General features: G+C 42.2%; 2 long non-coding RNA genes across 2 annotated transcripts; both read right to left on the bottom strand.

The window, feature by feature from the left end:
- Nucleotides 1-27,727: 27,727 nt before the first annotated feature.
- LOC121078626 lies at nucleotides 27,728-33,356 on the bottom strand. Its single transcript, XR_005824673.1, has 4 exons — nucleotides 32,591-33,356; nucleotides 32,140-32,293; nucleotides 30,278-30,546; nucleotides 27,728-29,609 (listed from the first exon to the last, which is right to left on the bottom strand). It is a non-coding gene; the product is annotated as an uncharacterized LOC121078626 (long non-coding RNA).
- Nucleotides 33,357-38,988: 5,632 nt separating this feature from the next.
- LOC121078683 lies at nucleotides 38,989-65,040 on the bottom strand. Its single transcript, XR_005824692.1, has 3 exons — nucleotides 64,929-65,040; nucleotides 57,312-57,419; nucleotides 38,989-39,585 (listed from the first exon to the last, which is right to left on the bottom strand). It is a non-coding gene; the product is annotated as an uncharacterized LOC121078683 (long non-coding RNA).
- Nucleotides 65,041-72,089: the final 7,049 nt, after the last annotated feature.

Here is a 72,089-nt window from a genome sequence, read left to right as displayed (position 1 = left end):
ACCTTCAGGGATGGTGGCTCAACCACTTCCTTGGGCAGCCTTTTCCAATGCCTCACAACCCTTTCAGTGAAAAAATATTACTTAATAACCAACCTAAACCTCCCCTGGCCCAAATAGAGGCCATTTCTTCCTGTCCTACTTCTTGTTGCTTGGGAGAGGAGACCGATCCTCACCCTGCTACAACCTCTTTTGAGGTGGCTTTAGCAAGTGATAAGGTCTCCCTTTGAGCCAGGTTTTCTCTAGGCTAAATAGCCCCAGCTCCCTCAGGCACTCCGCATAAAAGTTGTTCTCTATAAACACCTCCCCTCAGGGGAAGAAGAAAAAGTAAAACAGGAAAAGGAGAAGAAAAGGAAAAAAGGGGAAAAGGAAAAGATAAAGAAGAAAGATTATTCTAACTTTTGAGAGGTCACTCTAACTTCTTTTTCTAAATATTTTTCACCAAAAAAAAAAAAATTACATATAAAAAATGAACACGTCAGAACTTGTACATAAACCACATGGAGAGGTCATTCTTTCCTTCCTTGTCCCCTTCCTTTCCTCCAGCCCTTTCATACCCAGGCTCATTTTAAATCGTTGGCTGCCTTGACCAGACCCAGGATATTTTGGTTTTGTCTTTTCTTTAAGAGCAATGCTATTGTGAAATTATTTGTCAGACTGTCTTTTCTTCAGTTACATTCTTCATCATATTGTTATGCAGACAAATAGCCAGTCCATTGGGTTTTGAAGAAGTGCTCAGAATTGGCTTCACTTTATTAACTTTGGTACGATTAGAGATGCTTTAAAGCACGCAGCTTCTGAAAAATCTCATTCTGCTTTATATAAGGTACAAGTGACACAAGCCTTACTCTCCTCTCTAGCAAAGCAATCCCTGAGAAGAGTCAAGCAGCTTAAATTTGGCAAAGAAGGAATTTTCTTATTGTTTTTCTTACAACAATGAGACAGGATACAGGCAAATAAATATATATATATATTTATTTGCAACTAGGGACCAAAGCACAAATAGTCATTTCCCATCATACTGACTTTTCTTTGCTGCAAATACTGTCTAAAATCTCCTAGTGATGAAAAGACTATGAATGCATGGTCTTAACCTGATAATTACATGTTATTTGAATATCACACTTCAGCCCATATTTATCTTCCTTGCTTTTAATATTTACTTCAAGTAGAGACGGTGGGTAATTTGTCTCATGTAACTTCTCTGTCTGAGCAGACTCAATTATAATTGTCCTAAAATACTGACTTCAGCTTTGACTTAAAGTATTTTTAAAGCAAAATTGCTACGTATTTTTTAAGAACCAGTTAATCTTCATTATGGACAAACGTGTATCTCTGAGCTCTGCCTTCTCAGAGTTTCAGCTCTGATTTTTTTGCCCATTGCAAATGATGCATTTCCAGCAATGTGAAGCTTGGAGAGCCTTGCATAGAAAGCAAGGTCAAAGCATCAAGCATTGTATCATTTCTGTCATTAGCCTGTGTCCTGCTCTATGTATTATGGAGAGGATTTGTTTCCTGAGTCCTGATCCAGACTAGAATATGATTTTTCTAAAATGCCAACAGTGTTAGGTTAGTCCCATCTCTGAACTAGAGAGCACAGACACTTGTGAAACAGAAAAAGCTTTCTGAGTTTTGTTTAGGCTTGCTGGTAGTGATGCACTGATAGACTTAATAAATTCCTTTGCTGCAGCACCAATGATTTAATTGTGTCAAGGCAACAAGATTTGAACAGTTACAAGGAAGCAGGGGTCTGAAGACTTCAGCACGCTTTGCAGTGGGGCAGTACAGAGCCACCAGACTCTTGCAGCCAGCCCAGCTCCAGCTCTCTTCTAGCAGATGGCAGATTTGCACGGTTATCTTACCACTGCCCATAAGTGTTGCTGTACTTCACTTATGGTCTTGTTCCATGCTGGATCTCTCAGTTTAGTACTATTTTTCTTTTTGATTAGCTGAGACTTGTGCTGGATGACAGCATGCTCTCTGCACAGTCACAAAACAGAAATCAAATCTAGTTAGTCTTCATTTTAGTCTTTTAAAAAAAGACTAAAATGAAACAAAGAAGACCCCGTTCTACTGGAGACAGTATATGATGTTTTTCTATCTGAAAGAATTCAGATGTATAAATTCTGTTATGGGGATCATGCTGTTTGTTTTAGCTCCCTGGAATTGGAGTAAGTAACCAGTGAGGTGGCGTCTTAACCTGCAAGTGGGTGTAGCTGCTTGCCATTCCCAAGGGGAAGGTGTGCTACGCATCTGATTGCAGTTACCTTAGAAAATGGGACATTGAATCTTTCAGGAGGAAAGAAAGAAAAAATGAAGAAATGGACCCCTATCCTGGGGAACAGGATGGCTGGTATTTACCTGAGCTCTTTGTTCATAACCAAGTTCCTAGTTTGTGCATATTACTCTGTTTGTAATGGATAGACTTGTTAGAAAAATAAAACACTCCAGTTATCATAATCAAAATAAAGTCCAGGTAGATTTCCTTTCTGCTTTGAATGAATTTTTTTTCTTTTTTGCAATGAAGGAAATTGAATTCTAGTGCTTTCATAAGCAATGGATATGCCTACTCCCTTTCCTGGATGAGTAGATAAATAGACAGATATTTATCAACACTTCTTTGCCACATGGGACCATAAATACTAACCTCTGAGAAAAAAATGAAGGTATTTTGGCTGCAGTGAAGACTGATAGCAGTTCTCTGGGGGAGGACAACTCTCAGGCATACGCTGACTTTTACTAAATGCCTGTTCCCTAATCTCTCCCCTAGCAGCTGCTGATGTCCAACCAGCTCTTGCTGATGGTTTGAGTTAGACAGTCTTTGAGGTGCTATGTTCTTGTGGATGGAAATCCACGGGTACATGGAAATGCTGTGCTAGCTCAAAGCCACTGAGACTCGTGTCATGCACTGCACATCAGTTATGTCCATTTTGTGGGACCTCCAAACATTTTTATGAAAAGTTGTTTTCATCACACAAGTATGACTTCTTCCACTTACGTATGTTCTTTGGAAACTTCTTTTATTACTCACCTTGGGGGGGGGGGGGGGGACACGGACGGACAGATGACAAAAAAGACTGATTTTCCACTGCCCGTACAAGATTATTCCGTCTCCCTGCTTGATTTGGTTTGGTTTTGTTTCATCTTGTAAGGCTGGAATTTTGTTTTGTTCAGAAGCAGGTTGTTCAGGGGAGGGTAGATGTGGATGCACTAATGCATCTGTGTTTCTCTAGCAGAAACTAGCAGATGTTTTGGAATCCCCCAGGAAGGGACTGTGACAAATTCAAACTGGAAAACATCTTTATTGAACGAAAATGTAAGTGGTATAAAGTTAAAGAGAGTTTTTGTAGCCAATTGTCCATGTAGGCAAGTCTTCATAATGTTTGTCTGGACTACAGAAAAGTCATAATGGGGGGGATTAAATGTATTTTCAGAGATGTCACAACTGAGCGGGTTATAAACTTTCAGAAGTTGAGTTTCTCTGTTAACACCAATGGAAAGATATCATCAAAAGCAAAGGGACTGTATTCCTATAACTAGCCAGCTTGTTCCAGAAGATAAGGATAAGCTTATTTCATATACATTTGCCCTAGAAAGAAAGTGCAGTCGAGTAATGTCCTGGGATGATAAGGGACCGCTGATTTTATGCATGCCTGTCATCAAAATTGAAAATAGTTTTTGGGTCTTGTTGTTCAAAAGAGAATTTGATGCTCTTGATATGAGCATGAAATTTGATGAGGGTTATCAGGCCTTTTTGAAAAATCTTTCTGAAGCCAAGAGGGGATTTATTTTCCTACTCATCATAACACAGACACAAAAGATATCACAAGAGTAAAAGCCTTGAGAAGTTACTCTTAGGGGCAAGTAAATAAGAAGGGCATTTCTAGACTTAGCTATAAGCAGGACAAAGGTGTTGTTTGGAGGAGGCATACAGAGGTGAACCTCTGCAGCGGGGTAAGAGTTTTCTTTCACAGGGAGGAGAAGACAAACTAGACAAAGACAAAAATCTAGTTTGGGCTAGATTTTTCCTCCTAGCACCTGGTGTGGTGCTGTGTTTTGGATTTAGGATGAGAATAATGCTGATAGCACGCTGAAGTTTTAGGTGTTGCAGGGCAGTACTTAGACTAAGTCAAGGCCTTTACAGCTTTTCATACTGCCCTGCCAGTGAGGAGGCTGGGGGTGCACACACAGCTGGCAGGGAAAACACTCCAACCCCTGTGAAGGGGTCTGTGGCCACTCCAACCCCTGTGCTGGGCCCTAAGGCCACTCCAGCCCCTGTGACAGGCACCGCGGCCACTCCAGCCTCTGTGCTGGGCCCTGTGGACACTGCAACTACCGTGACAGACCCCATGGCTGGGCTAGAGAACCAACCTGTGCCAGTATCAGTTGCCCCTATATGCAAAATGAAACAATGGATGTGGAAGTCAGATTGTTTAGTAAGGAAAGGAGCTCCTACTCAGACAAGGAGGGATGAAGAAGATGAAAAGGCAGGCTACTCCAAAGTAGGGCCTTCATGGGAACAGGAGGACAAAGAGGAAGATATCATGAAAGCTGCAGTAACCACTTGATCCCCATCCCAGAGTGAGCTATGAGATATGCAAAAATATTTCAGCTGTTGCCCAGGTGAGCACATTGTCACCTGGCTGCTGATATTGGAATAATGGGGCCAATAGATTGGAATTAAAGGGCAGGGAAGCCAAGCAGCTGGGATCCCTTGCTAGGGAAGGGGGCACTGACAAAGCAATTGTAAAAGGGGCACAAGCCTTCACCATCTGACAGGTGACTCCTGTCAGGTGTGAAGGAAAGTCATCCCTTTAAGGAAGATGTTGTATGTCACCCAAGCAAGTGGTCCACCAAGGAGAGGGACATCCAGTACCCGAGCGAATTAGCCATGCTGGAGGTGATTTATGATGATCTAGACAACAAACAGATATCCCAAGATCCAGATGAAGTCAAATGCACATACCCATATGGCGGAAGTTTGTATGGAGTGCACCATCACCATATACCAACTCATTGGCTGTAATGACTTGGAAGGACTGAGAGGAATCCACAGTGGATGAATTGCCTAATCAACTCCAGCAGTATGAGGAAAGTCTCTCTTCTTACACACAGACCTGTGTCTCAGCTCTGGAGAAACTTTTCCAAGAGGTCCAACAACTCAAAGAGAATGCTTTGGAGAAACTTTCCGGAGAGGCTAAAGAGCATATATCTTCCTCTCCTACCTGTACAAATCAGTGTCTCCATTATTAAGAGAAAGCATCCCTCTGCTCATGGAAGGGGATAGAGAAGGTACACACCACATGCCACCCTGATTTTACCTGCATGACTATGGAGGGGACAAGAGGAGATTGGATGAGAAATGTACCTTGACCCTAGAGGCATGGGTACATGAGTTGCAAGGAAAAATAATTGCAGAAGGGGGTTCTTCCAGGAAAACTGCTGCTCCAGCTTCCAGCGGGCAGTCCCCAGACAGAGTAATGAGAACTATGACTAGGACTAGAGGGGCCCTGCCTCCAGCCAGGTGGAGGAAAAGGGACAGTCACGTTTTTTGGACTATGCTGATTTGATGGCCTGGCACATGAGACCCACAGAAATATAAGGCTCTGGTGGACAGTGGTGCACAGTGTACCCTAATGCCATCAAGCTATAAAGGGGCAAAACCCATCTGTATTTCTGGAGTGACAGATGCTCTGTGCATCCTTGGCATAGACTACCTCAGGAGAGGGTATTTCAAGGATCCAAAAGGGTACCAGTGGGCTTTTGGCATAGCTGCCTAGGAGACAGAGGACATTAAAGAGGTGTCTACCTTGCCCGGTCTCTTGAAGGACCCTTCTGTTGTGGGGTTGCTGAGGGTTGAAGAACAGCAGGTGCCAATCAATACCATGATGGTGCACTGGAGGCAATATCGCACCAACCAAGACACCCTGATTCCTAGAGAAAGGCTGTGTGGTGCTTAGCTGCCTGCCAGGTTAAACCACAACAGCATGTGATGTCCCCCACAGTGTCACAAACAGCAATTTTGCCCTGAGAGAAACACTGGGAAAATCTGTATGCCAATTGCAATTGAAAACAATAGCTCTGATCCAAAACTATGAATTGGCAATCCCAAATCACCCTTATCTGTTGTTTTGATGGCAGTACCTTAGTCCCCATTTTAGGTTATTATTCTGCAACTCTAGCAGTGCTGTTCTCACATTGGTATTTGGCAAGGTCTAAATCAAATGAGTCTGTCTAAGCAAAGAGGAATTTTGTTTCATCCATTGCATTACTAACATTTTAACAGGCTGGCATGGCCTGCCAATAATATCACTAATCAGAAAAAGCCCTGTAACAGCACTATGCTTCAGCGCCCTGTCAGTGCCCTGCTGCTGAGCTGTTTTTGGAAGAAGCACACATGCATTTACAGAATGCTTTATGTGCAGCCCAGTGAGGAGCATAGATTAATCTTTAAAAATTTAAAACCTTAGATAAATTCAGATGTTTGTACTTACTATCCAACACAGTGAAGTGAGGGACTGGCATCTTTCTTTTTGTTTAAACTTTTTCAGAAAAGTCCAAGACTACTTCGTTTTCTCTCCAGGGTCTTTGAATTTTTTTGAGCCTTTTAAAAAATATGATTAAGGCTTGAGACAAGAGCACGTGAAGTGATTTCATCTGAATTTTGTATTTGGCAGTTTTGTTTATGTAATAGCAATAAGAACACATTTTCTTGAAAATTGTTCAATTTCCTTCTCCAGAACTGATCCAAAGCTCATTGAATTAAAATGAAATAATCTCATTCATGTCAGCAGAGTTTGCATCAAACCTGAAATGTCAGCGGATTACTACCAAGCTACAGATACATCAGTAATGCTGTATTCACTTTTCTACTAAAATACCTCTGAGGTTTTCCTGTATACTGTGTGTGGCTGAGCTTGAGCACTTGTCAGGGACATGAGTAATGGGGAAAGGTTCAAGGTTTTATTCCTCCACAAAAGCCTGTGACAAGAGTGGGGTTCCCAGAGCAGCTTGTGTCTGGTACCAAGCTCTGGTGGAAGTGGTGGCCTCACTCTTGGCTGGAGAGAATAGGCCAACCCAGCAAGATCATTGCAAAATAACTGGGGTGGGATGGGTTGGCCCATGTTTGGGAGCAGGGTGACTCTTCTCTTTTTCAGTTTCTTTTATTTATAAAAAATAATTTCCCTGGTAAACTGTAGATATTAAGAGTTTTTTCATTGCTCTACCATTTCTAGTGCTCCTTGCACTCTGCTGGCATCTTGAATTCACTGTTACTCCATCACAGGCAGTATCAGAGCTGAGGGTTACAGAGAAAAAAGTATTTCTGAATATCTGGTTTTAATATGGGGTTTCTTTGGATTCTTTACTACACATACATACTAAAAAAGTAGAAGCTTTCTGTCTATCTTTTCTACAATACTCACTTCTGTTGTTCCCCATGTGTCTCCAATAAGCATTGTATTTGGAAATATTCCCTCTGAAGCTCAGATTTCTGCTGTGCCTCTTGGATGGAGGAAGATAGAAAGGTTTGCTGCGTTTTATAGGGTCACTGCCCTACATTTATTTTATCTACTTACCATTTTTCTATGTGACCTTTTCGGCCACAGCAAAACTTTTCAATGGTCCAGAAAACCATGTTGGGAAGAATGCTAATACTATGCTGCCCTTGATAGGATGGTGACTGGCAGTATATAAATACTCTCAACAGAATGACAGAAAACACTCTTCTATATTTACCAGGAGCCCTGGGCCAACACACACAGTGGTAGGAGCCCATCTGCTCTGTTGCAATCATTTTATCGACACACTACTATTTAACAGCTGAGGCTTTTGTAAAATTTTTTAAGCTTGGTGCATGCAGTGAGCAGGAGTTCCTTTAATAGCAATATGGCAAAATCTAAATAAATCTGAAAGGTGAATTGTATGTTAGAAGGTCTAGGGATTCATATGAAGATCCATATAACAGAAGGAAGAAATTTAGGTAAATTTGTGATTTGAGGGACACATGGGTCTTGCTAAGGTATGGGGAAGGTTTCGGTCCTAACCCTGAGTGGCTCCAGAAGTCACTGTGCAGATCCAGCTCCCACTGCTGGATGACCTGGTGCAAAGATGGGCACAGTTGCTGCATTTCAGATTCTTTCTTACAATTTTACTTTACACTTACCAGAATAAAGTCATTATACACTGTACTGCTGAGCTGCTACATTTTCCAGCCATTTGCCTTTGTTTCCCACTACACTGTTTCATTTTTCTTTTGGATATTTGCTCACATAAACATTTCTCTCCATTTCTAGAAGTGCAACTTTTAAAGCCAATGTTCAAAATTGGTCACCAGAGTACCGGAGCCAATGATCCCATTTCCCCCTGAAATGTCAAAGCCTGTATTTGTATAAACCTACATTGAAACTATGTTTCAAATACAGGTCAAGCATCAGAGCTTGTTTCTGGCTAAATCTTCATCTAGTGTATGTGGTTATGGGTGTATGGAGGTTGATAAGAAAATGCAAACTTGCCTTTCATTTTCAAACCCAACTTTTCATATTTCCCATTGCTCCAGGCACTTTTGCCTATCAGTACCTCCATGCAGAAGCACCTTAAATACTTAATTTTAAGCATATGTCTATATCCACTGCTATCTACTAAACAATTTTAAGTTTAGTCCAGTTAACAGATCATGGCATTAATCTCCATTATTAAAAAAAACAAACAAACAAACAGCAACAACAACAAAAAACAAACAAACAAACATGTTAATTGTACTCCAAGCACCAGAGTTTCAGACTCGGTATAACTGTGTAAGAGTCTGGAAGTGCATTTCCTGCAGGCAGAGAATCAGGATGGACCAATAGCAGAAATGAAAGCTCTTTCATCCTTTCCATAAAGGGAGCAGTATCTCACCCCTCCAAATTTTATGCATTAGATCTGAAAAAAAGGAGTCGTAAACATGCTGTAAAAAGACAGCTGCTTTAAAAGCCCACTCCCCAGAGATAGTCTGTGAAATATCTTGGTGTGAATTCATAACATCTGAGCAGTCTTAGCTGAATTAAAGACTGAAAAGATGACTATAGCAGCAAAATATGATTTCAGAATTCAAGTTAGCCAAATGAAGAAATTCATGGTTTAAGTGGTACTTCATGTTCTTAACGTTTTTCATAGAAACTTTCAAAAACACCAGGTTAACATAATCACTGTTGAAGAACAACAGATTTCTCTTAGGGAAACTGTTTCCTTCAGTGCAAACTGCAAGTCTATCTGTGTGGCTATTTATTTATTTATTTTTTCTGATGCACAGATGTGCCTTTTTCTCCCTGTTTGGGAAGACTTCTGTGTGATTCTGTAAGCACAGCCATTTTACAATTTTATATTCCCAATTTTAAAAATAAAAAAAGGAAACGAGCATATAATGACCATAAATTGAAGTTCAGTTTAAAACTCAAATAAAATACAACTTCAGTCAATGAAGTGTTATCACTATTCCAAATTCGTATGGAATCAGCTTGGTTTGAAACACAAACCTAGAGTACAAGGGCATTACTGAAGTCTAGTTAAGGGCAAAACTTGGTAATTTTTTCCTTGATAAAACATGCGCCTTGAAATAAAAAATATCACCATGGAGGTAATTTTCTTTGTGTTACATGAGAACCCAGGGAAAGGAGCAGGAAGGAAACAGGGCCATGGAGATGGGAGTGGAGTTGCAAATGTGGTGCTCCGTGTGGCTGGGCTGCTGAGCTGGGGTTGCTGAACCTCAGCTCATCTGCTCTCCCATGCAAAGCAGCAGTGATGGATGTAGCAATATGCAGGGCAGCAGCTCTCCTTTGCAATGAGTGATGGGACCAGTGAGCCACAAGTCTTCTGATCCCTTCTGAGAAGATCCTTAGCCGCGTGCATTTTTCTGTTTCTTTTCAAGAAAGCATTGTTTCCTTCATGGTCACTGCTGAGCCCTACATAAATCCATATCCACAGTGTGATTAATGGCTCTTTAGTACCAAAGGAAGTGGTTAGATAATGCTTTTAATCACTGTCAAACTTCATAATTTTCCCACTTAATTTTCCTGTCTCCTATGAAGCTTCTTCATGGCAAAACCTAATGAAAGCTGCTACGTCATGTTGGATGGACTTGCAGTGCACTTCAGGTGATATTTATACCTTTAGCCTGCTTTTCCCAATGCAGCTGCTGAAAATTGAGCACTTTTGTGATTCTTTGTGAAGGAAGAGCCAGGATCTGCCTATTTCTGTTGCTTGACTGGGGGAAAAAACGTAATGCAGAAGTAGAAAGTTGATAGTGTCCTGATGACATAGAAAATGAAGGTTTTCTTCTTCCATGGCTGACTGTAGTAAAATGGTTCCCAGATCCTGTCTTCTTTGGCTTCAGTCTTCACTCACTCATATGTGGGAATTACCTCAAGATGGAGTTTAGGTTTTGTAAAGTATAAAAATGCAAGAAAATGTGAAGAGTTACAGTGCTGAGTTTTCACAGATGTCCACAGCCTAGCTGAACCTCTCATTTCTGGCGATCAGTGAGAAGCAGCCTCAGACATGCCGTGGGCATGGTGTAGCTGTGTCTGAGCATTTAGGTGACCATGTACCCTAGAATCTGGAGTGTCACACTTTCAACCCTCACCCTCCATTTGGCTCTGTAGAGGTATTGGATAGAGGGCCTTTATTCCCTTAACCTTTCACTCAGCATCAAACGCTGTGCCTACGGAAGCCAAGGATGTTTTAGCCTGATTATTTAATTTGGAGCTTTGCCTGACCATCTGCCTAGCCAGGCAGTGGGAAGACAACTCTTGCTCTCACTGTGCCACTAACAAATAAGCTCCACTGGCAAACAGTATTTAGTTTTTTCAAGGGAAGGCAGTGTAGAAAGGTTCCCACAGTTTAGCAGTTTTGTTGTAAAATTACTGGTTCCAGTTTTAATTTTTGCATTTGTCATTGGCAGGGAGTGAACCAGAAACCCTGTTATATGCCATACATAGAATTTATTCCATTCTATGTAAAGCCAATATTTTCCTTTTTGATTAAATGGCAATAGCAGAATGTTTGCAGTCTTTTGAAACCTCTAGGTTTTTCTTCTTTAGATATAGACAAAGAGATGATTTCTGTTGCTGAGAAAATATTTGCTAAAACCCAAATTTGTGACTAGTTTACCTTTCTCATGCAGTTGTTTTCACAAGCATGTCTAACCAACTAAAAGTGGAAAGCCGTTCTTAAACTTCCAAACATTTGTAATAACTCTAATTGCATTTTAATATTTGGCGGGCTTTATAATTGCCAAGAAAGTATAGACATCAATGCTAAACCTCATATAACTCTACCATCCTTTACCATATGTGAACTGCTGTCCTAGAGCATTTGCGTGATGACAATGGGAGTTGTAATTACCCATGATCTGAGATGGACAGTAGCAATGTGTTTTATTCAAAAGACATGAATCATTAGTGCCTTCAGGACAGCCTGTAGAGAATGAGAATATTTATTAACCATCAAGGACTATTGTCTGCTCTCACAGACTTTCATCGATGCCAACTCAGGTCAAATCTGTGTATGGACAGTGAGGAGATGCAGCCAGTCAGGGAAGAACATAGAGAAGGCTGCAACAGGGCCTCAAATAGCATAGCAATAAACCATGCACACTTTAGATTTAGCCTCGTTGTCTTGGAGCTCCTTAACAACGTTCACTGAGTACCCTATACATGTGTATGTGCATATATATTCTGAATACAAACATACTTTCCATGGTCAGTTTTCAACCTTCACGCATCCCAAAGTAGTTAATGAAGATATTTGATATTACAGCTTTAAAGAGCACTGAAGGTTGATGGTTTCTGGCTGGACGTGTAGAGTAGGGAGAATTATTTCTGTTCCTCCCCAATGGACACAATGATTGGTGTCCAGGTTAGGACTAGGGTAAATGTTTCCAGTAAAAGGGCTACAGGTGAGTTTCTAAATACAGTTCTGCTCTGAAAACCCACCAGGTAAAATTAATACCTTCTCAGTCAGAGATGAAGGGCTCCCTGCTACACAAATCTATCTCCACTGACTCTGTCCTGTACCAAGGGACGCTGCACCATGGGACCGTCATGCAGTGCAAGTCCTGCCACCCCCAGGCACATGTGTGACGGATATGAGCTTTCTGTCAGCTGACTTATTTTCTGACCAGACACAAGTAAAACAGATATGAATGATCTTAATAATTCTCCTATGACACTTTTTTGCATTTATATTTGTATTAAAAAACTGCCAGTGGTGAGGAACTGCACATTATACTTATGTGCCTCCATCTTGTGCTGCAGCACAGCTGTGTGACGAACGATCCTTGGAGAAAACAAAAATGTTATCCTTAATACCCTAAGATCTTTTATCTTATAAAGACTATTTTGTAGGATTGAAAGACAGCATTTTTCCTGTATGAGTGGGGTGGATGAAGTGCACTTGCATCCGCAAGCCTATTAGCATGATATTGGAGAGTTCCTGTAAATGTGTGGCCAGTGACAGAAATGCTGTGAAAATACCTTACGGTGTTAAAAAAATAGAGCTATTTAAGAACTGTGACTTTTTTTTTCCCCCCTGAAAGTGTCAATCCATTAAGGTGGTACCAGTAAAGCTGCAATATTTCAAAGACCCTGCAAATGGTTTGAAAGAAAGTTAAGGGAATATATTTACAATGCGCTTTGTCATTTTTCAGGGAGATCTGAGAACAAGCCAGTGCTGAAATATGTGATGCCAGACTGCTTCAGGAAAGAGTCCACCACAAAATGGCCATCAAGGCAGTCTGGTTAAATATTTCTTAGAAAAAGTTGTGTTTGTGCATCTCGGAACAGTGTGTACCCAGGCAGCCTCATGGGGAAGGTCCACAGCAGTCACAGGGTGTCCTGATGCCACCAGTGTGAGACTGGTAGAGGGACAGCACAGAGGAGCTGTCCCCAAAGGCCTGTTCATCCCAGCTCTCGGAGGTCAGGTCAGCTCCTCCCTTTCAAACTGACCAGCTGACAAGCTTTTGCCCAAGGAGTAGGACGTGGAAATCTTTGCTCTCAGTTCGATATGGTTCAGGTTGGAAGTAAGAAAAGTGGGCACCCTCTAAGTTTCACTGGTGGCTGGTTGTCAGCCAATCTGTCCTGCTGCCAAAGACGCCCATAGTGTCCAAAAGGCTGAGACAGATTGGTTGACATTAGCCTGGAAGGCAACTCTCTGTTCACCTGTAGAGGAGGTTTCTCCCCTAAAAAGCAAAGGGCAAAGCCAGTGCCTTTTCTTAAGGACTGAAGCAATCACTTTGTCCTGACAGCCATGGGAACCTGGGGTGGTGGGCTCCAGGGCTGTCACCCAAAGCTCTTTCTTTGGCTGTTGTATTGGCAATCACTTCAAACCACCCCAAAATATATATTTTAATAAGCTAAGTTCCTAGGAAACAGACAAACAAACTGAGGGATTTGCAAATCCACTCCACATTGGTTAGTGGTCACCAGCCAATTTCAGAAGGCACACCAGCTAGGGCAGGGCCACACACTGCCAGCAACAGGCTCCTGTGTAAAATATATGTGAAAAAAAAATTGTTAAAAGGTAAAAAGAGCTCATGGAATACCGATGTACCTCTGCATGTGGAGGTGTACTTATTAACCGGTCAGGCTGTGCTGGACATCTACAGAGGGTTTATGTGACAAGTTTTTGGTAGCAAGGAGACTGCAGGGGTGGCATATATGAGAAGAGACCTGGTAGGGAAAAGCTGAGTGTCCAGCAGAGCTGCAGAGGGAGAGAAATAAAGGGGGTGGGGAGCAGCAGTGGTGGGCACAGTGTGTCTCATAACTACTGTGGCACAGAGTAAGGGTGGCAATCAGCAGCCAGGCAATTCCACATGATTTACATTAAGAAAAAAGAGGGAAGAACAGAGAGTGTTTCAGTAAATTAGATGGTCCTGACAAGAACTTTTGAGAGAAGACTGAGGAGGGACCTGCCCAAAGTGTTCTCTCTTCAGCTTAACCGATGAAAAAGCAGCATAGGGCAGTGGAGTGACTTGACATAAAACTTCACGCATGCTTTAGATAGCTGAAGAAAGGCACTTTATACACAAACTCATCCTTCAGGCTTAGCAGGGCAGCATCCAAAGGCTGGCAATCCCTGCCTGAAGTTTTCCAGAACCTGCGCTGCTCCAAGTCTCCTTGGCGTTCCAGGAGCAAGTGGTGGCCAGCCGCAGGGCTGCCCTTTTTGGCTGCCTGTGGGAAGCCCACTGATCCTGCTTGGGCTTCCCACAGGCAGCACCTCTTCAAGAACTGCTCCAGATATGGGTCCGTACCATGGGGTCCATCCATCACAAGCAAACTGCTCCAACATGGGTCCCCCACGGGCAGCAGCTCCTGCCAGGTCACCTGCTCCTGCGTGGGCTCCTCTCCACGGCCTACAGATCCAGCACAAAATCTTCTCTTTCAGGAGTCCTCCACAGGCCGCAGCCTCCGTCAGTGCAGGTCCACCTGCTCCACCGTGGTCTCCTCCACGGGCTGCAGCATGGAACCCTGCTCCACCATGGTCCTCACCACAGGCCGCAGGCGACTTTTGCTCCAGTGCCTGGAGCACCTCTCTCCCTCCTTCTTCACTGACCTTGGCGCCTGCAAGGCTGTTTCTCACTCCTCTTTCTCTCCCAGCTGCTGTATAGCAGAGTTATTTTTTTTTTTTTTTTTTTCTTAAATATGCTCTCACAGAGGCACAAACAACATTGCTTAATGGCTCAGCTCTGGTCAGCAGCGGGGCCCTTATCTAGCATGGGGCAGCTTCTAGATTCTTCTGACAGAAGCCACCCCTATGGCTCCCTGCTACCAAAACCTTGCCACGTAAACCCACTACACTTGGGGAATCCATGCTGTCTACTCCCAGTGATTTCCTTGTCCTTCCTACACCTGGAAATGGTTTCCAGGATGAGCGCTTCCAGCACCTTCCCAGGGAAGGAGGTGAGTGTGACCAGCCTGGGGTTCCCCGGGTCCTCCTCCTTGCCTGGCTTGTGGATGGCAGTGAAGTTTGCTTCCCTGCACTCTTGGGGCACTTCTCGCAGTTGCCAGGAACAAGCAATGATTCCCAAGAGTGGCCTTGCAATGGCATCAGCCAGCTCCCTCCGCGCTCATGGGGGAATCCCATCAGGGTTCCTGGACTTCTCTCTCTCGGTTTTCTGAAGGGTTGCCCGACCCCAAGGATTGGGTTTCCATGGCAAGGTTGAGGTAGCGGGCTGGGGGGATGCAGTGGGCCCTGTGAGAAGAGACCGGGGGCTGCTTCTTCTCACGGCAAGCCCCCATCAGCTGCCTGGGCCTCCTACTGCAGAGCCCTGAGCCCGAGGCCTGAGCTGTCGTGTGATGGGCTGGTGCAACAGCCCCGAGGCAGCCGGGCTCTCTCCGCTCCTCTCCCTGAGGGCGGTGTGCAGCAGAGATGCCCCCTGCGCAGTCTCCAGGACTGCATGGGGGTGCAGTGAGGGACGGGGAAGGAGGACTCGAACACCACTTCAAAGTTCACTGTTCTTTATTGGCGGCCGGGAGACGAACGCAGGCCGGCTGTGCTACGCCGTCTCCACTTCCTCCACCTGCGGGACACCCATCTTGGCGGCTCCGGCGTCTGCCTGCTGTCGGGGTGCTGAGCCATGGGCAAGGAGCTGGGCCCAGCCTGAGGCTCCGTGTCATGCCAGGGCCTCCAGGAACGGCATGAGTGGTGATTCCTCGCGCGTCTCCCAGGCCTGGCTTCGTAGTGAGGCCTTGCCAGCCTTTCTGGAGGTGGCCCCACCTGCCTTGGCTGGATCTCACCTTCTGGATTGTCCACATCCATGGGCAGGACATCGTCCTCTGCAGGTGGGACCTGCGCAGGCTGCACCTGCTGTTTCAGCCAGTCCCTGTTCAAGGCCTGGCTGTTGTTCTTTGAGGGTGGCACATTACCTGTCCTCCCCCTTTTTTTCTCAGGGTCCCTGTGTGTGGTTTGGACGTGGTCTTGCCTGTCAGGTACCACTGTGATGGTCCTCACCCATTTTTTGTTGTGGTTCCTGTTCACAAGATGGATGTTTTGCTCTGAGGGTGGCACCTTGCTGGTGTGCACCCATTTTTGTGGTTGGCCGCTGTACCTGGGCTGGCTGTGTTCTCCCGCAAGTGGCACCACTGTGGTCTGCAGCCTTTCATTTGGCCGGCTGCCATGCCTTGGCTGTCTCAGGGACTGGGGGTTGTCTTCCGCAGGCATCCCCTTCACAGTTTGCACCCATTTAGTTGGTGGGCCCCCGTGCCTTGTGTGGAAGTTGTCTTCCAGAGCCGGTACCTTGTTGGTCTGCCCCCATTCTTTGGGTGGGCACCTTGGGCACCTTGATGTTCCGCACCCACTTGTTGGGTCGGCCTCCATGCCTTGGCTGGAAGTTGTTCCTCTTGGGGCGCACATGATGGTTTCGCGCCCATTTATTCAGTGTGCTCCCCTCCACTGCTGGGTGTTCATCCATCCTTGGACGTTTAGCGGGGGGTTGCCACTGGAGGTCCCTCCTGTCTTGGCTGTGCTTCCTCTTCCTCCCCAGCTGCACGTGTTCCTCCATTCTGGGATGTTTAGCAGGGGGTTGCCATCGGAGGTCCTTCCTTTCTACACTGTGTTTTCTCTTTGCACAACACACCACTCCTCTCATCCTTCAGGCTTAGCAGGACAGCACCCAAAGGCTGGTGATCCCTGCCTGAAGATTCCCGGCACCTGGGCTGCTCCAAGTCTCCTCGGTGCTCCAGGAGCGAGTGGTGGCCAGCCGCAGGGCTGCCCTTTTTATAGGGCCAGGGACGATGGGCACAAAGGGCAACGGTGACATCAGGAGGCCGCTGTGGTGGCAGCCCAGGCACCATCACAGTGGCCTTCTGTGCTGGCTCTGGCTGCGATGGAGTTAACTTTCCCTGCAGCAGCCCATACAGTGCTGTGCTCTGCAATTGTAGCTAGAGCAGCACTGGTATCACACATCTTGGCGGCGCTGTCGTCTGCCTCCTGTCGGGACGCTGAGCCATTGGCAGGGAGCTGGGCCCAGCTTGAGGCTCCGTGTCATGCCAGGGCCTCCAGGAATTGCGTGAGCGGTGATTCCTTGCACGCCTCCCAGGCCTGGCATTGTAGTGAGGCCTTGCCAGCCTTTCTGCAGGTGGCCCCAGATATCGCTCGCAGTCCCTGATGGCCCTCAGTCTCTCAACCTCCTCTTTGAGCTCTGCTACCATACTTAGCAGATCTTCCAGCTGCTCGCACCTCACACAGGTGGAATACCTGCCTCCCTCCCCTGGCAGCAGCAGGCTCTGGCACTCCCTGCAGGCAGAGACCTGTATAGCCACGGTTCTGTACAGGCCTGCCGTTTGGGTTGCCACAGTGTTTTTGGGGCAAGTTCTCTGCCTGGTGGAGACCATGGCAAAAACTGTGCTCACAGAGCATGCCAGTAGGTAGGATGGACTTGAAAGAGAAAAGGAGGCTCAGGGGTGACCTTATTGCACTCTACAGCTACCTTAAAGAAGGCTGTAGCGAGGTGGGGGTTGGTCTGTTCTCCCACGTGCCTGGTGACAGGACGAGGGGGAATGGGCTAAAGTTGCGCCAGGGGTGGTTTAGGTTGGATATTAGGAAGAACTTCTTTACTGAAAGGCAGTTAGGCATTGGAATAGGCTGCCCAGGGAAGTGGTTGAGTCACCATCCCTGAAGGTCTTTAAGAGACGTTTAGATGTAGAGCTTAGTGATACGGTTTAGTGTTAGGTCAGAGGTCGGACTAGATGATCTTGGAGGTCTCTTCCAACCTAGATGATTCTGTAATTCTGTGAAAGGGAGTGTGGGAATAGAAATGTTGTTTTTGCAGTGTTACATTGTTTAGAAGGAAGGAATGTTGTGGTATTGAGATATGCTTACAGTGATAAGAAAGCTCAGCAGGTGACCTCGTAAATGCAGACAACCAGACTCCTTAGAGCAACCAGGTAAAAATCACTATGTTAAGTCAAGCCAGATAAGGGGAGAAAACATTACCACCTCAAAAACAGGCCGGCAACTGAAGGCCAGGCATTGTCTGTGAAGCATCAGATAGATTGTGAACCTGGATTACCCACTCCAGTGGGGAAACAGGGGAGGGTCCTGTCATCAAAAAGTATATAAACTGTGTTTTGGAACCAGTAGGTGCGCTCTCCTGCTTGTGGGGCGCCCGCCATTGCAATCGCGAATAAATTACTACTTCACTGAGATCCTCGCCTGAGCCTAAGTTATTGGCTACGGAGTGTTTCTCACAGGAGCAGGGGCAGAACTCTGTGCCCTACCACACGAGCTCCCACACCCAGCACCGCAGCACTGCGGGCGATTCCCAGACGCTGGGCACCCCGTCCCCGTGCCCGGTGCGCACCACACGCGGCCGCCCTCCCGGGTCCTGTTTCTAGGGCGAGGGCCTGGCCGGAGCCGCCATTGCCAGGGCACCGCCCGCTCCCCGTCCGGCGCTCTCGCGAGAGTTGGGGGCTGCGGGCTGGCTGCGCCGCTGGCCGGGGCCGCCCCTGGCGAGGCCGAGGGCCGCGGTCCCCCTGTGGCTGAGGGGTGGGCGCGGCGGCTGCGGCTGGGCCGGCTCCGAGACGGCCGGCCCCGGCTGTACATCTGCACATGCAAAACGAAACAGTGCCTTATAAGCAGTCCCTGACAACCCTATTTTCTCTTAAGGAAGTCTGCTGCTTACCTGGGGCTGGTATCAGGGATGTCACTAGAGACTGCCGAGCCTCATACGGCCGAAGGACTGTTACCCACTGCTCGTGTTTGATGTGAGTCCCAGAGATGGAGCCAGGAGCAGCCTGAGGAGTATCAGGAGGGATTACCGAGCCCTGGGAGCAGTAAGGGACTCAGGAGCGCAGGTTGTTTTCTCATCAGTCCTCCTGGTTGAAGGGAAAGGGATTGAAAGGGCCAGTCATATCTGGCAAATCAACAGCTAGTTAGTTGCCCATGGGTCAAATAACCTTTTCAGAGTTGCTTTCCAGTGGCATTTGGCTTTGTGTGGAGATGGAGGATAGCAACAATGCAGTATTATAAACAACTTTGTAAGAATGGAAGATGACATACTAGGGACACGCACTCATAAAAAAAATTTAACAATTTCTAACTCATGAGAGAGAGGTTTTTAGGATTAAATTCATTGCTGAGTTTACATTTAGCCGCATGCTTATGATCAGTGCCTGTCCTTTTTCAGGAGATAGATAAGTGTGCCCTCAAAACCGATACGTTACAAACCCCATTCACAGCTGCACTGTGCTTCAGTTTGCTGAAACTGTTCTTCTAGAAGAAGTGTTTTTGGAGTTGCACAGCAACCACCTTTCTCAAAATTAATGACAGAGAATCTTAAATTGTTCTTTAAGCAATGCAACTCTCCAGATCCCGTGGTTTATGTCGAAACCTTATTGCAGATGCAGGGACAAAGATGACATGAAAAAGGGATCAACTTCTGCTTCAGCCTCTGTCATTGGCTTTACTGCTGTTCTCCTTGCCTGCTGGTGGAAGTACCCCTCAACCCAGACATGGTCTCATTACAGGGAAATATTTCCCAAAAAAACTTTTTCAGCATTCCTCAGCTACCAAAGAAGCACCATCTCTATGTTCCTCACAAATAAAATGGATTGGGATGGAGAGATGGATGGGGACATGGGCTCCATCCTGCAGTCTCTTCCCTGTGCCACTGGAAAGGAGAGATAAGAGTAGTGCAGAGGAGAGGCAAGGAGTGGAAAAAGTGGAAATAAGGACTAGAAATCATAATTTTGATGCAGTTTTGGGGCCCCTGTCAGACATAGTAAGTGTTACAGCCTAAATGAGGACAACAAACAGGGGCAGATGGAGTGTCCACACCTTCAACCTGCTTCTGTGGTCACAAAATAGGGAAGTAGGCGTGCTGCCTGGCAAAGGAGAGCACCTGGCCAGGTGCCTCGAGCATCCTGGTATCCCCATGCCAGTACCTGCTCCAGGCCTGATGGCATCAACATACCCACGACTTCGTTCTGGCAGGTTATTTACTGTATTATCATCTACTTCCTGAAAAAATCTTTAACTTCTGACTTGTGTTTTAAGCTTGCTTGACAAAAAATAGAAAATAAAAAAGGAAAATGTAGGATCTGTCTCATTCATATTTGCTCGCAAATAAAATAACACCGTGGAAACACTACCCAAGCAGAACAGGAATTCATTTTCAAGTGTATGAGCAGTTTAAGGTCATTTACTTAATATTAAATTCAAGAAACAATGGTGATGCTTCTGCATTACTCTCCCTGTCTCCCTTTAATGCCACTCTGTGTTTAATCTGTCTTTCTGCTCAATAGAAATAGCTTACTCCTACGTTTGAGTAACTGATTGGGTTAGAGCCTGCATCTCAAACACCATCCTGTCACTAGCAATGAATGCTATTTTTAGGTCTTTCATTCCAAAGAAAGGTCAGTCATTATTAAAAAAAAAAAAAAGGAGAAAATAGACAGTCCAATGTTCACTTTCTTCTTTCTCCAGTTTTTAAAGAAATAAAAAATAATAATAATTAAAAAATCATCATCACTGTGCTAAGGTAATTTCTAACATTTTAATATACTTACATAGAATCAACAGAATCAGGAAATAAGATTTTATTCTTGAGGTGTTACACATTTCTGACAATGACAAGGTTGTGCTGTGAAAGGACATCAGATAAGAAATACAGTTGGTTGAAATCTTCCGAATTTCAAGTTCCTTATGACATTTTTTCAGAAGGAAAAAAAAATCTTTCTTCAGAAAATAAGAATAAAAAAAGAACACCTGAGTATTAAGTCAAGGCTACCAAATATACTCATTTTTGACTTTACAGGGTTTCATCTAGTTTATGGGGAAATGTCTGTTAGGGTTCTGTTATATTTAATTAGAAAGACAAGCCCCTTCTGAAGGTGCTTCCAGAAAATTCAGAGTCTCCTCAGTGACCCTTAAAGAAGCCTATGGAGACTAATTTTTTAACCCAGCCAACTAAAGCATGCCAACTGAAGTTGGGCCACATGAATACCACCAGTGTGTATTGGTGGAAATTCACTGTGGAAATTCGCTGGCAGACATACTTCAGGATGTCCAAGTCTTTCAGGCAGCTGCAGCTGAGTTTCCTTTTGCTCATGACTTGCCCAGTGGAAGATCTCCAGTACCGCCACAACCAACTTCTGACCTGCTGTCCACCTTTATTGAAACCTTCTTAGTCAGGCATAAAAACTAATGTGCTGGCTTTTCACGTGAGGTTTCAGCTTTTACTTTCTTTTTTTCTTTTGTGTCAGCATGCCCTAAAGTTTGGGAGATGATGACCACAAAATACCCAGCACTTGCCTCTACTGAGTAGAGACAATCTGTCTTTGCATGGCCACTGGTAATGAAATGTAAGTATGAATTAGCATCAGCTGCTTTGTAGAGATTTTTGAGGGAAAGGGTGAGGGGAGGATTCAGAAAAGAGGCTCTGTCGTTATGGTTTGGGCTGAGACCATACAGACATAAGTCATGTGAGCCACAGAATAGAGCTTATCATTTGTCAAATAAACTATTCTGATGAGTAATAATAGTACAAGAAATAAAACTATCACAGCTGTATTTGTGGTGGAAGCATATGCTTTTTTGTTACCTAATGCCCATAAAAAAAATCATAAACCTGAAGATAGAAGAAGAAAAGTTCGATTTTGGTAGCATAGAAATCATATGTTAGGCATAGGTCCAAAAAAGGGAAAAATAAGAGGAACAGACCGATCTGCCTGAGGATCTGTACAAGCTGATTTTGGTTTTGCAGGATGAAATCAAATAAACACATCTGGTTGTTATCACATGGTACTTGAAACACTAGCGAATGAATGGCCCTAGAACTCCTTTAATGCCACCCACCATGAAGAAACATCTCTACCATGTCTTTAGCTCAGGTATTTTCAGATATTTTAGCATGCATTGAGATGTGATTCTTGCTTTATTTGAAATACTGGTATATTCAGCTATCATTCTTACAGCAATTTAGCAAATAAAGAGTGCTAAACAGGAAAGAAATAGAACTGAAGATCAATTTCTGCTTAAAATTGCCTTTTGTCTGGAGCTCAGGTCAGCAGAACACACACAGGCGTAGTGTGTAAGGGTCACGCTACCCCCTCCATCCCAGAAAAGCTATGTCTGCTAATGCTGACCAATTTGGGCAGTGACTCTGTTATAAATTATAGCAGAATTTAGCTCTGGATAGACTCTACAAAGCAAATTTATGCAAACCATTTCATATTGAAAAGCCTGATTACCATTTACGATATGATGCCTTTCTATCACTTTAGCAGTATCAAAAGACTTTATTGTAAATGAGATTAAAAAAAAAAAGCAAAAACATGAAAAAGAGCACAGTCATATCCTGACGGATAGCATGTTCCTACAGACTGTTACCACCAGTTGAGAGTATGTGCCAATATTTTTATGAACTATCATTACAAAACATAACTTAAGCAGTCTGGAAGAAAACAGCAACCTAGAAGTGGTGTTTAAGAAAGCCGTGGGAAAGGAAGAGAACAGAAAGGAGAGCTGCTGAGCTGAGTCAGCATGTGGGCTGTAGCTGGAACAAAAGGACTCTTCAGTTCATGCCAAAAATACTCATCAGTGCTGCTGCTTTTTTAAGCTTAACATTCATAGGTGACTTTTCTTGTCTCTAAACTATCTTGTGGGAATCCACATGGGTTCAGATATGGGTGGCTATCAGCCTGGGAGAGGAGTTTGTTCCTCAGTTAGCAGGGCAAGTTGGTGCTCTTTGAGGCTCTGTCCTGCCCCAGGACTACCCTGGAGCTCTTCACAAAGGGCCTCTGCAATTTAACATGTATGGGTCAGCCTTTTTTTTTTTTTTTTTTTTTTTTTCCTTTCTCCTGTCCCTTCTCAGTCAGAATGTCCAGGCATGCCTCAAAGACAGCTTGGCAGGCTAGGCACCTACTGAAGATCCCAGCTGTAGAGGTAGCTTGTACCCAGGTGGGCTATGACCGCAGCCTTGCTGTGTTTTAGATGACTTACCAAACAATATCAAATATCATTAAAATGTCTGGGAAAAAAATCACAGTTGAACAGAGGAATGTTTTTCTTATAAAGTAATTAGGTTGTAGGACTCATTATCACAGGAAGCCACTGAGTCCAGAAATTTAACAGGCTTCGGAAAGATTCAGGTTCTAGAGAGGGAAAAAATGTCTCTAGAAAGAGGGAAAAAAATGAAGTTATCACATTGAAGAAATGCAGAGAATCTTTTTTTGTTTCAATGTTAAAGGAACATTTAAGAATTAGAGCCTAGGAAGAAATTTGTTATGGAGGCAAACATGAAACCTACCAACCCCAGTAACCTCAGAAAGATCAAACAGAGCTGAAGAAACGTGGCTCTTATTCAATCCATGCTATTCCCTGTGCAAACTTTATGGTTCATCCACTTCCTGGTATCAGCTAACGAAGGCAAATATGGACAAAATGCAGGAATTCTACATACAAGTCTAATTATTCTTATGGTATAGCTAGGAAAATGGGCAAGTCTAAATTCTGACAGCATGGGATTATGCCCATACTCCCTATGGCTTTGGCTAGTCCTTTAACAGAAGCAGCAGCATCTGGTAATCCTTTTCTCTTACTGCTTTATCGTAATGACCTGAGCAATATTTTTGTGGTTGTCGATGTAATGCACAAACAAATCCCTTTGTGCTTTCCATAGGCATCAAGTCATTGGTGTAAATCAAACTCCTGTGCAGAACTAACTGCTGCCCATCGATACTGCTCACTGATTGTAGACCATGGTAGGTTTCCTGAAGAAACTCACTCTGTAGAAATGATTATGCTCTTAGATAATGTATAGGTGACTCCATGACAAATTTTTTTGTGTTTTTCTTAGCAGAGATAAGGAGACCTTATTTATAAAACTCAAGCTAAGTTCACTTTTTTCAGCACTTCAAAGATCACCAATAATAATCTTTTAGAACCTGAATGAATGTTTGATATTTTGCTAATCCTAAAGCAAATAGATCTAAAGAACCAACAAGCTTAACCATGGAAAAAAATACAGTATATACACTTGCAAAAATCAGGGTGACCTTTTATTCTTCATCTAGAAAATTGTTTTCTGCATCTGAGGAAAGTAATACTAATAAATCAACAATTTTGACCTCAAAATCTATTCACTTAAAAAAGGAAACCAGATTTTTAGTTAAGTAGCACTATTCTCTGGGAACAGAAGCAGTCTTTGTTATTAAAAAGGCATTTACATAAAAACTTTCCACATTTAGGGACATTTAACTAACTCAGGAGTAGAAAACATAAAAAATAATATATGCCGTACAGAAAAGATGGTAGAAAAATGCATGTATTACTCCATGGCTTGGCTGATTATTGGCTGTCAGCAAATTGGATTTGAATTAGAACAGTTCAGTTGGAAGGGACCTACAAAGATCATCAAGTCCAACTGCCTGACCTCTTCAGGACTAACCAAAATTTAAAGCATGATATTGAAGGCATTATCCAAATGCCTGGCCCGGTGTCTGACCACCTTCCAGGGAAAGAAATATTTCCCAGTGCCCAGTCTGACCCTCCTCAGGCATAGCTCTGAGCCGTGCCCTGCGTTCCATCTGTGCTTCTGCGCCTAAGGGAGCTGTGAGCCATGAGGCTGCCTCTCAGCCTGATCTCCTCCTCACTATAAAAAACAAACGTTGGGCTTTAATTCTTTCCCAATGTGAAATGGATTCAATCAGTTACTTCAGGAGATATTATTAATGCAATCACGGTTTAAGAAACCGGCCTTAAAGGGAGATGCCAAAATGAATTCTTCATGTAGTAACAAAGGAAGCCAGAAAACTCCTTCACAATGAGTCAAGTCTGCAATAAAGACAAGCCTGACATTTCATAAGCTTCTAAATAAGTATGCTGTAAATATTAGTTTCTGTTTGTATTTCTAACACTTGTAAAGGCTCCAAAGCCAGTTAGAGCATCACTAAAGTATTAAATTTGATATGACACAAAGTTGCAAGTATAAGCTTGGAAACCATCAACCTGCAAATTATTTCATAATCCAGCCACTGCTCAGGCAGTTATGTGCTTTTCCATCTTAATTAATTTGCAACAAATTGTGAAAGGCTTAAAGGAAATATTTACTTTTTCTTAATCAAAGAATAAAATTAATCCATGGGACACATTACTGCATAGTAAACTAGTAGTCTTTTCAGAAGAAAACACTGAAAGAGTTTGAAAAACATCAATTTAGGTTTTCTATCCCTCTCCCAATTATTTTTTTTTAAAACTCAGTCCCACTTCTGAAGTCACAAGAAAGTAGCATGTCCCCGGGCAGTAACAGCCTTCAGATTTGTACAAATGCTGCCAGACACTCCCTTTTTTCACTGCAGCACTTTCCAAACCTCATCAATTCACAAAGGCTGTAATGAAGTGATTACAGAAACAATAGACAATGGTGGAAAAAAGGCCTATGAGGGTCACAGAGAGAACAGCTCTTCATCCTCTACACCACAGGAAAGCCTAGACTTTGTTCGGCCTGGGCACCCTGGGGTTCAGGAACCTGTCTGCAAAATGATGGGGACAGGTGCTTACATTAGTCTGTGTATATCATATTTTATCAGGTTTTGAAACCGCAACGTCATGATTTATAGATAAGGTGGTTTAGGTCATCACAGAGATTTTTAAAGTGTATTTGTAGTCATTTATTTTCCTGCTGCTCTTTTCTGTTGAGCTGGACTCAAAGCGTTAATAGAGCATTATTTTTATCATCAAATGATAGGAAAAATCATATCAACAGAATTGTCTGTTCCTCATTTGTTCCTTAAAAATATGAGGAATAATGCATTATTGCGTAATAATAAAGCAATAATGACTGTGATGCTGTCTAAACATTTTCCAGGCATTCATTTAGGTTGCCTGGCACAAATTGGCAGCAGCTACCTGGTATTGCCTTATTAACATGATCTCAGCAGTTGAAGAGTTTGGGGCCACCCACTCTGAGTAGGCATTTCAGAACAAATAAGGTCTTTGATGATTATCCTTGTTTTCATCATTAAATTGTACATGACTATATTACAAAAATAATTAATTGGTTATAAACCTAATCATGGATCCTTTGAAATCAATGATAAGGCTTCTGCTGACTTTAACTGAAAAAAACCTCCAGGTTTTGACACACCTTTATGTGATCTGCATAGCATAAGCTAAAAATATATGTGAAAGGATTACAAAGCATTTGTGCCTAGTTCTAAAACGGATGGAAATTCACCTTAACGCAAAGAGTCATCAAAATCTATATGTACCATTTAACTCTTCAGAAATCAAGGTTAACTTACATTTAGGAGATTTGTATAAGCTAAGACTCCATGCAGACATGAATTTCCCCACTGTGCAAAGATTGTGGCTTTGTTGGTTCCTTTTCTTGATTATTTAGGATTTGAAGCAGGTATCCGAGAGCTTTTTTTTAATTCCTGACCAAGTCTTATACATACACAATATACAAATACGTGGCTTTTTTTTATTATTATTATTTTTTTTTTTTAGTTACATTGTTAGCTATATTTAACAAACACAAGCTGATCCACATGTTCTGAATAGAATTTAACCTGTTGTCTCTGGAAGACATGGGAAGTTTCCCCTTGCCTTCAGTCAATTCTGAACACTATCATTTTGTGTTCAGTCGTAATTCTACAGTGATAGGGCAGGTCCCCACTGTGAGAAGTTAAATATGATATATATTTGTTAAGTACTTCTTTGAAATAAAATGTTATTTCTTTTCCCTCTTAATTTATAAAAATTTAAAATGGATGAGCTGCTAACTTGCTTTGCCTGCTGAACCATTGAAAGAGATTAGAAAATAAATATATATGACATCCACATTATTACCAAATACATTCATTAGCAGCAATGCTATCACAGTGAATATGAAATGGAATTAACAGTGACAGGGCAAAATTAAAGTGTTTATACATTTCTTTCTCACAGCTTACAAACTCAGGATTTATTCCTGAACTTTGGTGTAAAACTTGATGATTGATGGTAAATCAAACATACTGCTGTTAGTATTCAGTGCCACAACTCAGACCTTTTCACCCTGGAGATGTAACAGATATTTTTCTAAGAATTTCTTTGTAGATTAACATTAATTATCATGCATACTTCATGAAGAACTAATATCAGTACAAAATAAGCTTACTGCCATTCACAACACTTCCCAGTTTATTCTTGCCATATTGGCATTATGTGTTTACATAATACAGCATCACAGCGTGGCTGAGGCCAGAGCCCCCCCAGGGCCCATCTGCTCCCCCCTGCCCCAGCAGGGCCACCCCGAGCAGGGATCCCAGGCCCGTGTCCAGGCGGCTTTGAGAGATCTCCAAGGAGGAGACTCCACAGCCTCTGTGGGCAACCTGGGCCAGGGCTCCGGCACCCGCACAGCACAGAAATGCCTCCTGGTGCTCAGAGGGAGCCTCCTGTGCTCCGGTTTGTGCCCACTGCCTCTGGGCCTGGCCCTGGGCACCGCTGAGCAGAGCCTGGCTCCGTCCTCCGTGCACCCTGCCTTCAGGGGTTTGTAGGCATTGGTGAGATTCCCCTGAGCCTCCTCTTCTCCAGGCCAAGCAGACCCAGCTTGCTCAGCCTCTCCTCACAGGAGAGATGCTCTGGTCCCTCCATCATCATTGTGGCCTTACATTGGACTCTGTCCAGGTCTCTCTCATACTGGGGGGCCCAGGACACAGGACGGCAGGTCTGGCCTCGCCAATGCTGAGCAGAGAGGAAGGATCACCTCCCTCCACCTGCAGACAACACTTTGCCTAATGCAGCCCAGATTACCATTAGCCTTCTTTGCAGCAACTTGGTGTCCACCAAGATACGTCCCCAGGTACTTTCCTGACAAGCTGTTTTCCATCTGAGTAGCTCCCAGCTGGTGCCTGAGGCCGTTCATTCCCCAGTGCAGGCCTTCACTCTTGTCCTTGTTGTACTTCCTGAGGTTCCTGCTGGCCCATTTCTCTAGCCTGTTTATATCCCTCTGGATAGCAGCAGAACCCTTGGGTGTACCAGACACTCCTCCTGGCTTTGTGTCACCTCATATGAGCCATCTGTTCAGAAACTCACCACTTTCTCCTTTTTCGTGGACAGTTGTAGCAAGGGCCTAGCACCAAACATCTTAGGGCTCTGGGTGCACAGGTGGGTTCTGCTATGTTGAAAACACCAGGAGAAGGGATTTAGAGGTTAGGTAGAGAGCAGTTTCCAGCCTTTACACATTTTGTGCACTTTATCTGGTAGAGGTAAAGAAATTGTGCATACCAGTCAGGTGCAGGCTTGGTCCTTTTCATTTTGTTAGCTGAACTTACTGTCTCACTGTGCGTCAGTAAGGAATTATTTTTCTGAAACGGCAGCAGTTCTCAGCCTTTTTCTGACAGAAAATCCTGAAGTGGAGGTGTTAACCCCTATTTAACAGCTTTGATACTCTGAAAATAGGCTTGCTTCACTTCATTAGCTGTCACATACCTTAAAAGAAGTCCATATAGACCCTCTGGGTAAAAAGCAGAGCTTGGGCAGGTTTCCAATTTTTGGACACAAAAAAAAAACCAAATGTTGGCTAATGATAACCATGAAATCATCAGTGAAATATGTAGATGAGGGAGTCATTTCAGGTCAGATGTACACTAATGAGAAGGGAGAGTTTGATCCATTTTTTGCCATGTGTGGCCATTTTAACAGAGCCATAAGAAAACCAAGGATGCAAAACCATAATAATGCAGTGGCATTTAGTCCTGTATAAGAATCAGAACTGTCTGCAGAATAATATCCAGCTGCCTAACTAGGAATAAAATACTGACTCTGAATTACATTCACATGCCTTGCACTCTTGCATATAAACCTACCACTGCAACCATCAAAGTGCAAAGTACTGCACATAAAAGCATCCACAACACCTTCAGCAGCAGCAGCAGCTGTAGTCTGCTTGCACGCAGATACACTATGGGAGAGTGAGGATCCAGCTCTCCCATCTCAGTCACAAAGCAGATAGGTCTCTGGTAAAGGGTCTGTTTAGGGATTTTTTTTTTTCGCCCACATTCTTGTCTTTGAGCTTATTATAATCAGACTAATCATAAACCCTTCTCTTTGATTCCAAATAGCCTGCAAAAACTCCAGCTTCTGTCCAACCTGGTCATGGAATGAAAAAGCTCATGGTGGTCGAGGATGTGTGAGCTTTATTCTTTTACCTTATATATGTATTCTAGCATTATTAAAGAGTCACGCCTCAAGTGAGGTATTTCCAGGAAGGGGGACACAGGTGGTGGGAGGGAGAGGGAAAGGAAATGCTCAGCAAAACTCAGGAGCTTAAACATAACACACTGCAGAGGTGGACTCTTCTTGGCAAGTGATGAGCCCAGTGATGGGGGCTTTCAGTGTTGCCCTTGAGGCTCAAGCTGAGCAGCAAAACAAGGTCACTCCAAAGCTCATCTCATGCACAGAGCTCTGCTTCAAGCAGCAGCAGGCAGAAGGCCAGGGATGTGAGGCTGCAGGAGACATTTCTCTTCCTCTTTTCTCTTGCATGGTTTTGTTCTTGCGCTTTCCCACAATGCTGAATGGAAATCAGAACTCAACCATGTCCAGGTAACTCATTCAAGTGGTAAAATCCCAGCAGCAGTGTGTTTTGCATCCTGGTGACAAAAGGAAATATGCTATGCAGTCATCAGCCATGTATAAAAAAGGGGAAAGCAGGCAGAGCCATTCACTACTCTGATTTTAAATACCTGACCAGGTTGCAAGTACTACTGGCTACTGAGGATTATTTCCATTCAGAATATCACTTCCACCTATTCTTTGCCTCTTCATTACATTTTCTGGGGGGATGACAGGACTTTTGAAGTGAGGACCCCTCAGAAGAGAGTTTTTTTCAAGCTCTAAAGGATCACACTGGGTTCAGTACAAGTTTTAAGTATTGTTTTCATCCAGGTTTTGCTTTTTTCCTAGCTAGCTGGCTTAGCCCTAGGAATACAATATATGTTCAGTGATCCTGATCATCCAACCTGTATTTTAATTCCTGCTTTATCAGGACTGTAGATATTGCTGGAAGGTGATCTGCAGAAGTCTCCTGGAAATATTTAAAAATATTTGCCAGGGCCATCCCAAACTTCCTAAGGTGGTTTTGCTCTAATGCTTTTCTTTCTCTCTCTTGGCTTCAGATGAAATGTCAGCTCATGAACTATAATAATAGCCTTTCCCTTCAGATTTATTTTTTTCCTTCCAGTTTTGATCTAAACCAATTCTAGTACTCAATAGGAAATTTCTCACAGGAAAACTTTCTTTGAGAGCTACAAATACTTACAATGTCTCTCTGGCACAATGCCTGTAGCAGGGAACTGCTGCAGTCTTTCAGCAGAATTTCCAGGGCTCGTAGAGCAGCTGCAATGGTCCCTCTTGTCTTTTGCATTGCTGAATTGAGCCTGATGATGGCAGAGTCGCTTAGCTCCAGGCTGGCTTACTGTAAGGCATCACTTCAGGAACTGGTTACAGATGAATTGATAACACTGATGCCATTTGAGCCCCCTCTCCTTTATATCAGAGGCTCTCTAATCCACATCGGTATTAAACAGGCTGAAAAAGGGAGGAAAAAAAGAAAGAAAGAAAAAAAAAAAAAAAAGGAAAGAAAATTAAAAAGTCCTTCACTTCAATGTCATTTCAGTCAACCAAGGTCACGGCAGGGCCAGATGCTGGTTACAGCTCAGCTCAAGGGAGCAAAGGTCTCTGGAGGGCTGATTGCAAACAGTGCAAACAGTTCAGGCTGCTCTAATCTCCCTGGGCTACTAATAAAAAGCAAAACCACTTCTGGGGGCACCTCCAGCACTGGGGTGGCCAAACTCTGTTTCTTCCTCTATAGCCTTTACATTCTCAGCATGGGGAGCTTGCTCCTGCACTGGGTCTCTCCCAGGGTGAAGGTTTTTATTAATTTATTTTTTTTTAATGAAAGGATTGAAATAACATAAAATCTAACTAGTAAACAGAAATGTGTGTAGAAAAAGATGCCGTATTTTTAAAAGGGATATGTAAGTATGGATATGGGATATGAAAGTAAGGAACAGCTGGGGGTCTTCCTGCTGATTGTATGGGCCTTGAGAGATGGGTTTTAAAGCAGGGACATAATAAGCACCAGTCATTTATGGACATCCTTCTCACCAGTACTATATATTTCTCTTGCTAGACCTCACTGCAATTTTGCCATTTTCTCCAATGGCTGATTTTTTTTGCATTGTTTTCAGTTTCATTTAATTTCCCTGTTCAATGACAGTCTTCTGTAGAGTCTAGATGAAGAGGGAGACAGCATTTCAAGTAATTATTTTACAGATTTGCAATCACTTGAACAGAAGAGGCAGGTGTAGCCACTGAAATAAATTTCACTGAATTACCATTGCAGTCCTCAGTCTGCACTGGAACCTGTTTAGCACTGTATGGGGAGTTTGTGCAAAGCTGTGTGTGGGAATCTCTCAGGTGTTTTTTTTTTTTTTTTTTTTTTTTTTTTTTTTACAGCTAACAGTGTTGCTTGGTGCTACAGAGAAAGCATGAGATTTATCGCTAACAGTTTTTCCTTACCATGTCCATTTTCAAAATACAAGTAAATTACTTCGCAGAAAAAAATCCTGTAATAATAGGTGATAACCAGAAATCATACAAGGATAAGGAAGGTCTTACAGAGCTCCTGTTACAAATGCAGACCCAAACTGTGATACACAGTTCAGGGAAATATAAAAATGAGGAGAAGGAGGAAAAGAAAGTTATACATGAAAAGAGAATTGAATTAAATGAACATAAACTAGCCACAATGCATGACCACTGAGGGATCCAAGTTTCACAAACCTTTTCTCCTGACCCCCAGGGGAGCTGATACATTGGTGGTTATGTCACTGTGTCAGTGAGAAAGCTCCTGCACGTTTTTAGGGTCTCCCCTCTCCAGAGGGGGGAAAGGGGCTGTAAGACAAGCTGGAAATACCCTTGCAAGTGTCTGGTTCTGCTGTGAAAGACTTGCAGAAGCCAGTGTTGGTTGGTTTCAGGTGCCTCCAGGCTTTGTCCTGATGTGTAAAAAGAATGAGGAAAGCAGAACGACACAACTCTAAGACCGACGCTTGAGCTGCAGCGTGATGCCTTTGCTGGCCAAGGAGCTCACTGCTCGCCAAGGTCCATGGTATCACTTACCTGTGTGTGTGACACACCTTGCAGTTTGTTCCCTCCCAAGAGATAAGCTAACGTGTCTCGGGCCAGAGGCATCTTCTGCAGCGTTTCAATGGTCTTGATCAGGAGCTCAATGCCAAAAGCCAGAATTGGCTAGAGAAAACCATGGTTTCTTTGGCTAGAATTAGATAGGATTTGAGCCAGTTAGCATTTCTGGGTTTGGTTAAGCATCACTGGATCTCTCTCCAGTGAAAATAAAATAGAGAGATCTGTGATCCCAGCATCACTTCTGAGAGAAGCTACTACCATAGCAATACATTGCCAGCTTGGATGCAGCTGAACCTGCACCCATGCTCCCTTTGCTAGGTTGTGTACTGGGCTTTCCAGCCTTCACGGGTGCTGAAGCGAGTAAATGGGCAGATTTTAAATCCCCCTCTAAACTGAATCCCCCCACACTTGACTTCAGATTGTGCACCTGATCACTTATGTTTGGCTTCCAGGTTGGGCACTCTCCCAAGTATTCCTGACACTGGGTCACAACGCAAACACTGTAAATTAAATAAAATAAACTAAGTCACTCTTTCCTGTTCTTCCCTGTTTAAAAGGAATTTAATTCAAACAATATACAGTTACAGCCATGAATGACTGGAACTTATTTTAGAGCATATGTTTCCTAGTTAGAAATGAAATTGGCAGTGCAGCTCCCCCCACCCCCCCAAAATTACTTGGCTAAGTAGTAGCCAGCTGAGCAAGCAAAAAAGAGCAAGAGGATTAAACCAAAAATGCAGATCAAATAGAAGAGTAGTTGAATCCTCAAGCATTTCGATACACAGCTGATTCAGCAAAACAAGTACACATTCAAATGAAAAATGTCATGAAACAGAAAAACAGGCAGCTTAATCAATAAAGTGTACAGCCTCTCCTGATAAAGTAAAAGCAGCAGCTTAACAAGCAAAACAGAAAAATGAGCTGGAAAGAAAAAGAGTCATGGCACGGAAAAACAATGAAATAAAAATGTGAAATTGAACAGTTTTACTCTGTACCTTAGAAATGCTCAAAAATATGTGCAAAATATTCCCATGTTAATGAAGCCAAAGCAGTTTTTCCTTAGGAAAATCCTCATGGCTTCTGCTGCAAATTTGGAGACCCAGCTGGAGGCCGCTTCAGGAAATGTATGTAACTCAGGGACACAGGCTGCTGTCACGTACCTTATTTTGACTGATCCTTGCAGTATGTGAATAAAGGAGCTCAGAAAACAAACGTATTTTTTTGATTGTTTGCTTTTTACCTAGTCCCATAGTTTATAGAAAGTAGAATACTATTTAATTCAAGATTGCAAGTTGATTATTTTCTCCTAGATCCATGTTGTTTTATTACAGTACACAGATTTATTATTCTCTGTGAACTCTGCCAATGTGGATTTGATTCACAAAAAGATCCTTACTTTACTGAGTGTTTCAAAAATGTTGAGCAAACACAGAAATTGTTCAAGAGATGCAGATAGATCTTCCACATTCCTCGTCTGCAACAAAGCCTTGGCTGTCCCAGTTGCACAGTATTGATCCCTGTGTTAGCCTGGATATTGGAGACTTTGTAAGGAGAGGAGAGCTTGCTTGGGAGGTGCACTGTTTGTGAGTACCCGTGTCCTTGAGGTTTAAACACAGACAGAAGCTGCTATCCCATCACCTGCCTGTCAACAGTGACACTGAAACCTTCTCACAAACAAGCCTCCTTCACAGCAAAGTAAACAAGAAGGTCTGGGAGAACAGCCAATTGAAGGATATGCCAGTGCACATTAAAATATTTGCTAATTGGAAATACATTGTCCCACTGTGCTGCCAGTAATATTAATATTTAATATTTAGATTTCATTATTAATATTTAGATTTCATTGACACAGTTAAGTGAAGAGCCTCACTGAAGCCAATTAGACAAAGATCCCATACAAGTTTTTGCCATTTGCTACAAGTTTTCCAATCAGCACAACCTTGCCATGAATGAAGAGGCCAGTTCTCACACAGCAGCTTGGGAGTAATAGGCAGATAAGTAGTTCCTAGCAAAGGCAAAGCAAAATTAATAACTTGAATATGTCGGACAGAGAAACAGCTTCCATGAGAAAAACTAACAAACAAACAAAAAACATGGTCACTCACAGGAGTCAAACTTGCAGGACTGGATAAAATCATGACATGAAAATAAACAGAATAAGCACTACATCCTAATGCCTGATGGGGGTTGCAGTGTTTATAAGGATAAATTTCCACCTGCTGATTGAAACTCTTGCCCTTACTGGTTTTGGATTAGTCCTTGTTCAAGTACTGGAGAGATGTTAAAAGAGAAAAATAATGTTGGAAGTAAACTGACAAAGAAATGAGGCTGCCTTTCCAATAAAAAGAAACTTGCAGTTGTTCAGGTCAGGATCATATTTGGAACTATGGTTCTGGTTCAATAAAGTGTATAATTCCAGGCACATGAACAATCCCTGTTTTTAAGGAGATTTACATTTTACCTTTGTTTTGATGCTTCGATGGGCTGATTATTGTAACAAGAAAAAGGTGAAACTAAATGACTGCTATCATTTCACTGTATGTATTTATTTGACTTTCAAGATTATGAGGCTGTGTTTTTCATTGAAATTATCTACGTAACCTCTTATTTTTTCAGCGTTTCTGAATCTAAGGTGGGTGCTTACTTTCAGCAGGACTGGAATGAGGTTTCAAAAGAGCTGAATATTATCAACATTTCACAGTACCACACAGGAAAGCCAGCTAATATGTAATTTATGCAAAAGAACATACCTCCATTCTTTCTGAATATAGGTTTACAAATCTTCCTCTTTTTTTAATCTTCAAACTGTTGAAACAGTTCATTAAATATATTGTGTGCTTTTTTTCAAGACAGAAGTATTGTCAGTATGTGTGACTTATGTATAAAATCCACATCAAGATAGATGCATAAAACTGCAGTATAACTAAGTAGACACAAACGTAGAGCAAATTTTGTTTAATTAGTCACTACATCATTTTTTTGTCTTTGTTGACTGACTGATGTTTTTAAAGGGTTACTGACACTTCTTAAAATGTCTGCCCTTGATATTTGATATTTTAACAAATATTTGGAGCCATAATCCAGTGTTTAAATATCCACTGTTGTAATTCAATGCTAATGGCAATGCTGAGATGACAGAACTAATAAACTGGATACAGAGTTGTCAGATTTTAAGACAGCGAAATACTCACCTGTGTCATGTAGCATATGGCAGAAATCTGAGAAAATCATCAGCAGAGTTAAGAATAAATAGAAGACGTGTTCCCTAAAAAATATAATCTGACATGCAAACATGGATAATCTTGAAATGTGCTTGACAGTCTGTGATTTGAGTCAACAGATTATAAAATCAGAGGCATGCAGTACCACATCATCAAGTAACAAATTACATCATAGCTCTTAATGCTGAACTGAATAAACAAGCTGTTTTTTTTTTTAATATATTTTGTTAAAATATTACCAGCTAATTAAGCTTCAAATATTTACAGAGTCACTTGTATTCATCCAATTTTGATTTTTTTGGTGCTCATCTCATATGATGAATCACAAGAGCAACTTCGGAGCAAATGCTCATTCCAGCTGAGACTTCCAGTGCTCTGGAAAGAGCCTTCTCCCTGCTTCCTCCCTGTTGGCTCTGAGCAGACCCGGACACAGCAAACCCTGCTGGCCAACGGCTGACCAATGTCTTCATCTGCTGAATGCAGCAGACCTGTTTTGGTACCTTGATCCTGTGCTTTAGATTCAGCCCACTCACACGATACTCCTGCCTCGCAGTGACTCCTGCCTGATGGATAGACTCGCACAATGCACCGCTCCCCACTCAATAAGAAGGAAGATATTTTACTATTGTTTAATTGTTTCTATTGGACCCACTCCACTATTGATTAATCATTTAACTGGAGACTCTCCAGCACACGAAGGAAATGTTCTGCCTCCCATCATATGCTTATTAACGGACACAGATTAGAAATGTGATCTACCTGAGTAAGACTTCCTGCAGACAACTGTGTATTGGTCTGCTTGTGCAAAACCGAAAACATGGCCAAAATGAATGTCCTTCAAACAGCAATTCCCAAAGGGGCCAGCATCAAGACCATCACCCGAACATGCCAGCAAGAACCTAAATTACCATTGTTTCACCTTGCATTGAGCAGTTCCCAGGCTGCGGATACTGGTGCTCTCTCTAGCACAAAAAGGGAGCACCAGTGTAAGAAGTGATGTGCCCACGGGCAGGGAGGGCAGTTCTGGTGCCAGGACCTGCTGCTGAGCTCTGCTTTCTTCACAGGGTTTTGTGCCTGTTAATAGGGAATTTCATTCACTTGCACTAAAGACTTTACCACTGCTCTGGGAGCATAAAAGCATCTTAAAATGAGTGGATATCACCGTTCCACCAATTTAAAATCACTTTTGACTGTCAGAGTGGTATAAAGGAGTTTTAGTGTAAATTGAAGTGTGGTAGTAATCTGATCTTGTATCCATAGGGGGCCTGATTCTCTTCTCATTTAGATCAGTTTTATTTTCATGTAACTCCATTAGTTTCAGTATTTATTCTTGCATGAGTGACAGCAGAATTATGCCCAGCATAATCACACATGAAATGTAAAAATCCAGCTTGACTAATTTCTAAGTATTAGCCACAAATACTAGAAGCCAAAGCAGAATCTCTATGACAGTAGCCTAACAGTCTGCTCTTTCTCTCTATTTCCTTCTACATCCAAGACAGACATGCCTCCAAGTTACAAAAGGAAGAATGAGTAGGGAGCCCAGGAAAAGTAGTTAAGACAACCTGGCTTCTACTCAAATTTAGGTTTCAAACAAAACTAGACTCAAAGAGACCACTCAGGAAATTGTAGGTTCTCATTATACAACTGATGATGTATGATGCCTTGTTCATAAGGAGGGGGAATAAAGCCAGCACTAAGAACACATTGGTAAGGCAAGGAGTTGGAGACAGTTGTCCAACCTTAGAAATTGTTCAACATTTCAAGTGATGAAACACAGATAATGTTTTGTCCTTCTCTGTTTGCTGTTGGTTGGATTAATTTTTTATAGCTCTGTGCACAATGAAGAAAGCTCAGGAGAGGACAAAGTTTCTGAGAAGCTCACTCCAAGTTCTGATATCACGCATGACATCAGATGATGGGGCTTGTGGTTAGGAAGAAGAGAGAAGGCCACAGACACATTTTGCTAATGGGAATATGAGGGGACCGGGAACTGTGGTGTATCTCCATAATTAGAGCAGGGTTTTGCTCTCTCTTCTCAGACCACAGCTTTGTAAATACCAGTCTCAGTCTAAACTAGCACAAGTAGCAACCTCTTATGAGACATTTACTGACTGTCCCCTTTGCATTTAGTTTTAGGAAGCAAATAAATCTGGAGAAAATTAACCTGTGTCATACAAATAACCTTGTCCTGCTGGCTTGTGTAATGCCATGGCTCGTGTAATGCCGCCTGTTTTTCTCTTTTACTTTACTACTACTTTTATTTCTCTTTTACTTCCACCACCATCACGTGTCTGAGCTGGGGCATGTCTGAGCCATGCTGTCTGCTGAGGTATCCAGCAGTCTTTATGTTTAACAGTGCTCATTGCTTTCAAAAGCCTGCCCTGCTAAATAATAGACAAAAGAGATGATGCCCAGTCTGGTTTCAGTTTTGAGTACTTGATATGTTGAGCAACAAGTGTTATGTTGCCAAGGGTGTCAAAAAGAAGAGGGAAAACAAGACACGAATGGAGGAAAAAGGCAAGATGACAAAACAAGAAGATGTGAAAGAGCCTGGCCGAGCAGAAAGCATGGACTGGAAACTTTGGAAAGGATTAAATTGCATTGGTGCATGCTGATGTCCTGCTAAGCAACAAATGTTTCTGTGATGATTGCAGAATCCCAATGACTAACCTCATTGGAATGACTGAATCCTTATTCCCTCTGCATATCTCAGCACTTCATTCTGGCTTCCATTTATATTCCTTGTAAGTGCAATCACTGGACTTCCCTGAAGTGTTACAAATTACTTGGTGCTTCTTAAATCAATCCATTAGGATATTACCATTTTCCCTGCCAAGTCATTAACAAGCACTGCCTAGCCATGTTGGTGAAATTTGCCTTATAACTACCTTGGAGCACTTATTAATACAGCTATTTCACAATTTGTCATCATCTTTTTGTAACAAAAAAAAAAACACAGCTATTTCTCTAATATCAGGTTTTTAATTAAACATTAATTTTCTTGATGACTCAGATAGGGGTGTTGAATGCAAAACATTATCTTCCATTTTTCATCACCTTCATTGTACATTCACTGCTCCTATTTTAATCACAATAATCAGAACCTGGCAGGATTTCTAAAGTCAAATATAATGAAAAAAATATTACTGAAAAACATGTTTGATTACAAACTTGAAAAAACCCTATAGCTTTTTACTGGATTTTTTTAATGATCCAGGGTGAATTCATTTTTTTTTAAAGTAATGCAAATTGAAATTTAAATTACCACTTAATTTTTTATCAGTTTTTTTGTTTTCTCTCTTCCTTTCAGACTCTCAATATTTACATATACATATATATAGAGATACTTATATATGAAGAGATGCATGTGGTAGTAAATGTGGATCCATTTCAGAAAGATTAGAGAAGCACATCTGTATTTTATGAGTCCTTCAAACATCTTGATATTTCATTATTTGGTTTGCCTCTTCTATCCTGCCAATACCTCATCTTTTGTTTCTGAAAGCAGTAATAAGAATAAAATCATTCTTTAAACATATCTAGCCATTTTAATGTTATATTAATATTTACCAAATCTAGTCACATCTTTCAGCCATCAGATTTGTCAAGATTGCTCTGTATATCTCAGATGGCAGACGTTCATTACTACAATATGCTGTTGGGTTGGGTTACTAGAAAAAAGAAGCCTTTATGATACCCATGAAAGATTCAGAATTGTAAGCTTTATCAGTCTTTGAAACCAAATACATGCAAAGTGCCACAATAAGCAGGAGAAAAAAGATTCATTTTTTGTTTAGATAAGAGATTTCAATTTCTGCTTTTAGACAGCATTTTAGGAAGTAACTAGGTCAGAGCTATACTAAAACTGCACTTCATTTATCCGGTACGTGCACTACGTAACAGTTCTGTTTAGTAGTTCAGATTTGACCTGAATTAAATATGAAGCTCAAAAAATGTGGTAAAACAATATTAAGAGATCTGACTTACCATAAGCAAAAGCTTCCACACTAAATATATGGATGGCCATCTTCTCACTGTTCAGTCCAACACATCTGACAGTGCTCCACGTCCACATGTGCTGCAGTGGCTAGAGTCCTTCCGTGAAGCGCAAAGACTTGCAACAGGAAATGGCAGGCTGTGGCAAACACATCTTGTTCATGAACAAGAATAGCGGTCTGTCCTCTCTGGAGCTTCTATGCTATAAAATTTAAATGTAAAAGCATAAGGAAAAGGAAACAGTAAGCCTCAATATTAGCTTTGTTTCTATACGTCTCATGTCTATCATCATCTCTTGCATTGTATTTGTAACACTTATGCAGGGATCTCTAAAGCATGGGCTAAGAAGCCTCGCAGCACCCATATAACAGCAAAGAGCTCAGGTGTGGTGACAGTACTGCCCTTACTGCCTGCTTGAAGTGACGCATATAGAAAGGGACCTCATGGAGATACACCATTCTCTTTGAAGAGCAGGACAACAATTGGCTGAGCAGAACACAGCATGACCTCAGTATGGCCAGCATACAGAGGACATCCAGCTCCCAGGAGGTCATCCATCCTCTCCACTGGGAAGGGGTCCTCAAGGTCAATCAATGTAACGAGCCCTTATCAGTGTAGTTACCAAGAGGACATTCTCCAGCTGACAAAATAGCACTTATTTGTGATTTCCAAAGGAATCAAAGTCCACTTTGAAGAATTCTGATCATTCCTTTGGATGGAGATACAAATAGGGACTCAAGTGAGGTACACAACCTCCATAGAAAATTCTTAAAGTAGATTTGCACCTGAAGGTGAAAAGTAAATTAGAATTGAAAGTCTCCTAGCATGGGTCATATATGAATGTATACTGGTACTTATAGTACCCAGAAAAGCTGTCAATTCTTTTCTTTATGCAGTAGCTTAAGAGGCAGCTAACCCTGAGGCATCAGACAACACAAAAATGAACAAATCATTTCCTTTGGAGGAAGGATCTATAAAAAGCAGTGCAAAATGTTTTGCTGTGTATTGTAGTGGGTTTACGTGGCAAGGTTTTGGTACCGGGGGCCATAGGGGTGGCTTCTGTCAGAAGAATCTAGAAGCTGCCCCATGTTAGGTAAGGGCCCCGCTGCTGACCAGAGCTGAGCCAATAAGTGATGTTGTTTGCACTTCTGTGAGAGCATATTTAAGAAAGGGAAAAAAAAATGCTGCTACATAGCAGCTGGGAGAGAGAGGGGAGTGAGAAACAGCCTTGCAGGCTCCAAGATCAGTGAAGAAGGAGGGGGAGAGGTGCTCCAGGCTCTGGAGCAGAAGTCCCCTGTGGCCTGTGGTGAGGACCACGGTGGAGCAGGCTGTCCCCCTGCAGCCCATGGGTCCCACATGGAGCAGATCTCTACGCTGCAGCCCGTGGAGGAGACCACAGTGGAGCAGGTAGACCTGCACCGATGGAGGCTGCGGCCTGTGGAGAACCCCCGCAAGAGCAGGCCCCAGGCCAGAGCTGCAGCCCGTGGGGAGAAGCCCACGCAGGAGCAGGTGACCTGGCAGGAGCTGCTGCCCGTGGGGGACCCATGTTGGAGCAGTTTGCTTTTGATGGATGGACCCCATGGTACGGACCCATATCTGGAGCAGTTCTTGAAGAGCTGCTGCCTGTGGGAAGCCCACGCAGGATCAGTTCGGGAAGGACGGCATCCTGTGGGAGGGACCCCACAGCGCAGGGGATGAGAGTGACCGTGAAGGAGCAGCGGAGACGAAGTGCTATAGACTGACCACAACCTCCATTCCCCCGTTCCCCTGCACTGCTCGCGGAGGAGGAGGTGGAAGAGGGCAGATGGGGGGAAGGTGTTTTTGGTTTCTTTCCTTTGTTTCTCACTTCTCTAGCTTGTTAGTTAGCAATAGGCAATGAATCTTACTATCTCCCTATGCTGAGTCTGTTTTTCCTGTCATGATAATTGTTGAGCGATCTCCCCATCCTTATGTCAACCCTTGAGCCCTTTGCATCGTATTTTCTCCCCCTTTCCCTTTGAGGAGGGGGAGTGAGAGAGCGGCTGAGGTGGAGCTCGGCCGCTCACCCAAGTAAAACCACCACACCAAGGGGAAGGGGTGCTTGACCAACGCATGAAATGTTCGTGATGAAATAACGGGCCCTCTGTTTTCTGTGTCTTTGTATGTATAAAGTGCCTATCGCCATATTGACAAACAGTCTTAGGAACCACTCTGATGGCAGCAGTTGTGAGGCCGGTTAGTACCCTCAGCATTTCTCTTTCCAACCACCAGCAGAGAGATGGGTAGATGTTGTCTACCTGCTCTCAAGGAAGACTTGCAACACTGCCTCCCGTTAGCTCCTCCAAGAGAAGCTGCTGAAGGCTGGACTGGATGAGCAGATGGTAGGGTGCACTGATAACTGAGCCTCTGAGCGGCTGCACCCAGAGGCTGGTGATGTCAGAAGGTGTGGTGGTTTTACTCAGGTGGACAGCCGAGTTCCACCACGGCCACTCAGAAAATAGGACACAAAGAGCTCAAAGTTTGAGATAAGGATGTTTTAATTAAAGGGAAAAGGGAGAGGGAAAAAAAAAAAAAAAGAAAGAAAAAGAGAAAAAAAAAGCAAAGGCCGCGCGGAAGCACAGAGAGGAGAAAAAAAAAAAAAAAAAAAAGCAGTTACTCTCTACTTCCCATCAATGAGTGATGTTTGGCCACATCCTGGGAAGCAGGGCCTCAATGCACGTAACGGTTCTTCAGGAGGACAGAAGCTTCCACCATGAGAGCCCCCCCCCGACTCCTTCCCCTTTTCCATTTTTTATTGCAGAGTGTGACCCCACATGGCATGGAACATCCCTTTGGTCAGTTTAGGTCAGCTGCCCTGGTGATGTCCCCTCCCCATCACTTGCCCACCCCCAGCCTGCTGGCTCTTGGGGGCTTGGAGGGAGTCCTGATGCGGTGCCAGCATTGCTCACCAGCAGACACAACACTGGTGTGATACCGGTGCTGCTCTAGCTACAAGTGCAGAGCACAGCATTGTATGGGCTGCTGCAGGGAAGGTTAACTCCATCGGCAGCCAGAGCCAGCACAGAAGGCCACTGTGATGGTGCCTGGGCTGCCACCACAGCGGCCTCCTGATGTCACCGTTGCCCTTTGTGCCCATTGTCCCTGGCCCCATAAAAAGGGCAGCCCTGCGACTGGCCACCACTCGCTCCTGGAGCACCCAGGTGCTGGGAATCTTCAGGCAGGGATTGCCAGCCTTTGGGTGCTGTCCTGCTAAGCCTGAAGGATGAGAGGAGTGGTGCGTTGTGCAAAGAGAAAACACAGTGTAGAAAGGAAGGACCTCTGATGGCAACCCCCTGCTAAACATCCCAGAATGGAGGAACGCGTGCAGCTGGGGAGGAAGAGGAAGCACAGCCAAGACAGGAGGGACCTCCAGTGGCAACCCCCCGCTAAACGTCCAAGGATGGATGAACACCCAGCGGTGGAGGTGAGCACACTGAACAAATGGGCGTGAAACCATCATGTATGCCCCAAGAGGAACAACTTCCAGCCAAGGCGTGGCAACCGACCCAACAAGTGGGTGCGGAACATCAAGGTGCCTCCTGCGCAAGAGAACACGTGGCCCACGAGCAGGTACCCACCCAAAGAATGGGGGCAGACCAACAAGGTACCGGCTCTGGAAGACAACTTCCACACAAGGCACGGGGGCCCACCAACTAAATGGGTGCAAACTGTCAAGGGGATACATGCGGAAGACAACCCCCAGTCCCTGAGACAGCCAAGGCACGGCAGCCGGCCAAATGAAAGGCTGCAGACCACCATGGTGCCACTTGCAGGAGAACATAGCCAGCCCAGGTACAGCGGCCAACCACAAAAATGGGTGCACACCAGCAAGGTGCCACCATCGGAGCAAAACGTCCAGGTCATAAATGGGGACTGGCTCAAACAGCGGGTGCAGCCTGTGCAGGTCCCACCTGCAGAGGACGATGTCCAACCCATGGATGTGGACAATCCAGAAGGTGAGATCCAGCCAAAGTAGGTGAGGCCACCTCCAGAAAGGCTGGCAAGGCCTCACTACGATGCCAGGCCTGGGAGACGCGCGAGGAATCACCACTCACACCGTTCCTGGAGGCCCTGGCATGACACGGAGCCTCAGGCTGGGCCCAGCTCCTTGCCCATGGCTCAGCACCCCGACAGCAGGCAGACGCTGGAGCCGCCAAGATGGGTGTCCCGCAGGTGGAGGAAGTGGAGACGGCGTAGCGCAGCCGGCCTGCATTTGTCTCCCGGTCGCCAATAAAGAACAGTGAACTTTGAAGTGGTGTTTGAGTCCTCCTTCCCCGTCCCTCACTGCACCCCCATGCAGTCCTGGAGACTGCGCAGGGGGCATCTCTGCTGCACACCGCCCTCAGGGAGAGGAGCGGAGAGAGCCCGGCTGCCTCGGGGCTGTTGCACCAGCCCATCACACGACAGCTCAGGCCTCGGGCTCAGGGCTCTACAGTAGGAGGCCCAGGCAGCTGATGGGGGCTTGCCGTGAGAAGAGGCAGCCCCCGGTCTCTTCTCACAGGGCCCACTGCATCCCCCCAGCCCGCTACCTCAACCTTGCCATGGAAACCCAATCCATGGAGTCGGGCAACCCTTCAGAAAACCGAGAGAGAGAAGTCCAGGAACCCTGATGGGATTCCCCCATGAGTGCGGAGGGAGCTGGCTGATGCCATTGCAAGGCCACTCTTGGGAATCATTGCTTGTTCCTGGCAACTGCGAGAAGTGCCCCAAGAGTGCAGGGAAGCAAACTTCACTGCCATCCACAAGCCAGGCAAGGAGGAGGACCCGGGGAACCCCAGGCTGGTCACACTCACCTCCTTCCCTGGGAAGGTGCTGGAAGCGCTCATCCTGGAAACCATTTCCAGGTGTAGGAAGGACAAGGAAATCACTGGGAGTAGACAGCACGGATTCCCCAAGTGTAGTGGGTTTACGTGGCAAGGTTTTGGTAGCAGGGGTAGTGCTAGAGACTGACCGCAACCCCCATTCCCCCGTTCCCCTGCGCTGCTCACGGAGGAGGAGGAGGAGGTGGAAGAGGGCGGATGGAGGGAAGGCGTTTTTGGTTTCTTTCCTTTGTTTCTCACTTCTCTAGCTTGTTAGTTAGCAATAGGCAATGAATCTTACTGTCTCCCTATGCTGAGTCTGTTTGCCTGTCATGATAACTGTTGAGCGATCTCCCCGTTCATATCTCAACCCTTGAGCCTTTTGCATCATATTTTCTCCCCCTTTCCCTTTGAGAAGGGGGCGTGAGAGAGCGGCTGAGGTGGAGCTCAGCCGCCCACCCCAGTAAAACCACTACATATATAGAAGTGGATTAAAAAAAAATAAAAATCACCACCAATGCATATGAATAGGCAATCTCTTTAGCTACAGTATATTGTTTACGCGGATGTTATTTGGTTCCTAGGTTTAGTAGCTGCAATAAAACTTTTGCACCCACCAGGCTCCTTATGTGCCATCTTTGTTTATCTGTTTGGCCACATTGCCCAAGAACCTGTTGAAATGGCCTTCAATCAGCTTCTTGAAAATCAAAGAATTCTACTTGTCAGCAAGCAAGATTTGCTCCTCCAGTGAACCAGCCTCAAAGATCTGAGCACAGGCACTGTGGACACAAATCTGTTTTATGTAAGAAGGAAACTGTAGTAATGGCATTTTCACTTTTAATGCAGCATCTCCAAAATGAGGAAATAACACAAGTTGCTAATGTCCTTATAAATGATATATGGGCATGTGTTATATAATTTATAGGTTTTTAAAAAGTACCTTTTGCTTCTTCCCCCTTTTGGGGAAGGCAGACAGTTTCTCTAGTAATTCAGAATAGTTTAAGGTTTCTTCCTTAACATTCAAAGCAGGAATCTGAGGTTGAGAGGAAGGAAAAAATGTTCTTCATAGTCTGTGATGAGACATTTCTGAATTAATCAATCTCCATTGTGGTTTTTCAGGATTGGTTTGTTGCTTTGTTGATTAAAATTAGCTGCAGGTCTGCCAATTAATTCTCCGAGTCCTAATCTACCATTCTCCACAAAGAAGACTAATCAAATACCTGGGAACTGAAATTCAGAGTTCTCCCAGGCACTGAAACCCCTGGAGCCAGCAGTGGAGTGGTTTGGTGGTACAGCTTTCCCACTTTTCCCAAGAGCTCTCTCTGAGCTCCCATTCCCTCTACCTGTCCTTCAGGGGCTTATTAGCTCATGACCTGTTGTTGGCATTCCCAAATGTTCCACTATGGCTAAAGAGTTTACCATTTTTACCTTTTTTTTTTTCCCCCTGCTTAATTGTCTAGGTGATTATCATAAGTTAAACACTAATTTGTTCACAGGTTGGACAAAATTTGAAGTTTCTTGTTTTCTTTGCCAGACCTGAAGAAGCACTTTTATGTTTGAAAGCTCATCATTTTTTTTCCCAAGCTCTATTACCTGGTTGTGTGAAAGGTATTAATTGTCTCTCCAAATCTTGTCCTATTATTTTCTTTTCTCTGACAATTCCATCTGCATCCAGTGGTCCAAGTGTCAACTTTTGCCCACCATTTTCTCTTCCTTGAGCAGGTGGATTCCTGGTCACTGACTTTATTAGACCTGCTGAATTGTTATTCTGAAACCTTCAGAAGATTCACCGCTGATTAATTATACACGGATTGAAACTGTGCTTTCTGAATATGGCCTTTGAAGACCACAAATAGATTAAAATTTAATTATGATGTATGACCACAATCAGATTATGATACCAACATGCAAGCTTGCTGTGTTGACATTTCATGATTTCTTCTCTCCAATTAGTAGTTACTTTTCAAAAATGAAGCTGGATAGTTCATCAGGATAGTACATGATAAAGTTTTTGCTCCTTCACCATATGAACATGATCTTCGTTAGATCAAATCCTAAGGTATTTACCTCTGCAACTTTCTTATTTAAATAGTTATGTGTTATCTCCTTTCAGTGGCAGGAACCAAAGAGTTATAAGACCAATGGGTTATAAGACTAATGGGTTGTTGGGCTTGAGACACTCAAACAAACAAACAAACAAACAGTTTAGTTTCCAGGAAACAGAGAAAACACTAGGAAACAAGAATTTTGACATAAGTCAAGAGGTGATTAACCATTAGTACAAATGACCAACAAAACATAAAGAAGTAATGGTTTTCTGGCTACCCTGTCGTAATCAAATATAAGATAATTCACTAAACGCAGGAGTGCTGGGATGAAAACAGGTAAGATTGTAAGATCCTGTGGTTCTTTCTAGCTATAAATGCAATTCATTTTCTTATATAAGATTTGTCTGAAGCATCACCCTGGAAAAATATGTCATTATTAAATTCCGGTGCTGAACCTGGCTAATTTGACATTCTCTTCTGCAGTATCAGTGTGATTCTCAACATGTAGGAGTGTTTCAGAAATTCCTAAATCAGTGCCTGCGTGACAAAAATGATGAACACATATACAGGATTTTTCATCAGGAAATGATGAAAAGGCAATGTGCATAGTTAACTCCATTTTATAGATGGGGGAAAAAAGAGACCCAGTGAAGTGTAGCGACTTTTTAATGTTTACCTCCCACACCACCGGAGCTAGACAGACCTCCCCTCTCTGTCCAGTGCTCTATCTCCTAAGCATTTCAGTCCTAGAAGACCATTCTTTAAGTCCACAAAAATAAGAATAGTCATTGCCTAGTGATGGCAAAAGAAACAAGAGAATCACACTGAAATGAAGATGCACGAAGATGAACAGCAAGCAAGTGCTAAGGAAAGGTCAGTACAGCTTCTCATATAATTTTTGCCAGGAAAAAAAATCAGCTGTCTACTCTCCCAGTCCTTAAGCCTGATACTACTTGTTCCCAATACAAACTTCTTCCAGGATATTTGATTCAAAGTTGGCACACTGCTCCACTGCATGAAGCACATTCACTTTCCAGACCCCATTCTTAAGATTCTTTCTTTTTAAGTGAAATTTATTACCAACAGATGATCAGGTTCACCATTCTTTCTGCATAATCATTCTACATAGCTGGCACCTTGCACACATCTCAGCCTTTGAGGGTTACTCTGTCTCATACTGTAAGTCTGACTGGGAAAGAAAACAGATCTCTGCTGTCCTTTCTGATAGTCAGCTGAAGTTAAAACCTAGAACGAGTTCTATAGAAGCCAGCAGCAACCTGTGTCTGTTGGTTCACCTCCTGCTTCATGCTGGCGTGACTGAGATGAGTTCACCAGCACAAGTGAGAGGAGTTTCAAGTCCAGAGAAGCATAGACTCTGATAAAGCAGAATGGGGCCTCCAGCTAGGAAGCTGTGCATTTGAAAGACAGGGAAAGAGATATATGCAACAAAATAGCTATTTATCCACAATAAATGTACTTTAAAAACATCAATTAGAGCTTGTCATTACACAACTCCTGCATCAGATATATTTCAAACAACTAATGATTATTAAAAACCTGCTTATTAAGTTAAGTTACGTTTCATTAAAATGTTCTCACCTATTGGGCATTTAATTAGCACACAATAAATTATCCACCTAAATAGCAATTAGTTTCTTTAGTCAAGTGCATTAGAAAAACTTATTTATGGACTCTTAATTATAGTAGAGGCAAGAAACTCAGAGAACTACAGCATGTGCCTGCGTGTGTGTGCATCACCACTGCTGAAGTAATTGCAATAACAGGAGGCTAGTCAGCAAAATTCAAAAGCCAGGCTGAAGTTCTCTGACAGATCAATAGCTACAAGAGCTTTCTTGATAGCATATGGCTGGCCCAGAATTGCTGAAGGAATGAAAAGTGAGGGCCCAGTCATGTGAGGGTTTATGAAATCAAATATTTTGGATTGCATAATGATACAGCATAAAGGGCAATGGTTACAGGGAATTGACTGGAAAAAAATAATGATGAAAGTTAGAGATTTCTCAGTACGATGCCAGTGACTTTTACTTAAGCTACATCTATGTTAAGTTTTGCCTGTTAAGTTTTGGAAGAAAAAGTGCATATGAACCATCAGCATCCTGCCAAGACTTCCAAACAGTGGTGCATGTGGTGCCAGCATCTCAGCTCTGGTGGGATGCGAGTCCTCCGACTCTAGTAGGCTTGCAAGTGACCACTATTGTCAGCGCAGAAAACATGAACACTGCACTGCTGCCACGACACAGGCAGTTTGTCACAAAGGGCACTTGATGGGAAAAGGCCTTGCTTTTAAATAAACTCCAAGCGCAGATCTGCACAGGAGCAGCTAGAGTGCTCCTGTGATGAGGCGCTGCCAGACATGCCAGGAGGCCAGCACGGAGGTGGCATCCTTGCCCCAGAAACCATTTGCTTGTAGAGGCACCACTGCATGCCACGTGCCCAAATGTGTCCATGACCATGCAAGGCAAGGAGAATTTCACTCTTGCTTTCATATTGTTCTTGTCATCCTCTTCCACAGCCCTCTACAATTATGAACCAAGTACTTATTTATTAATTTATGAGGAAAAGCCAAGGCTATTATGAACTTCAGCTACATCTCTACTGCAAGCTGAAATATCATGGGCTCTCAGCAGGCTGTACTTCATCGTACCCTGTTTGGAAGACACGGAGCACTTTGAAATCCGGGAAAATACCAAAGGGACATGAGGAGAAGAGATGATGTGAAGCAGAGCTGGGCAGATGGTGTTATGAGCCAGGAAGGCAGCTGACAGATGACACTGACAGCCTGGATGAGGCGGGAACATCTGACAACAGCCTCCCCAAATGCGAGCAAAATGGAGGGCCATGTGCTTGGAATACATTTATACATTTGTGTGTGTGTGTGTGTGTGTGGCTGCAGCAGATGTTCTCCCATCCGGCAGGCAAGGGGAGATGACAAGAGAGAAATTTCTTCAAATGTTTTAATAAAAGATGGACATACTAAGGGATGGGAGGAAATCACATCCCCACGGATGAGCGTCACCCTAAGAAATGGAAAGCTTCAATGAGGACTCAAACTTTTGTTCCTAGAGTGCAATGTCATGCAGAAAACCTCAACAGCTCACACAAGAAACAGCTTAATGAACAGCAGAGACAACGATGACAACAAGTCCCCTTAACTCAGGGGGGGGTCTTGTAGACACCTTTGTTTTTTTTTTTTTTTTTTTTTTTTTTTTTTAATATCCTTTGCCCAAGTTTGAAAAGCTGGCCATGATGCTGAGAAGGCTAAATCAGAATATTGAAACCAGCACAACCTCCACTGGCACTGAAATTACTTGTGCTCACACCTCTGTGTCTTGTCCTGTCTACATTCTCCATCCTTTGAAAGCTAAACTAAGCTCAGTAAATACCCTGTTTATAAATATCCTTCATTACCCAATATTTATATCCTATATAAATTGCACATTCAAGGGCAAGTGTGTGTCTAATGACTCCTCCTTTAACCTAACACTCACCCAGCTTATCCTGAGCCAGCAATCACCAAGAGCTGATAACAGATGTGGCCCCACACGCACTCACGCTTTCAGGAAGCAGGGGTGAAAAAGCAGACAGCATTAGTTCTATGACCAGAACTTCTTTTTACCCTTAGATGGGAAGACCCTTTCATCTTCATTGCCTGCCAATGAAGTTGTAAAATTTCATCAGCCTAAAACAGTCCCCAGGAACAAATACAAAGTACAAAAGGACACAATTGCCAAGTGTCATATATACAACAAACTGATTTGGATGTAAACAATTTGGTAAAGAGAAGGATTTGAGATCTATAAAAATAAACAGCCCCAGAACAGGCTGCAGACATAATTAAATCAGTGAAATGAAATATCAAATGCTGGCAGCCCACAAACACTTTGATGAAAATAATAATAGAGACTCAGTGGATGAAAAGCAAGAGAGAAAATTGGTCTATTAAAAATAATGGTGAACAGAATGAGGACCATGTAATGGAGAGAAGGGCATGTTACACAATAATTTAAAAATTTTGCCTTTATGTGAAAGGGAGAGAGACCTTCTAAGGCAGTCATTTTTTCTGCATCAGTTAAGGGTAAAGTGCCAGCCTTGGAAAATTCAGCATCTCCAGACAATAAGCCAGACTCTCAGCCAGGCTCTGAATTTGGCACATCTACTTCATTCACTTTCAAAGAGGCACATGAATTTGAAACAACTGAGGAACTGGATCAGTATATAAAAATCCAGAATATGGACCATGTACTACAACTCTGGTTTATCCATAGAACAAGGAGATCTGCTTCCCAGCAGTTCCTGGGCAGTTTCCCAACAAGGAATAAGTATGAATTGAAGTATAAATTTAATTCCTATTATAAATACACAGGGATACATTGTAAATGTGTATAATGTAGGTTAGGGATAGGAACAGTGTCCATTTCCTAGCAGGGCCAATTAACTCCTGTGAAAGATCAGAAAGTCCAAAAATGTTAACACTGTCTGAAATTTATCCTAGTGAAGTGCATAACCAAATGGAAGTATTTTTATGTGGAAGGTACAGACCTTTGGAAATATGTGTTTGACAACACTGATAACAGAGTCAGGCTATCTTGCTTGGTTATTATACATATCCTTGGAAAACTCTGGCTGTCGCTTCCCAATATTTATATTTCTCTTTCCATTCACAGCCTTTTAGCATCTGCTTAACACACTGCCCCAGGAAGCAGCGTCAGCATCAGACAGGGGAGACCACAAGCAAGACAGGACAGGAGGGCTATACCTTGGGGGCTGCACCTGCTTGCTATGGCTCTATGCCCACATACGCCTCTCTGAAATACAGTACAATGATAATAAAGAGCATAAATACACGGTGCACGAACAAGGAATATACATAATTTAACCTGATACTTTGTTTTATTCAACTCATCTACCTTTTGGGGATTGCACAGAATATCTGATAACACAGAAGGTAAATAGAGAAAAGATTCTAGTTTCTCTGCTAACATACTCAAAAGGCCATAAAATATCATCAGAAGTGAATACTGTTCTTAAGGAGTCAGGATGGAGATGAGTAACTCAAATTGCCATTGTCAGCTGTAGGCAAATGGCAAGCTCTGACTTCTGCATCCCTGCTCATTTCTGCTCCTCCTGTTACTTTATCCTCCCACTCACTGCTATTGGTATGTAAATCATGGCATCGTGTCTGACACCTGCAGCTGAAATGTCAGCCAGCACGAACTGCTGTTGATCCTCTGGACCCAGTGGAGACACACTGATTGCCACTCATTTAGGATCCCGGGTTTGTCTGTGAGAGACACCCTCTTCTCTGCTAATTGCCTGTGCAAAACCTCATACAATGGAGTGCGGAGCTTTGATCCTTGGTTAGAAAGGCACCAAAATATTTAAAATATGAGTTACATTATGTATATGGCATGCTGTTGTGGAATACTTGAAATCAGCAAAATGATGAAACAACACCTGCCTCATTGAAGAATGAAGTAGCTCTGTGCAAAGCAGCTGTTTAATTATCCCGCACGCTGTGGTGTAACAATTTATACACCGTACTCATAAATCCTGCATCAGCTCAGGGTTTCTGCTAGGAGCTAAGAAATAAAACTAACCCAGACACATCTTGAATTGTCAGCTTTAACACACACACACAAATCTATGTACCATCAACCCATCAACATTTTCTTCCTACCTTCCAAGTAGACACTCATCTTCAGAACTCATACATACAGCATTTTTACTCAAGCTAGTCCAACCAAACCATCATCATCTTTGGGTTACATACTTGCAGTGAATGTATTTATTGTAACTAAATGAAGGCTATAGCATTAAATTACCCTTCTACCTAGTTCATAAAACTAATTGCACTAAATCTAGCCATAAGCTTCTGAACTGATAATGAACAGACTTGATGGAGGCTAACTCCAGAATGCCTTCATAGGCTTTTAATTAGTCTTTGGTAGAAGGGAGAAAGCATCATTGGTAAACAATCCAAGGAATTTCCAAGAAGAGTTAAGTACTAGAAATTACTATTTTTTTCAAATTATTTTCTCAAATTCCAGTGACGTAAATGGTAAAATAGGTGGAAACTGCTGAATTCCTATCCATATGGCATTCTTTATGGAGCGGATGTAAAGGCAAGATGGGTGTTTCTTGTATTCTGAAGCATTGCATGTGGTCAGTCAGTCAGAGAAGGTCAGAAGTTATCTGATGAAATAGCTTTGTTGACAACTATGGTTCAGCAAGTCCAAAATATCAAATATTTTATTTTTTATTTAAATATGAAATTTAAATTTTATAATTTTAATTTATTTATTTAATTTATTTATTTTATTTATTTAAATTTAATTTAATTTTATAATTTTAATTTAAATATTTAATTTAAATTTTAAAAATATTTTATTATTTAATTATATCAAATATATCCTAAATATCATACCATTGTGACAATGCAGCAACACAGACAGCTTGAGTCTGGTGCATGGAAATGTTCCTTTGCATCATTTATTAGTAGGGAAACAACCTATGAGTCCAAGAACCAGATGACACAGGTCTGACTTCCCAGGTTATTCACAAACACTTAGAGGCTGCCATTCATCCTGTATTTGACCCAAAGTACTGAGAGCTGGTCTGTGGGAAAAAAATCATGTAGTAATTCAAAATGCAACTGCTTTTGGTTTCTGTGAACAGGCTTACTGAAATGAAATCTTATCTAGGAGGCTGTAAAGCAGTGACCCATCAGCAAGCCTAATGCATTTCAATCTCTCTCTTTGCAGACTTGGCCTGTGTGAACTGAGACATGTCAATTCAGAACTGGCTTTACAGAGTTAGTCCAGGCTGTGGAGTCAAGTCACTCAGCATCACATTATCATATTTTTAATATATATTTTATATTTACCATATTATCTTTTAAAATACCTATTTTTGTTTAGTCATGCAGGATTTTGCAGTTTCTACAGATTCATGGGTGATTTTTCCCTTCAGTCAAAGAGACTTCTCTCCAAATATATTTCACCCTAGACCATACAGTCTTCTCAGTTCAGTCCCTCTGTACCTATTTCCTGCCCTATCCTACTCTGCAATTACTCTCTTATTCCACCTATTGTTATTTGTATCCCCTTATCTAAATCCACATGAAAATACCATGGAACTAATATGTTTGACCACAACTCTTTGCTACAAGTTTTGCAAAAGGATCATATTTCCCCGTTCTGTCTATTCCCTTGAGGAAATATACTCATTAATTTGATTTCCAGCTTTCATTTTTCTAAAGGGAACAAATGACAATTATTGTTTACTTTGAAGTGTGATCTTTAGCATGAATAATTCCCCCAAAAGAAACATCTGCTTCACAGATGAATTGTGACAGCAGACAATATGCTTCCATATTTTGCATTCATACTTGAGTTGCAAAAGCTGGGACTAGGACTGACTGTCCAGCATCACAGTTGCAGTCCCAAGAGGCCAAGATCACTTCTCAAGAGTGTTTCTTGACTTTTGAGGGTGTTTTGTAGCATTTTCTGATGCTCTGAAGTGTGGTTGGCCTCGATGCAATATCTTTGTGCCCCAAAGATGACATCTGCATACCAGCTACTAAACATTTTTTGGCATTTTGGAAGGTATCTAGACCCAGAATGATCTGCTCTAGTGCCCAGTGACCCTGGACATTAATGTGGACATGCATTTTGTCTCTGGCTACATTATGCAGTTTATATCCAGCACATGAAACAGGTTTCTGACAGTGCTCAGAAGTGCTTCACTGGCAGCCATCAGTTCAGCTTGTAAAAGCTTCTTTCTCCACACCAGAATGGATTTTTAACAACAACTGGACCCAGACCAAAATTCATTGTCTAAACTCCAGTCTGAGCTCCTCCAAACTTTCAGGCCTTTTAGCATCCTCAGCTGACATTTTCTTAGTTGTATTGTAGATTCAGACACCGTTTTCATATCCTGAAGACCTGAACTCTCATTACTGCTCTTATTGGTACACATAATGAATTGCAAAATTACGATCAAAAGTAGATCAGGTGTGCTACATTGTGAGATCTTTATGAAAGAAGGAAGAAACAACATTTTTCTATTGTGTTCTCAGCGAACAGGTCAAGTAGTAATTACACAAAACATTCAAGATACGTATTAAGAAATGTAGCTCGTGAAAAGAGATATGGAACAAAGACTGCCTGAAGGCAGAGTGCTCTCCATCAGTGCAGACCTTTGAAGACAGGTCAGACAAACGACTGTCAGGACTGGCACAGTTTTTCTGTTGGAGGAGGACAACTACTGGATGAACTACTGAGACCCTGGAAGTTTATCTTTTCTAGCAGCACTGGAGGGATACGATCCCAGTGGAAGTATCCTCCTGCAGGAAACTCCTCATCTCTCCTTGCTTTTGCTGTACTATAAATCTGTCATTGAATCTTGAAGGCTTTTGCTGTCTCATGACTGAATAGATGAGGAAGAATCTAGTGACCATCTAGTGCAGAAGTGAGATTTCATCCCTAGCACCTTCAGCAACCTACTAGCCTCCAAACCGTACAAACCTTCCTGTTCCACACTGTCCCCTGAAAGGGGCCTGACAGGCGATTAAAAATTTCTTTCTGATTAAAAAAATAAATAAAAAAAAATAGAGGGGTGGGGGGAGAGAGAAAGAAAGAGAGAGAGAGAACAGATGGCATCTCTCATATGCTGTTTTCTTTCCATTCATGCTCTTCTTCCGCAAGAAAATTATGGATATTTTAGTTTCAATACTAAGCTGAACAACTTGAGTATGAGAGGAGTATTTTAGAGCACCTTCATGCAAAAGTACTGCAGTTGTGGTTAAGAGTTTAGATTTCTTATAAAGTTATTTTCCTTGAAACTTGCCAGCACTTCAATTATAACTGTCAGCAGCTACAGCATGTCCCCAGGACTGTGCAGTACAGGAAATACTGAGCCCTGCAGGCTATGCTGAGAACATGAGAGATCTGGAAAGCCCTCAGCTCACTAGAATTTGAATGTAAGTTTGTAACACAATCTGCTTCACCAGCAAATACTCAACATTTTGTCTTCTTAGGCTTGTTATTTTTCCCCTCAGTTCTTCAGTTAGTGAGAAGTTGGTATATCTACAATCTATGACAGATGAAAAATAGCTACATTTGAAAGCAGCAAATAATAAAATGAGGGCACAGAATATACACATGCACATTCTTATCCTTTATTACCAGGATAAAAATTGTGCAATACGAAATATTCCTTATTGTCCATAATAGAGTGCAAATCTTCAAAAAAAAATATTTTGGCTGCATTTCAATTTAATACACTAGGAAACCTAAATAATGCTGGTTTGCAAAGTAGTCCACCAACACAAGGAATTGCAAAGTTATTTGAAATACAAGTGACTAATTAGAAAGCAGCTGAACATACAGATAAGAAAATGCCTTCTTTTTAACACTCCCCATGATTCATAGAAGTCTACTTTCAATAAAAAATTGCCATTAACTAGGTATTTCAATATACTTTTGGCATTGTTAGAATGTCTCAGGGAGCTGACTGTTCTTTATTGAAGTATAAAAATGATCTCTCTCAAAAACACAAGCAGCACAAGACAAACACAAACGATGTTTACAGCCTGATACCAGAACACTACTCATCTTTGCAAAATTTGGAAATTCAAATGGCTAAACCCTTGAGTTGTCTGAATATTTGATTTTAAAGACAGATGCTGTAGGAATAGATCCTCACTTACATAGCTGGTGTAAATCTATGGACACTTATTTACTAACCGACTTATTTCCTTACACGTTGCGCTGAAGATCTCAATCTGGTATTTGAGGTGGCTAGTGCTGTTCCCATTAAAACAGAGTGAATCTTCTATTGATTTCTCTAAGAAGTGAATCAGGATAACTTAATAATCAACCTGTATTTCCATAGCAAATACCTGTGTTCATGTTGTCATCTCTATAAATTTACTCTCCAGGTTGTTCTTTACCTCTATTTTGTTAAGCTTATTTTGCATAGGTTAATTTATGTATTTAGTCATGTAGTGGAAGTACACATTCAAAATAGAATTGACATTGCATTTAAAATATTCTGCATCTTCACTATATACACAGGTTTTGCATGAAGCTAGTCTAAATTGTTCACTAATGTTTATCCAACAACGAAGATCTGGTCTGAGGTTCAGAGGAATTACTGGAAGTCTTTCTAATGTCTTTTGCAAGGCTCAGATCTGGTCCTGTAGGGACTACACTATCCTATGTGCCTTATCACATTTTGATCACAAGAGAAAGAAAGGAAAAGTCTGAGCCAATCAGAACATGTTTGTCTAAATACGTACATTTGTATCCACATGTCCTTTTTGAAAACAATATGTTCTTCACTTTTATCTGTAACACGAACTGAACTTCAGTTTTTCTATTCACTTTGATAACATCTAAGTTGGAAGACCATACAGAATTAAATGTTCTACAATATTTGCAATTGTACAAGATATAGAGAAACAGTCTTTGCAAAGTGACTAAGAAGAAGGTTTTGAAACAATTATTGATACTCTGTGCCAGCAGGGGCTCCTCGATTCTAATGGCTTCAGAAATGTCTATGAAAAAATTCTACTGGGTCTTTGAGAAAAAAAATGGTATTTACAATTATAACAGAAAGTACTGGGACACATTGTGCCTTTAAGCAAAGTAATAATTTAAAAACAAATCTGCAGTGGGATCAGCAATCACATCTTTGCCAGTGATAAATCTAGTAAGGATCAGACCATCTTCCAGGGTGAACTAAACTAACAGCACTATTGCCAATTGTGATGAAGAGCTGCACTTCAGCACTTACACACTCACTGTTTTTATCTCCCCACTATGCAAATCTAATCATGCTCTGTCGCAGGATATATACTGACTGTGATCAAAGAGACGTTCCCCAGAGGGACAGAAAAACCAGGTAAATCAGATAAAACACTAGTGTGGACCAGTCCTGAGCTTTATAAATGAGAACACCATGAGAAAACTACATCTGGAGTGATTCATTTTACATTTCTGTGTTGCAGTTTTCTGATCTGTAAAATTGAAGGTACTGACACTTATCTCTGCATTACAACTTCGTGACTCCTGGATGACAACTTCCTTGAGAATGGCCAGATCAGTAAGCGAGAGCAGCAAATGTGAAGCTGTGTGCATCTACTGGATCTGCAAGGATAATAACGGGTCTCTTGGTCATATCCAGCCACTGAAATGTCTCAGTCTTTTTAGTGTGAGAGTGACAAGTACAATAACAAGCAACACAGTGATATTTTTTATGCCCACACTATATAACCAGTTAGGCACTTCTTCAGTTGCATTACTGAATTTTGCACCTCTTTTGCAGTTTATTAGTTCACTCCTCTTCCCTGGAGTGAAGAACTTGACCAGTAGCTTTCAAGTATTTCCTGGATGCTGCAATAGTGGCAGCAATGGATTGTAGACAATCATGAGCTGATTTTAAAACAGCCAGCTCTAGTACCTATAACAGGCTACAGTAGCACAGAGACCTCAGCAACTTAATGCCAAATATATTTTATTTTGCCTCTCGATCAGCTTTGTCACCCACATTGAACTCCACATAACCATGGCTTCAAGTCTCAGCCTAGCTGATTTAGAACACATTGCTGCAATAAAGACGTATGGAAGCTACTAACAAGACCTAGCAAGGACCATTTCATACATAAAATGTACACTTGTGTCTTCAAATTATTCTTTTGGAAAAAACAACTGAATCAGGAGAAAACAGGGAGAATGATATCAGAATGAACCTACATCTGAATCAGTCTGACAAATTCTTAATGATATTAAAAAAAAACTTACATTTTAAGCAGAAGTGACAACTGTTTTTCCTCTCCAGCTCTTCCAAGCTCTCTAAGGCTGTTTGGAAAATATTTAAGTGAAACTGAACACTTAGTAAATGAGGTGTTCTCAAATTTGTGAGGCTGAACCTCAGCTAAAACTGTCCAAGTCATTAGTTACTGGCTTTGAATTCATTCTCACAAACAAAATAGGGTTCTCATGACAGTGACACATTTGGAAATGCACTCAGAGCTGACTTATGAAAAGGGTTATAAAAGGCTCTACTAATGGTTATATGTCACAAATGCTTGTGGCTCTTGTTCCCATAGCATATTTCCAGCAACATCAAATGTAGACTCCTGTGGGCATAAGCTGGAAGTCATCCTGCCTCAAAGAGCTTGGTCCTCTCTCTTAAGTAGGACAGGACTCTGCTGAGACCTCATGGAAGTAGTGCCTGGAAATGACTGTGGGCAATGTTTTCAAAGAACCTTTGGAGATTTCCTTGTATAGTTAACATCTCTTAAGAGAGAGAAAGTTAATAGGTACAATTGCTTTTTTCATGAATCTCAGAATTAATTTTAAACCAGGTTTCTAACAATCTTTCAAGGCATTTAATTTTATGGTTTTCAGGTCTTGACCCCTAGAGAAAAAGATCTATTTTTTATCTTGTAGCACTTTGATCAAGTAAGTTACAACCTGAATTTAATGATACAACTCAAACCGCTAACTGGTGGATGTAATAGCTAACAGGTCACAGTAAATACCAGCAGCACCTTCTGAAAAACAGATAATACAACAAGCAGGAAGGACTAACAAGGGTAGAGACCTAAAAAACCTGCAAGGGTAAAATATTTTGCAATTTTGAAACGTTTGATGTACTAAAGCTTCAATATAAAATTACTCCTTCACTCTGCAGATATTCTCTTTCATTAGTGGACTGAAGTAATCAGTCTTTCCATTCAATTCTGATACAAAGCATCCACGAGAATTAACAAGCAAATAAAATGCCTATGATGGAAATTGTTTATATCTGTACCAGTTCCCTCTCTAGTGGGGTCTCCTTTTCTGAAGCATATACATTTGTCTTCGACGCAACACCTGGGCATGAACTGTCCTGTATCAGGAGAAGTTCAGCTCCATACTTGATCTTTGCAGCTGGGTTTGTGTACAGAACTGCCAGGCCCCTGCTGATTCAGACAGAACAAGTAGTTCACCAGCCCCAAAGAGGAATATCAGACCCTGTCATTTAAGGATTAAATTCTTTGTAAATTCATCTGCTTTGGAGGTTGTAAACCATACCATACATTCAAAATCAATTATGAGAAAGGACAACGAGATGGGCAACACAAACAAGGACAGAATTATTTGACAAAGTGCTAGCAAAGTCAGCAATGGACCACCAAAGAGGTCCTGGGTGGAGCAGCAGGGGACAGAAGCTGTCCCAGAAAAGGGAAGAAGCAAGGAGCACGGTGGTGACACAAAGGAGAAGGCTGAAGGAAGGTGCTACAGACCAAGGGAATTTACTAGTGTCATGTGGGAATAAGATCCTGACGGTGTGCAAGGCAAAACCCTCTAGAGGGGAAGCCTAGGGTGCTCACATTTTTAAGGTGAGAGTAAGGTCTGTGAAACAGGTGTGGCAAGACAAGAACTCATGAGGACTTGGAATATGCATTTGGGAGACATAATCAGAGCAGTAAGGAAGATAATTTGGGCTGGGCGAGATGAAAAGCATGGAGCTGACAACTGGCACTCACCTCATTCTATCAAATTCATGCTTACGTGTTTTGCTGAACTGAGCCTTCTGGAAGGAAAATCTTCTCAGTAGCCAGCAGGGAACATTGATCTCCCTTTTGTTATATATACACCCATGACCCCAGAAGGATAACAAAACCAAGATTCACTTCTAACACTGATTTTATTCTCCTCCTTAACATTTCAGTGAAGTTGTTATGTCATCCTGTCCAAGCCACAAAAAGTAGGAGGCCAACGAAGTGCCAGGGTATTAACGTGGAAACAATTTTAGCAGACACAGGAATAATTCTAGAGTATCAAAGAAAAGGCTACTTTTGATCATGCCTATTCTCATCTGTGGGTAAGCCTAGGAGGCCAAGAATCAGGTAAGGAAGATGAGATGCTCTTTTACGGCAGCTAAATCTTTTAAATCTTTTCTCCTTTTCTTTAATATTTTTCAGACATTATCTTTTGTGTTTCTGTATCCTCAGATGTTGCTTTGAGCATATCCCATCCTGCTCAAGCCACAGCAAGAATGAAGAGAAAAATCACACATGAAAGTGACACTGTATAAAAAGTTAAAAGTGATTCCTAGTCAATTAAATAGTGTCTAATTAAGATTAGCTTAAAACTCGGGAGATTTGGATTCACTCCTGCTTTGCCACAGCCTTGCTGTGGGCATGTAGATTAGGTAGTAGGTAAATAGCCAAGACCAACATGTACCTCTCATGCACAGGATGAGAACATGTTACAGACAGCATGGGACCAGAAACAGACAGGAAGACTCCACGAGACAGATGCTGCACTCGCCACAGCACCCACGCAGCCTGGAGGGGTGCTACTGCTGGGCCTGTGAGCCTTGGGCTTAGAGACCATGTAGTAAAATACTGCATCTAGACACTATCTCTTACAGCAACTCAAGATAGGCATGCTAGTAGCAGCCTGTAGCAGGCAACAGAAAATGCTCCCCCCGAAAAAATTCCTGGTACAAAAAGTATTTCCATCTACCTTTGCAGCCACAACGGGAACAAGAAGCCAATCTCCACTGTGATTGCCCTGCAAGTCAACTGCTGCCACAATCTCTACCAATATGAGTGACCCCAAGCCAAACCTGTGAATATGCTGATTGAGGAATTGTCTTCATTGTGCTTCTTAAGCATGTGACACTGCTTGGAGCACACCTGTCCTATACCCAGTGTTTTTGTCTACCCTTGGTATTTTTACATTATTTTGAAATAGTTACATTAATTCATCCCATAGAGATATCACTCCCATAACCTACTCTATGCCTGACCTCCAGTCTTAAGCTATTCAAACAATTATTCCAATCATTTTGCATCCCCACTGAGTACACTTATAAATTAACCCAGCATTGTGTTTAGAGTACTTGAGCTGACTTATGAAGACTCCTACAAAATAAACGTCCTTGCAAATGAGTACATTTTTTACATGTACATAGATATATCAAAGAAATGAATTGTGATGCTTTAGAAAACACAGCAGTGAAACTCCAATCAAAAGAAGTAATTGAGAATAAAATAAGAAACCCATTTATCAAACAGCTCAGATGTGCAAAAGATTTACTTTTGTACATTATAAATATAGATGAAAATGAATTCTAGGCTGTCTTTCTATTCTGTAAGACCTTCTGATGTTAACGCACAGGATAAGTATATTACACAAAATATACATTATAAAAAAGTACTTTTAAAAACTTTGCAAGATCTGAGACTCAGTAAGAAAGAGAGAGCTTACTTATGCATTTAACAGAAGGTATCATACAAGTTGAGCAGGGTAGTTCTAAGAGACACACTGTTTTCTACAAAGAAGAAAAGTAAGAGAAATGCCAAAATAACTACAATTTTAGAAACATGACTACCATAACATCACTGAGTTTCTCATGAATGACAGCACTATAGGACTGACATTTCATGTGCTTCTGCAATGTATGCTACATTTCTATTTAGAGCCCTTATAGAAGTTAGTGATGGAGGAAATGATCCAGAAACTATTCCCACTCCCCCACCATTCTTTTCAGGTTTAATACACCAGAGCACAGAATCAAGCGTTAGAAATGAGCTGAAGTGAATAGGATTGCATGGGCAGAATGTCAAAATATTTTTAACTGGCTAACATTGCCATAGAAGAGGGTTCAAACTACAACACTCAGATCCACATTCAAATTTCCCCGAAGTTTGAGAATTAGTTTCTGTTAACTATGATTTACAATCTGCATTCAGTTCCCTGTAATAGGCTGCAATACAAAAATAACAGGTAGATGGCATAATCGCTGAAAGCCCCTTCCCCTTGCTGCGTATTGCTCTAGCCTCCCAGCCCTTTCTTTCTTAATTCACAAATATCTACCAGTGATTTCTTTATATACTGAATGTAGAATCAGCTCCAAATGTAGCTTTTGCACTGTCCAAATGCATTACCTCATCTTGAGCCCATTCATGAATCCAACACACAGTGAAATGCTAGGAGAGAAAGAGATTTTGATACCTGAAAGTATAAGGAGAACTCAGACCTCTCCTGTTGTTTTTCACTGGTGTCCTCTATACTAGCAGGCAGAAGAGAAAAATGAGGAATTCAAAGCCAGGGCAGCCCTACCTGGGCTATCCGTGGGCCAACCATAATCTGAACTTTAAAAATGTGAGGCGCACAGAGAACAGCATGGTTAGTACCCAGCATATTGGAATACATCTGTTCTTCTGCAGAGAATCCATAGTAACCATTTCCCTCTCTCCGTAGGAGATGGGAGGGATGAACATTTTTGGAAGTCAAGCAGCTGCTTTAAGGAATCTGATCTATATTGGGAGTGAGGGGTAAGAGAGAGAGAGAGAAGCCATCCAAGACAAAAGGAGACATTGCTCGGTTTTGCCTCGGAAGTAACCCCCTGCAGCATCCCTAGATGACCTACTTTGCAAAGGCTGACCTTTCTGAAAGCAATAGTGTCTGAAAGGAAAGTGTCTACTAAAGTTATCACTTTCCTAAAAAGAGATAAATGCTTACCCCATATGAAGGGAAATCTCACACTGTACTTTGGGGCACAAAATGAGAGGTACCATAAGTGCAAGAGCTTTGCTGGGGCTCCCTTTTTAGTTAGGTGTTTTCTAATAGACATCAATGTCATTCAGCCTACAGGTCCCTGGGCAGTCATTTTCTGATGCTGTTCTGGCCTGGCTCATTTTCCAGATTTTATCTTCCAAGACTGCTCTAAAGAAAACTTGAGATAGGAGGTTTCTATTAAAAGCAGCTCTTTTCGGCTCAGTTTAAAGATCTATTATCATTTATTTTGCTAAGAACTCATGTTCTGAGCAATCAGGAAGTCTGCTGTGCCTTGATTTAAGGAGATATTTTTAAAAATAAAGTCATTATGACAGATAGGATTAAATTAACAAAATATTCAAATATGTACGTGTTTAAGTAATGAGCAATGGCATCTTACATTCTGCTCAGACACTAGCCAAAGCAATAGAAGAGATTAAACAGAAATCAGACAAAGTTTAAACCAGGAAAGAAATCATCCATCAGAACTCATGTCAAGTAAATGTTCATTTTTTTTTTTTTAGTGATATTGATGGATCACATGTTAATCAATGGTTTAATTGTAAGTTTAATAGTCAGTCTAATCAATTCTTGATGGATAAAAGCTATGCTTTCTACTACCTCAGTAACACTTACCAAAAATATACAATTAAACTTCCAGTTACAGATTGTTGCTTGGATAGCCTGTGCCTTCAGCTGGTCACTAATACAAAAATTCAGGCACAGTTCTCTCTAAATGTTGAAAATATCCACAGAGTGAGGTTTGAGGATGAAAGAAACATCTGGAGGCTCACAGAACTACATTCAGCTTCCAGGGAAGTACTCGCTAACACAGACTTCAGCACACTCAGGTCTCTGTTTCATCTCTCCACAAATTCTATGTTCAGATTTCCTGGATTCTGTATTTCACCTTGTCCCGAGGTAGAAAACAGAGACCTGAACCATTCCCTAAGCACATTAAGACACTGCTGCATGGGACATTATATTTTAACATATAATTTGTAATATGCCATTAATATACTTTTTTATTTTATATTTTTAAATCATACAGCTCTACCATAGCCCCAAACACTCCATTGTTAGCTATTCATAATACCAAATCAGGGTACGTTAGACTTAATAGTGGTTTTAAGTGTGTATAATGCATCTCAGTCCATACTTTTAACTTATGAGGGAATATAGTGGTGACATACTGGAGAACCATCTTTCTTGTACTCCTCAGCAAAAGTCTACTTGAATGAAGTCCCACTTGACAGGGATCAGTAGAAACTCTCCAACACAGCAAGTGTCTGAAAGTTTAACCACTACCTGACACTCATTTATCCCTTTATCCTAAATCCATACACTGAAGGAGAGTTTTGATAATGACCAGGATCTAGCAGTTTAACTTAATTGCAAGTTGGGTATCTTGGAAAAAATAAAAACCCTAGCTGACTTGCAAGTTTGCAAAATTTATGTCCAAAATAGCTCTAAAAGCTTGTAAGCTCAGGGCAGACATAACTAATGCAGCATCTTTAGCTGGAGCGTCAGTGCTGTGGCACAGAAAAATTGATTGTTCAGGACAAGTGAGCAGGACCAGATGGGGGGGTCTGCCACTTGCTTACCATGGAGGGGTTGCAGCTCCTTCAGCGCACCCAGGCTGTTAAATCAGAATATGCAGCTTGTGCATACTGTGTTGACTAGTGTTCATGCTGATGTTAAAACACAATCGATTTGTGTATTTGGCATAAGACAAACATTACTGAGTATTTATGTTAGTCTGACTCTAAGAATATTTAAAAGCAACTAGGAGGAACAGATTTCCACAGGAAACCGTGGAGGGCCAAAGTAGAAATTGTTCTAAGGGTGATTAAACAGATTTCTTAGATCTATAACTACCATGTCTTGAAAGAAGAGAAAGCCTGTAGCCCAAAAGATCTACCCTTTGGGCTTGTGATAACCTTTAGAGCTCATTTCTCAAATTCATAGAACAGTACAAAAATTAAAGTATACCACATAAAATCAGATAACATTAGGTAGAACTTCAGGGAAATCATGATTTCCCTGAAAATCTCAGTCAATAGAACATATATATTACCAGGCAGAAGAAAGACTCACCTTACAGAAGCCTCGTCTTTTTATACTCATGGCATTTACTTTTACCCATCCTTAGGGAGCATGCAGCAAGATGCTGCTCAAATCTCATTCTGAGCCAATACAGTAGACATGGTGTCTGGTTCAGCTCCCAGCAACAGAAGACTTTTTTAAACAAATGTTCCAACTCAGAGGGGAAAAGGGATAGTAAACAGTAAAAGAATATGTATTTAGAACAAAGAGAAACTGGGGGAAAAAAAATCAAGAGAATGAACATCTGTAAATGTACAAAACATTTTTTTATTAGACTTAAAATCCTGGCAGTTCCATTAATGGTGCAAACAAGGTGCTGGACAGCAAAACCAAATTGTATTTCATTCAGTCTTAAACTGGCCTGTTGCCTGAGGTCCCTGTCAAACACGTTTTCCTTTCAAGTCAAAATACATCAACAGAAGTATCTGATTTGCCACTGAAAGAAATCAAGAATTCTTTCAGCCCAGTATCATATCTTGAGTCATAGACAGCAGAGAATACTACTGAGAAATCATCTCTACCCTACACAATAAGTGAGAATTAGGAGGAAAAACAAAGAGCAAAAAAAACTAGTAAACAACAACAACAACAAAAAAGAAGATTTGAAGGAACACTGCTCATACAGTTATTGTTTTAAAAGAAAAAAAATCCCACTTAAGTGGGATTTTAGCCAGATCTGACTTTAAGTGAAAGAAGACTAACCCACCATCTCCTTATGTGTTTATCCAACTAGTACATCAGGAAATTGCAGCTTTTGCAATAAAAGCTGATCTTTATCAAAATCTAACTGTGCTGTGTGAGTTACTGGCAATGACTTTCTCTGGAGTACTGTTTCTTGGACAAAAATATATATTCATTTCCATTCAAATTAATTGAGTTTTCTTTTTCATTTAATGTTTCTGTTGGCATCACAGATGAGTTAGAAGAGCAAGCATATAACATAGTTCATTTACATCTCCATTTTAGCAATCTTCTATTGTTTCTAATACAGCCTGCTCCCTTATTTCTTAGGTTTTTGTTGTTGTTGTGTTTACTGCTGTCACTTATTCAGCAAACATCATAATCAAGTGAACCACAACAGTATAACATCTCTTCCTTAAGGTCCACAATAATTTTGAACGTATCCCTATGTATAAGCACTTTAAAACTTTTTCTTTCAGTTTGCATTAGTTTGGCTTCGCCCACCATATATTTTATCTAGCATCAAAAAAGATGGATTTCCTTTCTATAGCCTGCAATAATCTGCATCCTCCACATTTAAATTCAGACTAGCCTCATTAAGTTTATTTCTTTTACAGAGAGTTGTCCATATGCAGTGAACAGGCAGCAGGATATCCATACCATTTCCATTCCTTATAAAAGATTCCTTTTCTAATTAGACCCCCATCAGTTTTTTGCATTTAATGGCCTGTGTCTTATCTATAGAACTGGTTGTGGTCTTTTTTTTTTTTTTTTTTTTTTTTTAAATCATATCATCATCATTAAGGTTTTCATTAGAACTGAATTCCTATATAAACAAAAACTAGGACTTGTCAAAATATTTCATATTAGCATGTTTAAAATAATAACACTAAAATGTAACTTCCTTCACACTCTTCTGCCCTCAAATGTCATTTTGTGCCAGGATAATCTTTTACCCATAATATGACCAAAGCCTAAACATGAATATTTTTAAATACAGGAATTTCAATAATTCAATTAACCCATTCCATAAATGTTACTGAGTTTACAAAGGCACTCAAGATTTCAATTCTCAGATATTAAAATAAATAAAATAAATCAGGGTATGGAAATCCTGTTTCTACTGCTAACTGCCCCACTGCTTCAAGTTCCTTCAACATTTCCACCTGCTTTTTGATGTGCTCCTGCATGTTCGGAGCAGGTTGTAGTTACAATTTCACACTAGTCACCTGGACCTTACTTGAGGCTTTCATACTATGTTACTGTGTTCAGGTATAAATCCATCTTTCAGTGCTAGGTTTCCAGAGACTTTTTCACCCCTCTGGAGACCTTCTGTTTGGCATGCAGCTCATGCTAAACTGTCAGATTTATATTTTAACAGCCTTCAGTAGGATTTATGGTTTTTGATAGACTATGAAATGAATTACAGAATACAGAATGACAAGACTGAAGAGACCTCCAAAACATGACTACAACATTCCCAAACAAAAATGAATCCACCCAACCATTCCCTATAGCCATTTGTCTGGGCTTTTCTCCAGTGAAAGATCTGCAATTTTTTCCACAGTAATACAGTCCAATATTTCAATATTTTCACTAGAAGAAAGGCTATCCTACTATCCAAACTGAATCTTCACTGAGGAAATCAGTCCAGGAAAATATACAATCTAGTCCTGGTTTGGAACAATTCTTCAGTATAGGGGTCATTTGAAGCAGCTACTGAAGAACAATAGTTTCAACAGGAAATTATCTATAGCAGATCTGGGCTACCCCAGATAAGGCACATACTCTTCAGTCAGCTCTTACTGTTAGACTGGTTAGGCAGACAGCTACAGATTATTTTGTTTGCTGTAAAGGAAAGGAAAAGGAAAAAGGAACATTCCTAGAGAAACCCTAACTCCTCATAGCTCATAAACCACTTTCAGTCCTAACCAAGATTAAGAGTCAAGCTCAAAAGGCACCACAAAACACTGTTTGCATTACAAAACCCAGGGATTATTTTCTCTTTCACAGGCTCACACTTGAGCTGTCTTGTGACTACAGAAAGGGCAGCAATTGAAGAATCCTATCTTTAGTGCTGACTGTGGAAGGGGATCAGTATGGAAGGTAATTCACCTTCCTTCCTCCACTAGGCATCAGTGCTGGCCCTTCTGCAACAAGCCCGGCCAGCACAACTGCCCTGGAAGCAGAGTGCTGTACATAAGAGCTGTTGTGGGTGATTTACACCAACAGAACGTCAATGATAGGAGAAAGTTTGTGACTTTTCTTTCTTCTTTTCTCTAGCTATCAGCAATTGACAGAAACAGTCCTGTGGAGTTACTCTAGAAAAGCTCTGCATTGTACCACACAACTTGGGTTGATTTTATTATGAAGCTTCAGAAACACAAACAAATTTGATGTGGGATAAAAGCAAAATGAGTAAAGGAAACTAGACTGTACAAAATGGCAGAAAAATACAAATGCCATTTATTTAGGTAACCTTGTGCAGTACAAACATATGGATGCTGATATTTGATTTCCCCCAAGCATGGTTATATTCTGTGTCTCGGTAATAGCGTCCATGTGAACTTGAGCACCAAGGAACTATTGGGGAAGAAGCTTAGGATGTTCCTCTAAGGGATTTGGTTCATCCACATCCACACAGAGGACTCACTATAGTAAGTGGAGAATATTTCAAACAAGAAAGGGAGATATTACAGGGATTATCTTCAGCAAAGACATCCTTTGATACTTCTAAGGTTTGGTGTTGTTGTTTGGTTGGTTTTAAATCAGAAAAAGAACTTTATGGCATTAAAAAAAAAAAAAAAAAGCACCCTTCCAACATTCCAACATGGGATCATGAGAAAATGAAACATGAGAGAATGCCAATGAAAGGAATGTGAGAAAGTGCCTATTCACAAAGAAGTAAACTGAAGACACAAATAAGAACATCATGGGGACTCACAGGTATTTATAAGGCAATAACTTCATACAGCTCAACGTACAGTTAGAAATGATAACATCAAATCAGGCAGACTTGTTACCTAACAAAGTCTTGCTCCTGATAAATTTTGTCTAATATCTGTTACAGGTGATATATAGTGTGGATAGCAACAGCAGACAAACTAGTAAGATCACAGCAGTAGTACAATACATGTACATGAAAGACATGCACTGAAAGTAAAGAATGATTTTCTGGCAATTCTGGCTTGCCAGTAACAAGCCTGCAATGTGGACGTGAGGATATCTGGCTGCAAAACGATCCCAGAATTAGGAAAGACAGACTGTGAGCTTTGACAGTATTTAGTTCTTATCCGTTTGAGGTTTCCAACGCTCAAGCTAAGACAACAGGATACTTCAGAGCCCACTCAAAGAGCCAAAGAAAAAAGTAAAACTGCTTTCTCAGAAGTATGCATGTACTTTTGTTCTCAGTTAAATAGCCAATGCAAATACCCAGGAACAGCCCTTTCCTTGCTGGTGCTGGAAACAAGGTGGTAGGTACCACTCCCTTGTAGATGGACAAGGTACAAAGAAGCATGTAGAAGAAGCACTTTAGAAATGATAATGTCGTTCCATGGAGGTGTCACAGGGGCAGCACAAAACCAGGTACAAACAGGGCACTCAAACACACCTCAGAATTTCCTGGAGAACATCATCAGGGTGCTGGGCACATGAGCAAGCACAGTCGATGGAGGAGGCAGTGCTTTACAGAGCACTGCTGTGCAGAGCACAGAAACCTTTGCATAACTTCAAACCACTTGGTTACCAAATTAACTTGAAAGATTAATTCATTTATGGAAGCTCATGGCCATGCAAACACTTTGCAGCAGGAAACACGTACCACAGCACCTGCCCTTCATATCTTGTTGCTTAATGCACCAGTGCTCTTTGGGGGTCAACGTGCAAGCTCACCCAGGAGCTTGTGCCAGTAGCACTATTCAGTCTATGATAATTTCATTGTCCTATCTATGATGGTGTTTGAGCTACACAAGGTACCTAATAGCGCAAAGAGCAGGAAAAAGAATGTTCCTCAGTAAAAAGTAGCTTCACTAACATAATGCACAGTGTGGGGAAAAAAAAAAAAAAAAGAAAAGAAAACTTCCGAGGCATACAGATTTTATTTTGGCTGGCCCTTGAATGCCATTCACAACAGGAAAAGTATACGTAACCCCCTTCTCTACAGCACTTATTCTGATAATTATGGGGGTTGAGTTGTTGAGTTACTGAGATAAGTAGAAGCACAGAGTGTTCAGCTCTACGCAATAACCAGGAATTACAAAACACTGACTTTCACGATTCCTCTTGATAGTATTAAATATATAATTACAGTATCACAAATTAATTGTTATAATGAGTGAGATAAGCCTAAAAAGTTACAAGTGAGAGTCATTTGTTTGCAGTTAATACAATCCAAATAAAAAATGATGGAATGGTAAATTGATCCTACAGTCCAATAGGATTTTCTGTATACACATTCATAGTAATGGTCTACTTTCAGTTCACTTTCTTCCTGTCTTTGGTGGGGAAGATCGAGGGTCGGGCACACACGCTACAGCATTCAAAAGGACACTGCACATATTCTGGGTGGGAATGCAATGGATCTGCTGCAATGGTTTGAATGGCTGAATGCTAAGTGGGTTGTTTACTCAGATATGCCTTACAAAAAATAAACACAATGTTCGGCTTTCTACTAACAAGTTTTCTGGGGTTCTTTATAGGAAAAAGTATATTTATTCCATATTCTTTTGTTCAGGCTGCCATATAAGCCTGATGTCTGACAGCAGAACTAGATCCTCTCGGCAATGATAAATTTATAATGGCATGCAAGAGTTTTGACTGCTTGAAAAGTTCCCTAATTAATTCTTATATAGAGCTCCATTGTCAAAAAAATATATATTTTGAGAAGCTCAGAGGAGCTATGGACCACTGCTCCTTTTTGCAGATCTTGAGTTTAACATTATAATTTGCCGAGGCGATCGGCTCCGGGGCAGACGCGTTCTGCAGCGGAGCGGGGGATCAGAACAGGCAGGGCTTTTTTTTTCCGGCCTCGAGGCCGCTCGAGGGAGCCGCCAGGACCCGGCAGCCCTCGAGAGGGAGGCTGACGAGGCGTAGGCGGAGCCAGCAGCGCCCCCTCCTCGGCCGTTCAAAAGCAGCCCCTGGGGAGCGCGGCGACCAGGAGCGCGGCGACCAGGGCGGGCAAACAGGGCGTGGCGCGTCAGAACGGCGTGGCGCGGCGGTTGGCGCATGCAGGGCCCCTCGCCGGTCTTTTGCAGCTGTCTTTCCCTTCGGTACCTGTAACCTGCCTGCGAGGAACCTGGCCATGGTATCACCTGCGAGGAACCTGGCCATGGTATCAAGCAGGCAGAAAACCATGGCGTCCGCATCTCTTGCGGCCTCTCCAGCCACTGTCACCGATGTGGCTACTCAGACGGAGGGCTCGGGGAAACACGCAGCCATCCTGGTCTTGGGCTGCAGGGTGTGCCTGAGTCTTCTGTCGGTATCCGACAGCAGCGGCGAGGGATATGCCTGTGGGAGGTGTGCCCAGGTTGAAGAGCTGCTCAAACAGGTAGCGGAGCTTCGGGAGGAGGTGAGCAGGCTCAGGAGCATCAGGGAGTCAGAGAGGGAAATTGACTGGTGGAGGTGTACTCTTCCCTCTCTGAGACAGACTCACGAGCCTGCCATAGCACAAATGTCTCCTGCTACGCAGAAGACAAAAGTTCCGCCAGGCAGCAGGAGGGGACCTAGGTCAAGGGGGGGAATGGAGGCAGGTTCCTGTTTGGGGGGGTAGGCGAGCCCTGTCCCTGCCCACCTCATCTTCCCATCTACCCTTATACAACAGCTATGAAGCTCTAGAACATGACAACCAGAACAAGGAAGCAGGCGAAAGCCCATCCCGGTTGGTGAGGATGCCTAAGGCAAGGTCCCCTACCCCCCACATTGCTACATCAGCTCTCAAAAAAGAAAGTAAGGGTTATTGTCATGGGGGACTCCCTTTTGAAAGGGACAGAGGGCCCAATATGCAGACTGGACCCTACCCACAGGGAAGTCTGTTGCCTCCCTGGGGCTTGGGTGAGAGACTTCGCTAGGAAAGTCACGCGCCTGGTACGGCCCACCGACTACTACCCGCTACTGGTCTTTCAGGCTGGTAATGACGAGGTAGCAACGAGAAGTCCAAGAGCGATCAAAAGAGACTTTAGGGCTTTGGGGCGACTACTTAAAGGATCAGGGGCACAGGTTGTGTTTGCCTCTGTCCTTCCAATAGGAGGGATCGAAGCTGACAAGCAGACTCGTCACATTAACACATGGCTTCAGGACTGGTGCAACTGGCAGAATTTTGGGTTTTTCGATCACGGGAATGTCTACGCGACCCCGGGCCTGCTGGTACCAGTTGGGATGCGCCTCTCTCAGAGAGGGGTGAGGATTTTTGCTCAGGAGTTGACTGTGGTGATAGATAGGGCTTTAAACTAGAGTTGAAGGGGGAAGGGGATAGAA

Source organism: Cygnus olor, chromosome 15 (assembly GCF_009769625.2).
Source record: "Cygnus olor isolate bCygOlo1 chromosome 15, bCygOlo1.pri.v2, whole genome shotgun sequence".
Lineage (NCBI taxonomy): Eukaryota > Metazoa > Chordata > Aves > Anseriformes > Anatidae > Cygnus > Cygnus olor.
This window is presented reverse-complemented; position numbering and strand designations above follow the sequence as displayed.